The 60948-nt window shown below is 42.2% G+C and overlaps 1 protein-coding gene across 2 annotated transcripts; it reads right to left on the bottom strand.

Moving 5' to 3' along the window:
* Positions 1–5292: 5292 nt before the first annotated feature.
* Positions 5293–58924, bottom strand: SPATS2 (spermatogenesis associated serine rich 2). 2 transcript variants are annotated; one of them, XM_072135112.1, is made up of 13 exons: positions 58766–58924; positions 41579–41775; positions 23132–23211; positions 21027–21135; positions 19206–19255; positions 18492–18753; positions 17112–17309; positions 15155–15290; positions 12542–12600; positions 11308–11417; positions 9895–9997; positions 8383–8576; positions 5293–7622 (listed from the first exon to the last, which is right to left on the bottom strand). In XM_072135112.1, exons 2-13 carry the CDS (start codon positions 41601–41603, stop codon positions 7323–7325), a joined length of 1626 nt encoding a protein of 541 aa, XP_071991213.1. In that variant the 5' UTR covers positions 41604–41775; positions 58766–58924; the 3' UTR covers positions 5293–7322. The 2 variants fall into 2 exon arrangements, with proteins under 2 accessions (XP_071991213.1, XP_071991214.1); XM_072135113.1 differs by lacking the exons at positions 41579–41775; positions 58766–58924 and adding an exon at positions 25167–25260.
* Between the last annotated feature and the right edge of the window lie 2024 nt (positions 58925–60948).

A 60948-nucleotide genomic window follows, 5' to 3' on the forward strand; every position in this document is an offset into this window, starting at 1 on the left:
CTGGAGGACCAGCTACCTGCTCCTCTGGTTTGAAAACTTTTTTGGACTGCCACATACAGGCACTCAATCTATGTAATTTTTCTGGAGGACCAGCTACCTGCTCCTCTGGTTTGAAAACTTTTTGGACTGCCACATACAGGCACTCAATCTATGTAATTTTTCTGGAGGACCAGCTACCTGCTCCTCTGATTTGAAAACTTTTTTGGACTGCCACATACAGGCACTATCCAAATTAAATTGTCCCCATAGCAGCCTCCACACGTTGTCTCCATTGCTACCTCCACACGTCATCGCCATAGCTGCCTCCAAAAGTAGTCCATATAGCTGCCTCCATACATGGTCCCCTTTTCAAACGAGCTGTGTCAGGCAGAATTTTGGAATGTTTTCATGGCTTCCATGTTAACTTTGTCGCCACCCTGCTGTGTAATCCACAAAATATACTGGCAAACTTTTATCATTTACCAATATTATTTCAGCGCTTCTTGCGCATCTGTTTACATTCCCCTCACCCGCCATATCCTAAACTTATAAGAACGCTACTACACTTGATCTTATACAAAAGGTTCTTAGAAGTGCTGTTTGGGGAGTAGCCTAGAGACAGGGGCTTGGATTGGCGAAAGCTCGCCTGGCAGCGGAGCGCCAGCTCCATCCCAAGATCCAACTAACATAGTTTTAACTGCAGCACCTTTAATCTACTACTAGTTCACTGCCTCCATACATGGTCCCCTTATCAAACGAGCTGTGTCAGGCAGAATTTTGGGTTGTTTTCATGGCTTCCTCATCAAACTTGTTAACTTTGTCGCCACCCTGCGGTGTAATCCACAAAATATACTGGCAAACTTTTATCATTTACCGATATTATTTGAGCGCTTCTTGCTCACCTCCTTTGGTTCCTCTCTGCCACCCATTGGTTTTAAGCCTGAGTCCATTTGGGATATGTTGCCAAGACACTCTCTAGCCTGCCGCTGCCTCTGCATAGTCCCCTATAGTGTCAGGGTCAATTATTGGATGTTTTAGATGCTATCTAGCCTCATTCGGTCACTCTGTCATTGCCATGCTGTTGCCCATAGTTTTGGCATAATGGTGCGATTAAGCAGCCTCAGAGGCATCCATGCATGCTGCCCCTGCTGTTTCCTGTCCATTTCCGTGGTGTTTCCATCCTTTTCTGAGGTTCCCAGGTGCTTGGCCAAGCTTCCCTGTGCAGATCCTTGGTCCCCTTGAAAAATGCTCGAGTCTCCCATTGACTTCAATGGGGCTCGTTATTCGAGACGAGCACTCGAGCATCGGGAAAAGTTCGTCTCGAATAACGAGTACCGAGCATTTTAGTGCTCGCTCATCTCTAGAGGTGATACATCTATTTCACTTCTAAGCACTCTCATTTCCTTATGTCTGATTACCTCTGATATAGTCAGTATTTCATGCTACCATGCTATTTGTATTTCTTTGATGTACCTCTACTGGATTCATCCGCCATCGGGATAGTGGGGTCTGTTTAGCCCTCAGTTGTGCTTTTTAAATATTTTTAATATATTGTTGTGACTTAATAAAAATTTCAATTTATATACTTTTGAAAACCATAGTGGATATCCCTCTTTCTCTTTCATGTTTGATCAATGTATAAATATTATGTGGTATACTTCCATTCTCCCACTTGTGGTAGCGGCTATGTTTTAAGTTTATGGATGATTTGATAATTTAGAGCCCTGTATAGCCCTGTTCACTGAAATGTATAGGTACATTCACAATACTTCTTATAATTTGCTAATTGTAGAGAGTCCCAAGTGCCAGAACTAAAACATACAACAGTCAGGAACTGGCGTGAAATTTCAGCCATAACCTATGCCAGTCCTCTGGTGAAATTATAGTAAATCTGTTGACCTTTGCAACAAAGGACAAGGTTCAAAATGACAAAAAATTGCAATATAGTGTGTAAAAAAACTGGCATACAGGGCATAATAAATGAGATTCAATGGATCAGATACATTTCTGGCCCAATGAATCCAATAAACCATATAAATCTTTCCATCCCTGCCACGTTTCAGGTTTCTATGACTTGTATACCACTTTGGACTTGTCGGGGCATAGAACAAACAGGGAGTGGGGCAGCCGGGCATTTATGCCACGTTTCTGGAAGAGACTAGAACAAAAACTCCACCAGTGCCAACCTGGTCTACACCCACATTTACTTAGAGGCTGATCCTCTAACTAGATTTGGCGTTGTAGCGCTGGTGGGGGGAAATTTAGGACTTGCTTTTCGTAATATATTCCCCCCACTGTGTGGCAATCTACATGTTTGGTTCACCCTTTTTCTTCTTGAAGTCGTCTACATAGGCAAGTTACAGATATAATAAAATCTCATTATTAGGCTACATGCACATGACCGTATTGGGGACTGGGATCTGGGCGCATAACTTGTGGACAGAACAAGGCCTCCATAGAGGTCTATTACACCCCCTGGTCATGGTGCGGTGAGCACACTGGCCCATAATTAGTGTTTGCGCCAGCTTTCTGTCTGACTTTGCGCTAGAAAGAACATGTAAACTTCTTGCACATGTACAGGCAGTCCCCGGGTTACCCACAAGATCGGTTCTGTAGGTTTGTTCTTAAGTTGAATTTATATGTAAGTCGGAACTGTATACTTTATAATTGTAACCCCAGTCGAAATTATTTTGTTCTTTGTGACAGTTGGATGAACAGGATGAACAATAAAGCTTCATTGCAGACGCCTGTGATAAAACTGTTATAGCTGATAATTGTAGCCCGAGGCTAAAGTACAGGAAATTACCAACATCCAGAGGTCCGTTTGTAACTAGGGGTCGTATGCAAGTCGGGTGTTCTTAAGTAGGGGGTCTGAGTGTATTTATAAAGTGTCTGCGCTAGTTGTGCATCGCGGCTGCACTATGTCCGACAAGATAGAAAAAATGTGCACACTAAACGTGTTAGTGCTTGGTCGGAGTTTGTGCCACAATACTACAGCATAAACAAAGTGCACCAAAAATGGTTCATTCTATCAGAGATGTGCAGGGAGTACCAGATTAATGAAGAACGTGTGACACAATTTATGAATCTGTTGCACACTGCACCCTCTACAGGCAAACAGCACGTAGTGAAGTTTGCACTAGTTTTGATAAATGTTTGACACTGTGCCTCGCCACACAGAGACTGAGCTAGGCCGTAGTGCTTTCTATGGGGAAAGGAGGAGTAAGCAGTGCTCAAACCCCCATATCCTCCACCCGAGTTCTGGACCCCGTGAGCACACGGTTGTGTGCCTCTTTCACTCTAGCGGTTTCCATGTGTGTTTTTGACATGCAGAACTCACATTGCAGTCTGTGCTATGTGCACTTTCATATTCAGATTCATATATTGTGGTGCACTGTTGTTTTCAGTAATCTGGTGCCCCCTGGACTGCTCGGGAAGTGGGCATCATTTTTTGGTGCACTTTGTTCATGCTGCAGAATTGTGGCGCACGTCAGTGATAAATGTGCCGCATGTTCTGACTAAGCAGTTACACGCCCCTTTAGGTTAAATTTTTTTCTGTCTTGTTGGACACAGTGCAGCCGCAACACACAACTGGTGCAGACACTTTAAATACAAAAGCCCATATTTATTAATGGGCTTTAAGATTATTTTTAAAGTGCATGAAACTCTCAGCATGCACTACTTCTGCAAGTCACACGTGTGAAAAATGCCCCATACAAGTTTTTCACTTATAAATCGAGATAGAAAAGATAGAGCTCAGCCATTAGCCTTTTTCATCCGTGTTTTGTGCAAGTGCAAAATGCAAAAATAATTTTGTAAAAAACGCAAAAACACCAATGACTCCTAGCACAAACTGACAGCAGTTTCACACATTGCACTCTGATGTGATCTGTAATGCAAGTGTGAATGAGGCCGTGCGTCGGTGACCACTGAAAATTCATGTTGCTGCTGGTAAATACAAATATGTGAAAAATATATATTTACTTATAATTCTATAATTAATAATTCTTTGAGTCCATGTGATAGTTGCTACTAGAGCCAGGGCTCGCTTCCTGAAGGCAACTACTGGGTATCTCAATCTGCAGCAGATTTGCTGCCATCACAGGATGCACATTGCTAGAAGTGTACCTCTCTAACACAGATTATATACTGCCCAAAATGACTAACTAGTTTTCTGATGGTGGAATCCAATTGAATTCCTCATAAATGGGGGGTTTATTTCGTATAGGATCCAGTGGTGCATAACCAAAGATACAGTAAAGAAAGAGGCGGAATAGGTCCTTATTGTATCTAGTTTGTGGTCCTCTTCACTATAAATGACACTAGAAACCAGGCTATAGGTTTTCTTGTAATTGAAGTGTCCATCACCACAATGTCTTTTTGAGATACCCTATGGATAAGGCCCCACTCTGATCAGTATTTAAAATACTGAAGGGAAGCACTGGTTTTGGGGTAGCTTTGTCTGGCATGCACAATAATGGGGACAACTGTAGCAAGCATGGACTGATATGGGTGTAATTGTTGTGGATACACATTGTGACAGGAACACCAGGCACTCATAGGGGCCCTCATTTGGGATTCTGAGGCTGGCAAACAGTCTAAAAGGTGCCGGTTTTTAGTATATGCTAGGAAGTCTTGGCTTCATCATATGCTGTTACAGGCACATTGTAGCAGCCTGGAAATGGGGGGGGGGGGAATTATACCAGCAGTTATTGTGCAGATGCAACTAGGCTTAATTCGACATAAAATACCTGGTACCTTTTCAATAACTTATCTAAATTTTTAGCCTAAAAAACAAACAAGGGATACACACTGCTGTAACACATGGGAGGTAGTTGTACCTTTCTTGAGCCGAGCATTGGTCTCGATATTGAGCACCTATCCTAACCTATGACAAATTTGTACATTTAAAATGAGGCACCAGGATGCTTCATAAAACAACTAGTGTGTGCATGGGGGACCTCTCTTACAAGGGTTCACCAAAGCCCTCACATTAACCCCTAGTATATCAATGAAGGTGACCAGCATTTGCAGCGTTATTTAACCAGACACATTTGTTTGTGGCAAAACCAGGCAGCGCGTGCACTGGGGTCCCATTATTTGGCAATTGGGTGCTGGTTATCAGAACTTTATTATCAGATAATTGTCAAGCCCTAAAAACCATAATAAGCTCATCAACCTTCATGTATCGACACTACAATCTCAGGAACTTCTACATATGTCCATTGGTACAAGCCATTTGTCATGAAGTGTATTCATTATTGTATAGTGTATATTGTATAGTTGCTCTATTATCCAGGAAATAAAACATACTTAAATGGCAAGTGTCTACATGACAAGGTTTGTTTAATATAATCCTTACATACAATATGCTGTCGCTCTCCTTCTTAAGAGGTTTCACTAAGGCAAATGATATTTGAGAATCAATGGTAACACTTGTATAGTGCACAAGGCCAGGACCCTGGGTCAAGTCTTAGCACTGGCCTACTATTGGGTACATTTGGCAATGTCGTATAAATGTAACTACTTGTGCTCCACATATATGCATCTTATTTTTCATACATATCCGAAAACAAGGACCTCACTTGCAAGTTGGACTACAACCACTGATGTCTTATGCAAGTGGAAGGTCACTAGACTGTTGACACCAAGAGGGTCAATGAATACAGACATATACAAATCAAAGGTCATACTCTGCTGCAGAGGGCTGTGACCACCTTATACCCAACCAATAATCAGCAAGTTTAAAACTATCCCTTTTATTGACCTCCTTGTTGCAAAGAAACTATTTTTATTCCAGAAGTGAATGTCCCATGCATATCTTTACATTTTAGCAATAGGCTACTCACTCAAATATTCCTTCTATATTTATGTACTATTTCAGTATAATTGAATTGTGAGATTAAATTCTGCATAGCATTTTATGTAACTAGCAAGATATGATTCACGGTACAGAGTACATTGAACTAGCACTGCAGGATTGTTATTATTAAACAGACGTCAGAGCTCGTCCATGGGATGTTCCATCATAAACTTGTAGACGAAATCCGATAAAGGTCCCTAGACAGGTAGATCAATAGCTTCTGATCAATAGCTGCTACAAAATCCACTTTAATCAACGTCTGACAGATTTCTCCACATACCTGCGCTAGCTCTGTATAACATACTGGGTTTAACATTTCAATATTCTTTAAGTGTTGTTCTAGGAAATGTGACACCAAAGCCCTTGAACTAAAGACGGTAAGAAAATGGTATCCACTACCTATAACATTATCCCCCTTCCCTCTCCCATAAACAAAAAAAAAAAAAAGACACGAATATTGGTGAAAGGTGCATCTTTGGACAAGAGGGGAAAAAAAATAAAAATCAGGAAGGGTGCACTGCCCCAATTCATGGGAAGATAAAAACAAAACTTGCAACCTGCAGCCCAGGGCCACAGCAGGACAGTGCAGTATCACTCTTTGGTCCACAAAATGATACAGCCGGATGAAAGGACCAAGGAAGGAAGTAATAAGACTACAAGATTGGCTCCCACTGGACTCTACTATGCTTCTGGGTTCTGCACAGAGAGGCTTAAAGACTTCCAGTTTTGGGGTGTGAGGAATTACAACATAGAAACGAAGAATAATGGTAGGTGCCACAAATAATAAAAGAGGAGATCAGCATTTGGGGCTTGTAGGAAATGGAGGGAATGTGTATTGTAGCTGACACCAGTACAAAAAACAAGGCACTTTGAAGACAGACATAGGACATGGTATCTAGGAAGGAAAGGAAAGTACTGGTAGAGCTGAAGGAAAACTGCTTGGACAGAAAGATCTAGTAATTCAGAAACCTAGCAATGCCAAACCACTCAGAGGAGTGTACAGAACTGCAGGTCTTACAGGACATTGCATAGATTTCCATTCTATTAAATGGAGCAGTAGGTTAATTTAAGAAGCTGCAGATGCTGGGAGCTTAGGAGCTTTAATATGGCAAAGCTGGCACAATGGCAGTGACAAAAGCTGGCATGAATATGACCAGGTCCTAGCCAGCCCCTGCCTGTGCTCTTCGTTCAGGACGTCTAAAAAAGGGAGTTGGCTTAGGGAAGCAGATACAATGAATTACTTAAAAAAACCCATTGTTACTAAGAAGCAGTGGCTGGAAAATGAATGGGCCCAAAGTGTCCATTAAGAAAAAAGACGAAAAAAAAGGCGTAGATAAAGATGAGATAAACAAGAAAAGTGGCACGAAACAGCTGGCTGTAAACGTTTCTTTTTTGTTAATAAATCTAACAGTTTTCTAAAGTCAAGTTACAGAGTTGAATGTTGAAAGTGCGGACTAAAGGTGTATGTTCTTCTCCCGTCTCAGGAAGCTGATGTAGGGTTCGCTCTCGGTTTACGCTGTGGTAGGGCTTTGTTTTCAGGGTCCAAGACCCCTATTTGGACGGATTCAGGGATGGCAGCAGGTCCATTGCTTCCAGAGGGATGAGTAGATATCCGGTCACTAGGTGGACGTTGCGTTTGTGGATAACCTTGGTTTCGAGGGTACCAGGAACTGTTCCGGTTGCGATTTGCATTATCATATCTTGGATTGTTTGCGTTGTAGTTTTGCCGTGGGCCCTGAGGTCGGTAGCCCTGCCCTGGTCTTTTATTCATTGGATATCCCTAATAAAGTTAAAGGAAGATCAAATTAGTTTTTTTTTTTTTTTTTTTTTTTAAAGTAAATCAAGCTATTAATGCAGAAAGGACTGCAGTAGAATTTTGGCTAAACATATTCGGATGCAATTACCTTTACCAACCATTACAATAATTCTAGATCTGGATGTCCCGCATTCAAAAGGTCTAGGACAAGAGGCACATAGGGGAAACATATTAAATTAGAACCTGTCACCCTTAAAAAACGCACTAAAAGTAAGCTACCTACCATTGTTAAACTAGCAAAGCTAGCAAACACTGCCGCGCCATAGCCTCAGTACGCCGGACTGCTGTGAGCTTGGTTTGGCGTTTTGAGGCGCTGCAGAGTCTGCTAGCTTTATCGGAGGGCTGCAATAAACCTAGCAGTTTATCACTGCTAAAAATAGGGTAGCGCTAGGAGCTGCTTACTTTAGTAAGAAGCTCCTAGTGCGTTTTTTGAGGGTGACAGGTCCTCTTTAAGGCTTGTAGGCCAGTTTTCTGGTGTGCAAGCCTTGAAATAATACCAATCCTTGCACATGGGCAGGAATTGCAATTAATTTACCCATAGAGGGGGCTGTGCCTGGAGGCTGAGTGGGCGTAGAATCGTCCACCAGTGCAGCTGGCTGAAGAATAAATCACGGGGCTCATGTATCCAGTGTAGAGGGAAGGACTGGGTTTAATCATATGCTACTGTACGATACCATAGTCTAACACTATAACAGAAGAAAAGTGATGAGCAGACAAAACCTACCTGTCTAGGTGGTTGGTTCTGCCTGGTTGCATTGTGACTGGCAGCAGAGTCACCTGTGGGTGCAGGCTTACGGTTGCTAGAAGTAAGGCTGGGAGTAGAAGACAGGTCAGGGGTGGATGGAGCAGAGGCATCACTGGGACTGGTTAAAGAGCAACACCGAGAGCGGGCAGAGTAATTGTTCTTTGGATGGGACACTGCAAGGTAAAACATGAAACACCATAAGATCACAGTAGTTTAGAGTATGTCATTACTAAATAGATTACAGACAACACATGTCGTGCTATCTGTAACTGCTAGCAAGCCAGTGTGAATAAAGAAACCTCATGCTGTTAGCTTAAAAGAGCCTGCGGCAGCATAAGCTGTGGGGAGCGGAGACGGATGCTGCCATACCTGCACAGGAATAAAGGGATTGCTTTACATCAGTCACAGGGCAATACTTTACACTGTACTGTGCATGGGACCGGCTGGTAATTACTATTGGAAAAAGCCTTTATGGACATATAGGAACGATCAGGAGGGTCAGTTCAAAATGGGAACTGGTCCTTATACAGTCAACCTGACAGATTATGTCATTTATGTGAAGTCAGAAGTTTACAGCAGCCAATCAGTATAGGGATAATCTATATGTGAAGCAGACATTAAGCTAGGACTCTACGCTTATACACATACATCAGGTCTAATCTGCAATCATATCTGACTATATGGTGTACGGCAAGTCATAGCACAGTTTTACCCCATAGAAATACCAGGTTTTATTCATGTATGTGATCTGCTAATATTGCTGGTGTAAAGACTGCTGCCATTATGCTTGACAAGGGTTGAGATCTACAGTACAGGCATTCCCCGGGTTACATACAAGATAGGGTCCATAGGTTTGTTCTTAAGTTGAATTTGTATGCAAGCTGAAACTGTATATTTTATAATTGTAGATCCAGACAAACATTTTTTTTCCCCAGTGACAATCAGAGTTTCAAAATTGTCAATAAAGTTTAATTACAGACACCTTACAGCTGATCATTGCAGTCTGGGACTATAGTAAAGCATTCAGAGAGCTTCATCAGAAGTCACAGGGGGCAAAGGGGTTTGTCTTCAACTAGGAGTCGTCTGTATGTCAGGTGTCCTTAAATAGGGGACTGCCTGTACTGCAACGTCTGCTATTCCCTGAGGCTGCTATTAGCAATACTAGAGATGTATCCTTGTAGCGCAGTAAATGGGCTATGAGCTTTATTACTAGTGCATAAGCTCACTGCCTGCAGACATTTATCACTTTTATAGTAGCAGAATGCAGGAGTTTTATCACTCGGATAATGGAAACAATTAGGAACCTATAAAGCTGTCAGGGTAACGCAAGCGCCGATAACAAATACTTCTTTTTTGTGTTCATAGTGAACGGCGGTTGGATGAATATTACTGTATGTTCAGATGTATTTACTTCTTGTACTGCAGTGTGCACACACACACCAAGAGGAGGGAGCCAAAAGTATACACAAATTTGTGTCAATAGCGACCAACCTTGTCCAAAGGACTCTACGCTTTTCTTCAGAGTCTCAAGATCGGCTGTAAACTTTGCTGCACGGCCCATCTCCTCGTCATATTTCCTCTCGCTGACAAAATGCTGCGAAACAGAATAAGCAGCATCACTTTACAGCTATAGCATGCTGAAGACATTCCCTGGCACAATTCCCTAGATCAGAGATGCCTATGTGATGTCCAGTCAGCGTTTAACTGGTTTATAACCATTTGTTTACGGATTACAATTTACCAGATACTATATTCATACAGGCAATGGTAACCAGTGACCAATTTAATTACAGTTAAAAAGGGGTTGTAAACATTCAGCAAATAATTGATGTATTTTTTGTAAAGGAAAAGTTCAACAATATATTTTTTTATATCAATTCCTCACTGTTTTCTAGATCTCTGCTTGCTGTCCTTCTATAGAAAGCTTCTATGTTTACTTCCATTGGATAGAAATCTGTCCCTGGTCATGAGCCGTTATATTACATGGCTCTGTGATGTCTATGTAGTGGAAGTAAACACAAAAGCTTCCTCTCTAATGTTAACAAGCAGAGATCTAGAAAACCGTAAGGAATTGATACAGAAAGTATATTGGAAAATTGTATAACTTTTCATTTCAAAAAGAATATAAATTATTTGCTGAAAGCCGGCAACCCCTTTAAATCTTATCTGACTGACTGCACACAAATATGTATATATTAAATACCTTTTCAAAATAATGTGCATCCTCACAAAGGTTGTCCACTTTCAGTAAATTGATATTGTTTGTGTAATGAGAAGTTATACAATTTTCCAATATACTTTCTGTATAAATTACATGCTATTCTCAAGGTCAACGCTTGCTGTCATTTTACAGGAAGCTTCATTGCCGTGATTATTAACCTGTCTCTGGTCACGTGACAGGTTACTAACAGGCGTGTACCTGTGTGACATCACATGACTACGGACCAGTTTATATCCACTGGTCAGCCAGCAGAGATCTAGAAAACCATGAGGATTGGATATAGAAAGTATACAGGAAAATTGTGTAACCTGCCAAAAGCGTGGCTGATGTCACAATCCCTGCGCCGTACCGGTACAAGGAGCTGATGCTAGGGCCGCGATGTTTAAGCCGAGTTGGGGTTTTTCAGCACATTTTTTGTGCTGAAAAACTCTGCTTATACTCCAGTATATATGGTATCATCTTTTAGATCATATAAGGAATCACTGGTATATGACAGATAACACTACTGTGTGCCTGCTTATTCCATGTGTTTATCCAGGTTCACATTCCCTAGAAGCTTTTCAGCCCACCCATTCAGCTTTGTACCTGGTGGATCTAGACATGAGGAACATGTGCCTTTTATAAAAATGCTAGTAAAAATATCTACTAATACAATGCATAAATCCCAGCAGCAAGTGCCCAACCTTGATGTCTGCACGGAGCTCCGACAACTGCTCTTCAGACATGCGCACAGCCACGTCCGTCAGCTTCTTCAGCTCCTCTGCCTTCTTCTGACGACTGGCCAAGATATCCACTAGGCAACAATGGAGAAAGTAATATCATTGCTTAAGCTACCCCCTGTTTCATTTATGGGGTAAGGGGGAACAAGATAAACGCATAATGACACTATAAAATGCTTCAGGTCAGTGGCCTAAGCACGAGGATGGCCGGTGGGTGTGGTGAAGAGATGGGATGTCACTCCTGACATCCTATTAATGGGTGGGATAGGGTGAAACTTTGATTTTCTCCCCGCTGTCTACCTCAATGAGATTCAATTCACAAAGTTTTCCTCATGTTTTTTTGTAATGTTACCCATTTACATCTATTAAAAGTTTGTAAAGTGAAGCCTCTTATATTTTATATTCATTTTATTACTCATGAGTATAAGGTCAAGGTTCAGGCAGGGCAATTCTTCATGGACAGATAGAGATCACACGACACTCCATCTGAGCCCATTTTATGGACAGGAATGTCTGACTGATGAGGTAAAAGACAGGAGAAAGCGGAGCAGAACTATTAATAGATATAGATTGGTAAATTATCTAATACCCTGCCCCCACAATTACATACACACACATACATACATTACAGGACATTAAAACATGAGGTAAAGTGGCTGACCCCTTTAGGATTGGGCTTTAAAAAAAAAAAAGCCTGCTCTGCTTGGACCATGAAGCTATGATATAGAGTGGGGTTTTATTTAATATATATACAGGCAGTCCCCGGGTTACGTACAAGATAGGGTCCGGAGGTTTGTTCTTAAGTTGAATTTGTATGCAAGTCGAAACTGGATATTTTATAATTGTAGATGCAGACAAAAATTTTTTTTGTCCCAGTGACAATTGGAGTTTAAACATTTTTTGCTGCAATGGGAACAAGGATTATCATTAAAGCTTTATTACAGACACTTTACAGCTGGTCATTGCAGTCTAGGACTATAGTAAAGCATTCAGAGATCTTCACTAGAGGTCAGAGGGGTCTGTCTGTAACTATGGGTTGTCTGTAAGTCGGGTGTCCTTAAGTAGGGGACCACCTGTACTTTATTTTTTCATCAGTACTTGGGAAACCCATTCCACACTGCTGTGTAGCGGAGCCTCTTCAGAATATGATAATAGAGCTTGGCCATATGTTCTTTCATGGTTGTAATGTGAGACTTACTTGCTTCTGCTTTCACCTTATCCATTTCGGCTAGTAACGCCACTTCTCGGTCCATGAGGCTGAGAAATAAAAAGGAAAAGTGGCCATCATTACAAAGTTGTTAACCTTAGTCGGCTCGGCACGTGTTAGACCTCACGTGACCCGGAGTATTATGGGATTTCCTTACCCCAATAAAAATCTATGCACAGTCTTGTCTTGGGCTCAGTTTACACCCTGCATGTAGATTCTGTTCGCTCAAAACTTTACTTGCACTAAAGTACTACAGATTCCCTACACACAATGACATCTGCTGTGTACATGTATTTTTCTGTCTGCCTGAAGGAGGTTTGTCCTGCCAGTAGGTGGCAACAAAGCGACGTTACACTTTCTATCTTGTACCAGTCAGCAGGGACATTCACAGATCTACCAGTCATGAGCACAAGTGAAAAACTCAACAAAAATATACCTACCTAGACATTTTGACCACCATATTTTACACACAATATTTATATATTTTTACAACCCAAGAACCAGAAAAACTGTAGCAACAACCTTTAAATTTCTCAATTACCAGTATATTAGTTGCCACCCAGTACATAAGATTTGCGGATGGGTTACAATATCATACTTAAAATTGCATAAGTCAATAGTGCAAATTAAGTATATTGCAAAGTTTAGTATTATTACAGAATTCTGTGTCCTTTTTCCTGTCTTTCTTTTAACCATTTTGTGCAAATAAAAGGGAGATGATGGAACCTGATAAAGTGTCTAATGACTAAAGACTAATCTAGGGGCTGCCTGTAAAATCATTAGGTCCCTTAAGGAATCATTAGGTATGGTAAGAGTTAGCCTTTCCATAAGTCTATGCTTCGTATGCAACTTCAAATACACTACTCACTAAAGGAGAAAGAACAGAAAATGGCACAAAGAAGCGGCTTTACTTAATTTAGCATTTTAAAATTGGCCATTAGGTTTTCTTATTTATTCCAGGAGACCCTCTTAAACTTTATATGTGATACTTTACTATTCACAGATTACAAAACACAAAAAGTTATTTCCTGGTGGAAAGTAAACTATAAAGTTGGCTTTGTCACGCTTTGGTGTAGGTATGTTACTGCATTTAATTTCTTAGTTTAATATAAAATATCACAATCTCCTGTTATTTGTACGAAACACACACACTGCTATTGTATGCATTGTGCGGTAAAGGACAAGCCACCACCCTTACTGGATCAGTAATGCTACAAAATCCGGCCTGAAGTTGGAGAAAGTTCTTCCCTTGATATTTATTGAAGGAGTTTCCAGCTGGCACAAAGCCAAAGCAGCTGAGCGCACTGGAGTTCTCTCCAACATACGGATCTAAGTTTTCCTGGATGACCCAGTGTACACAAGACTGGGGTATAAACAGGTTTGTTGCTGACGTATCTGGCAATGCATAGGAGTCATTTATAGCCAATATACAGGACTTGACAATTGTGAAAAAACTCCAGCAAGTAGCCAAAGCCTTTATGAAGTGGGAAGCAAATGTTACATTGATAATAATGTCTTAATGTACAGCAAAAAAACAAATCAAAACCAAACACAAACAAGAATCAAGGATCCCTGAAGTCTTCAAAACCTTTTGGATATCTGCACATGAAAGATTGATGTATTTGTTCTGCAGAAAAAGTGCAAGTTTTCATGTGTATATGTATAGTTCTGATTTTAATGTGGATTTAAAATGCGTTTTTTTTTGGCCTTTTGCTGTCTAATGTCATTTTCATGCAGTCTCTCTCAACCTCATCGGTGGCATTTAGTAAAGAAGTGCTGAATTGTGTGCATGCGCTTAATTTTATATGTTACATAGGGCATGTCTATTTTATTACATTGTATAGTAACACAGGGAAATGGTTGAAGAAATGCTATGAAGCTGCTACAGTTTCAGCTAGATATGTTACTTGATGAGGCTTGTAATCCAGCCTCATTACAGCACGATAAAACATAATTCTCTGTAAACCAAGAATAATTTGTGCATAGAAATATAGGAGAAATAGCAGAGATTCTCTAGGTCAAAGCCTGCGCATATTTGCTAGTGTGAGGTGGCAATGTTATCACAGGTCATAAAAACCCTCCCTTGCACAATGCAGTCAGTACTGGTGTGGCAGGTTCACGAAACAAAAGTGCTGAAGAATTGGAACAGCCCAAGGCTACGCTTCCTGACAGTCAACATGTGAGAAACGAAACACAGGACTGCGAGAGAGAAATTGGATGTGATCTTGGGAGAGAGCGGTGACTGACAGAATGAAACCGCAAACGCTAGATTAATAGGAAAGTTATGAGCACAGGATCAAAGCAGACTCGTAAAAGAAAACCAGAGCACAACCACAGGAGTTAACTATTAAAAGGGTGTTGTGCCGCTAGTCTCCTTACTGCCCTTTATTATAATAGGTTTCCTATGGATTTCACACGTGGACACGATGATACACACAAATATCATTTGCTTTGACCTCGGAAACACCAATAGCATTGAAGTGGAAAAATATATATTTTTACACTGATAACTAGTGCCTCAAAGACATCTGTGAATCTCCACCCTGGAAACTTAACATTTGCTACACAACATTACATAAAACTGTTATGACACTCAATACTTACCAGCTCTGTAGCTCTGCAAAGGTCTGCTTCATCTTCTTGATAGAACTATCCATTTCTTCCTTCACAACCACGCGGTACCGAGCCAAGGACACGGAGCAGCGCTGCAGGTCCTTCACAGACTTCTCAATATTGGCTCCTGTGAAATCCAACAAGCTAGCATCATACGCAGAGAAGATCCAATATTTATACACAGTAGATCCAGCACATAGTGCTGCTTACATGCAGGGTTTGAAACGGTTGAATATTTATAACATTTCAGCCACCAAGACAATTGGTTAAGTTCTCTTCAGGCTGCCCTGGAACCTCATGTTTGTTATACACCCTGGTAAAACTTTCAGCTTATGTTGAATGTATTGACAGAGCTCCATTTATTGGAAATGCTCTCTAAGTATACAATTGACAAAAGGCTCAGGCGTGATTTGAATAACCCTTGCGTTATAACTATGGAGAACGCCAAAGGAAAAAATGGCTTTTGCGCACAACGGCTAAGAGCAGCAGTCAGACGACCAACTCAATACGTAAATGGGACACAAACTATGTTTGAAGCATAAGCATTTTTAATTGATTTACATTAAAATTACATTACATTAAAAGTCATGTGTCAACAAAAACATAATAATCACAACCATTTGATAAGGTTAGCCAGAATGTCCAAGTATGTGGAATAATGTGAGGAAAATAAACCGCTTGACCAGTCTATGGGATTCATACTGGACAAACAGGGCTGTGAGAAGTAGTTGGGGTTAACCATGGTCTCCACTTTAGTTCTCCAGGTTGCATTGATCCTCTACACTATACCCTGTATAACACTGTAAATCATAACTCCACTATGACAAGGCCAATACCCATCACTTGACCAACTACTAGTCACCCCAAGGATCTCCACCCTTGGCGTGAGTTACTTCAGAGGGCTCAATATGGGGTTAATATTATATAGAGTTATGATCTATGGGAGATACAGGGCATAGTGTAGAGCAGTGATTTTCAACCAATGTGCCGTGGCACACTAGTGTGCCGCGACACATGGTCAGGTGTGCCGCGGGGAAAGTTCCCCAAACTATGGTGCCCCCTGTGTTTTGTTTCCCGGCAATGCGCAGCGATGCGCAGTCACGGCTTTTTACAATGTAGGAGACGTGTACAATAACACATGCGCAAGCTTTGAACCTTGCGCGACAAAATTACGTCACCGAGGCCGGCGCATCATCCTGAGAGCGGAGAGACATTTGCCCGCCGCCAAGGTAATGCCCGCCAATAATGCTGACTATATGAGCTTTTGCCTGAGTATATGAACTGTTGGCAGAATACTCAGCATATGAGCTGGTACTTTTAGTACTCCAGCAGTATACTGCATATAACAATGACAAATGTAAAATGAGAAATTATAGGTTGGAGTACTACAAGTACCAGCTCATATTCTGAGTATATGAGCTGGCACTTATACTCTGGCCTCATGGCCATAGTACTTCTCATTGTACCCCTTTATTTTGCAGTATATGAGCCACATAATAATCATACACACTGAGAACTGTGTGTAGAGGAATCACTGGTGTAGAGGATCAATGCAACTTGAAGCACTAACATGGTAACCGTGGCTCTTTCTTCCCTACAAACCCTTCAACTACTTCTCTCAGCCCTGTTTGCCCAATGTGAAACCAAGAGACTGGTAAGGCCAGTTATTTTCCTCACATTATTCTGCATTCATTTGTTGGACCTTGCGGCTGATTTTATCCTTAACAAATGGTTATGGTTGTTACATTTTGGTTGACAAATGACTTGGGCTTACTTTAATACATATCAATTAATCTGTATGTTTTAAACTCACAATTGTTTTTGCTGGGAATAATTGGTTGCTATGCCCAAGAGGCCACTACAAGTAGGGCTTTATTCTCTCTTCACTAGTTGGACTGCATGTATATTAGATGACAGTGATCAGCATATGACATACGTGTTCCCTTACCAAGCTTCCTAGATCCAGAGGATAAGTGGACATCCTCTGCTATAGATGAAGACATTGACTGAGAACTAGACACGCTTCCAGAGCGAGCTTTGTTGTGCCTATGATCCGAGTGGCCATGTTTCTGGTGCAGATTTTGAGGAAGGTGAGATGTGGTCAGTTTCAGCTCTAGATTTGGACGGCCATTATGTAATGTGGAAGCTGGAAAAGGGAAGGTCAGAGTAAGTTTTGTAGCAACACTGCTACTGCAACATCCAAGTCATTCTTAAATGTAAGCTATACCTTAAAGAGGTTTTTCAACAATTTCCATCAGCTCCATAGAGATTGATTAGCAGAACGGTCACACGCGGCCGTCTGCTCCATTACTCTGATGGAGCCACTAGGGGTTCGACAGAGGTACGTGGGACCCCATCGAACCCCTCGTTTGCATGATCTGTGAGGGTCTCATCACTGAAATCCACAACTATCAGCAAATTAGGCCCTATCCTGTGGATTGTGCCTAACTTGTGTTCGTGGGGAAAACCCCTTCAAAAGCCTTTCCCTAGACCAATATTAATTTTTCTACTATACTACTATACTACTATATTCACCAAGATGCTTGCAATGTACAAAAAAAAGTCTACCATGCCGTTTTTAGGATGAGTATTGGGCCACTCGCAAATAGAGGTTTGGGACCCTTCTCCTGCCGCTGTTAGAAGGAATGTAAAAAAAAAAAAATTAAAAATGTTACTTTTTAAATGGAAATGCTGTGATCCTCTTATCTACGTGTGCTAAATGCATATCCTGCACTCCCATCATCCACTCGCACATAAGAACACCATATATGATATGGGCGGACATTCGTTAGCAAGTCTCATCTATCAGGGTGAGCTGGATTGCTTTTTTTTTCGTTCTATAATTTTCACCTATGGATGAATCTAGATCGCTGCCTGCTTGGCAAACTTTCCATTTTTTTGGATTCTAAAGATCCTGCAGCTCTGTTGGATACTTTGCTGTACACTGACTATGCCATGAATCTCTCTTCATGGAATGCCCCTTTTATATTTAACTTCTTAAAAACGTGGCAGGTAAACAGGCAAGCCACCTACATGCCCCCCTCAAAATGCATAGGCTTTCAAATAAAAAAATTTACTTTTTAAAAGTAAAGTGCTGCCATCCTCTTCTCTTTTAGTATGTTTCTGAAGTCATGTCTGATGAAGTATGAAGTATGATGAAGTGATGAAGTATGTACCGACACCTCTCCATATGTCATGGGTCCCCAGTCTCAGAACGCATTTATAGGACCCAATTGGACCTGTCACTATGCCATATATTTCCAACTGAATAATAGCGCTATACAGCAGAGAACCCAATTAAAACCAACCAACTAAATCTCACTCTCACCTGAGTGATCTGATACATCTGGGGTAGTTGGTTCAGAATCTTCCAGCTCTCTGGCATCTAAAGAAAGTGAATCCATTCCCTCACTAAACGAATCCACTGACTCAGTGTCATGGGTAGAACCGTTAATGTGATAACCATTAAGTCCACTTTTGTTAGGGGATGTGGCATTCGGCTCCCCCTCTGCAGCTGCCACTTTTCCGGGGTCCGCTGCATTGGTGGTAGGTGCGGGTTCAGCTTTGGGCTTAGTCTTCTTCTTCTTGTTCTGTTGAATAACATGCAAGTTCAAGGAGACATGAGTGGGAACAGAAGCTACAAAATATATTATACAAGAACATTGGCTATGGTGTTCTTTGCAGACTCTACTATTTACATGTCACTACACAGTAAAAAATCTGAACAAATATACTGCATATCCCACATGACATTGCCTCCAGGTAATTACTTTAATAAGGTTTAATCTTATATGGTCCAACATGTCACTTCGTCAGAAAGATCATGTGAAAGAATCAATCGCACTTCAATGATGGAACAAAACCTAGTACCGGACACAAGTACACACACACAATTTGGGGCACTAAACCAAAATTTTTCCCAAATTGCCCAAACCGGTCCACTTAAAAATTCATAAGAAATCTGCATATATGCCACATGTGTTGGAAATGAAGCTGTATTAATAAAGATTTTAGTATTCCAGGAAAAAATTATGAAGCTCACCTTCTTCTTGCCCAGGACTGTCCATTCTTTAAGAACTTCCACCGCATTGCCTGGGATAGAAAAGCACAGATAAGTACCAGAATGACAGAAAACAGCAGACTTGTATGTAAAAGAGGGTCTCCGCCTATAAAGGTTTATATAAACATGATTTCAATTCATTGTTCCATCAACATCACCCAAGGATCTATTCATGTATGCACCAGCTTTGTTGCAGATTCTGTCAATGAAGGCAATATGTAGCAAACACCTTGTGGACCCAATTGCCTCTTATCAACCCATTCAAGTTCCCATAATAGACAGAAACCATGATACAGATTTGAAGAAATCCAAGGACAGAAAATATATCACTTGTACATTAATCTGCAAAAATATCCTATTTACATGTTGATTAGCCACTGGCGTTTGTGCGCAGTTGATCTGTCTCGCTCGCTTTATTCCATATTGAGGAGAAAGATATTACAGCATTATCACTGGTATCAGTGTCCATAAAATGTTGTTTTTATACATTATTAGGGATCTACTACACATTTAAACCTGGATGTCAAGTTCTCTACAGCCATCAGAGTCAGTCAGCAGCAGAGATACTAATGTTTATGAGCAGCAGAGGGGCTGACAGGGAAGCCGCAGGGGATGAATCCCCCATGACACTGGCTCCGCTACTCTATGATCAGATCATTCCCACTTGTAAAGGGAGCAATTTCAACAACAGTAAATTGTTGCCTAAGCAAATGATATTCCATAAATATCACCTTACAAAAAGGTACAAGGGCAACATCCACTGCAGGTGTATGGTCACTGTGTACATGGGGGGTTATGGCCTCCATACTAACACTCTACAATCTCATCTCTGTGGAGGAAGTGACATTCCAAAATATGTTTAGTGTCTTATATAGTAGTCACATGCCACCTGTTATGTCACTTTTCAAACTAAGGTCACTGATTGGGTACAGCAGTCCCTAAACCACTAACATTTGAGACCCAACTGGGAGGGACCTTTGAAAAGATAGGGCCAAGACACTGTAGACAGATCGGGATTAGGACAAGCATAATTAACCTAGGATATTTTCCAGGATTCCTGAAAAGCCCATTTAAGGTGCAAAGGGCCCTTCTGTGTATAGTGGTTTCCTCTGTGGGATGTGGTTTGTATGGCCGTATTCACATTACAGTGGCCAATTCTCAGCCAGAGCAGGTAATCAGCCACGGTATCCACATCAATGGGATAATCATTCAAGTGAAGTATTAAAAGCAGAGACTTCATATAGATCACGCAGACTATGTCCCAATCATGACATTTTCTGCACACAATATTATTTGGAAATAGGACAGTGGTCTATATTATAGGTCAGAATAATTGTGTTTATGGATTAAAGGATAAAGTTGTTTTTCAGGCAGAAGCTGGTTTTTGGAAATTGTGTGGGTGGAAAAGTGAAACGGTAACCAGTAATGGGGACTTTGACTTGGTATTTTACACTCCTTTAAAAGCATATTTAGTGAACTTTTACAGATTTAGACTGTGGCCTCACATCTAAACGTGTACATGTCATTTATGATATCGGATGAGGTTTACATGACTAAGTGAGGTCCCTCACTTGTTAGTAGGAGAAACGTTCCTACAATGTTATACCAAGATAAAAGGACTGGGGAAGGAAATGACAACTAGCCTAAACCATACACTGCCCTTATACACACACCTCATCATATCCACCATATAGAAATGTGCAAAATTATGAACAAAATAATCCATAAAAGGAATTACACACGAACATCTATGAGGAGACTATTGGAGGCAGCGTGAATCCTCATGTGTACCTGGAAACCTACCTTCCATGAAAGCTTGGACAGTCCGGTCTACACAGTTGTCAAAATGCTGCAGCACCAAGATGATCTCATTGTTACTCTTGTTGGGGACAACAGAACGTACTGCATTAATCTGGAAATACAATGACATTATTATTCAACGTCCGGAGCAAATTTAAGGATTCTTGGAATAACCAGCATCTTGCAAGACTATAAATCACAAAAGTAGCAATATTTTCATTCAAGTAGAGGCTTTCCTGGTCCTCCCACCAGGCCCTGTTCACCAGGTACCAGCCACAACACTGACCTCAGTGGTGCTGACACATCGCGGCTCCTGCAGTCATGCCTTGGCATTAACATCATTGTAGGCCAGTAAACAGACTGGTGAGGCACCAGGGAATGTCTGGCTGGAAATAACATGGGGCCAAACTTCAAGGAGCATATATTTATTGACTGGACAATCATTTAAAAGGAACATCAATGCTCATATATATTAGAAGATTCACATCGGCCTTACTCTTATACACATGCATGCTGGGCTTGCATGAGCGTGCATGTCTTCTGAATGCAGAGGGGAGGGGGGGGGGAGCTGCTGTCAGAAAGTTCTCACTCATCACATATATTGTACATAGTTAAAGGAAATCTACCATCAAAATGACAAACCAGGGACACTTACTTATAGATCCAGGCACCGTGACTGAGGTTCCTTCTGAAATGAACTTTTGAAATCATCCTAAAGAGACCGAGAGGCCTAGCAGCTCTGTGATCTGGCTTTACAGACGGCAACATATTCTCACCCTGTCCTTCCACCCTCAGAGCTTGTGCAGTGAGCAATTCCTGCAGTAATATCATTGCAGAAGTGCTGTGGGAGCAGGGGGAGGGTGAGACAGTGTAAGGGCTCCTGCACATGAACGTATGCCCACAAGGCTGTAGCAAGGGGGCATATTTTGGTGCGGGGGAGAGGAGAAGGGAGTAAGTGCTGCTCACCCCGGCCCCTTTCCATAGAAAATAATAGGCTGTCGATACGCCAAAGATAGAGCAGGCTCTATCTTTTTGTGGCTACAGCTCGGAACGATGAGCACTTGCAACCGTACATATGCCCCCCAGATGGTAGCCATGGCATGGGCGAGCATACAGCTGCATGCTGTAAAGTCATGGCACCCGGCCATAAACATGGCAAAAGATTGAGCTTGCTCTATCTTTTCCCTGTGCAAGGTACGGTGGCACACATGTGTGCACCATACCGCAACCGGCACCAAAGCCGCGGACATATATCCAGCCATATAGGAGCCGAACAGTCTGTAAAGCTAGATCACAGAGGGGGTAGGGTAGCCCCTCATGCTTAATAGCATAAATTAGATTTTCAAAGGAAGGAGGCCATGGATAAGAAATAAGAGCACACGGCAGGAGAGGGGGTAGTGGGAGTGCTATTTAAACACTGTAACCTGTGAAGCTGCAGCACAGAAGGGCTCTGGTATGAGCTCTTCCGGCTCATTAGCATAATTTAAAAAGTTAATTAAGATTGAAGGTGGCCATGGCTGAAAAAAATTATTACCAGTTACAGTGCCTGGAGTATATGTCCCTGGTTTATTATGCTTGATTTTTAATTGTTGATTTACTTTAACAGTGAAATTAAATTAAGCATTCTTATGTTTGGTCACTGAATATTTCATGTAAATGTTTCAATAGCTTCAAAGTGCGTATATGTATGTATGTATGTATGTATGTATGTATGTATGTATGTATGTATGTATGTATGTATGTTTGTATGCATGCATGCATATTATTTTTTCTTCCCTCATCATTTATTCCATTTAGCATCAATGGGATAAATTAAGCCTCTTCCAGGCCCCAAAAAAGGATAACAGAGACACTATACCGCTCCTCCAAGCCCACATCGAGTGGAGGTGGGGTAAAAGTCCCTAACCGTGTGCCAGGAACTGCAACTTTCCTTTCCTCTGATAAGTAAGCTACAGAAACTGGACCACCAGGGAAAAATACAATGATAAACGTGAGCAGAAGCATAATGGTAGCATTATTCCAAGAAATGGTTTCTGTGGAATACAAGCATAGGTAAACAAAATGCAATGTTTTGCTATAAAGGTCAATTATGAATCCAACTCCTTTACCTTTTCTTTCATATTCTCATTAGAGCCCCCTTGAGCCATGACAGTATTTGACTGGACGTCAAAGACGAAGCCTATAGGATCTGTAGGAAAGAAGGAAAAAGTATATGAAAATTACACAATAAAGAAAAGACAAAGGATAAAGAAAGCCTAATACAAAGACAGAAACACTTAAGCTCAATGCATTTAAGATATAAAAGTATTCTGTACCACATTGAATCAACATGTAACCCAGAAGTCTGATGCCAAAGTATTTGTCTTAGGAAAGTTTGGTGGCTCCACCTCAATAGCAAACGGATCCAGTGGAAGTTTAGATTTACGTCTGCATGCGTGGCTATTCTACAGCACGACCTAGAAAAACTGGAAAAACTCTACATCCCATTAACTATTGCATTCCTTAATCCCAGGCAGAACATTCTTTTGCTTTCACAAGAGTTCATCCTATAGTAAGCAATGTGCGCTGATTTCATGCGCATCATCCGCACATTAGAGCATTATACAGTAAAGAACATGGGATTTCCTGTGTCCGCAGAGCAATGCTGCAGCTGGACTCCTTCACAGAATGTAATGTGGTAGCGCCACTGCCAAGTGCTGTACGAAAGTCATCCAACAGCTGCAAGTACATGTTACATAGATACATCACAACGTCTGGTGTGATCCAGCAGAGGGAAAACTAGACCCCAGTGGAAGATGTACGTAGATCCAGAGACAGGATACAGTGGGGGAAGGAAGAGATATCCTCGCCTAGATCAGGCTCCTCAAATACCAGGAGCCAGGTGCACAATTATCCAAGGAATTTGCTTCTGGTTTTCTGGAGTATCCTAAAGTTAATAAATTCTTGTTCACTTACACCCCAAATATTCTTCTCAATGCACATACATGCAATGCTCCCATACACTAAGGTAGACACGTTGTGGGAACAAACTAAAAGTACGGATTATGTCACTGCAATTACATTGAGCAGTACACCGCAGTCCAGAGGAAGCCACAATTTACTTTCCAAGAACTTTCTAAAACTTTAACTTAGAAATGTGACCTTTGTGAGCAACCCATGTGTAGCATTCAACACATTCATCCGAATAAGTGACCACGGTGAACTCTTAAAAGGAAACCTGCCACACTGAACATGTTATGTTATAGAGCAGCTGGAGCAGATTGCTTTAAATCTTCCCATAAAACTATACCATTCCTAGATTTTTCATTCCAATCTCTGCTTACGTTGGACCAAGGAGTCGTGTGGGCAGTCCTTTCATTTGGGGAAGGCTGCAAGTCAGCCCAGAATCAGCAGAAATTATAATAAATGAAAGTCCTTCTAGATAGATAGATCTATCTAGTGTATCTCTAGCTCTATTTCCATTCTCCGTTCCTCCTGCTCTATAACACACTGCCTACAGATAGGACACTATGTAAAATCTACTCCGCTCCTCCTGCTCTATAACATGCTTACTGCAGATTGGAATGCATTTTCATGGCGACAGGTTCCCTTTAAGCCTGGTGGGGATCAGTTTTATGATGCTTTTGAAATATGTCGTGCATAAAACAAAGTTAATTCAGCCATTTTCCTATTGTAATATAACTTTCACACCATTCTCCAATATGAATATGTCCAAAACAAGTTGATATAATAGTTTGAAACATCCATAGCCTGTGGGATTAACACAATGTGAACACTTTTAGAAAGGTTTAATCTGTAAATCCATGTACAATGTCTTCTGTGTGAGAAGCCCCTGCACTCCAGTGCAGATGTTGTGGTATAAGGAGCGGTAGATAGGGATTTCTCCAGAAGATTGAACAGTACATGACACGGATGACTTTGCTCAGTTAAAGATTACTAACATATAACATCTGTTCTGTGAACCATACGACACGGCTCAGGAATGTGATGGAACCTGCGCAAATTCAAGAACCTACTTATGCTAAGTATAACAAAAGAAAAAACACATTCTTAAACTTTGGTGGTTTTCAGAGAGTCCATCCTTAGAGAGTTGTGTAACACCATACATATGTAACATCACATCATATGACTGCTATCTCTTACCAGTATGAGCTCAGTCAGCTGGAGCAGCACCTCCGGGACTAGCTACGTACAGTACAAGCAGAGTTAAAGTTACCTGCTGTGAGCAGTCCTGGAACGTGTCGCACACTTTTACAGGCGGATGCTTTCCAAACCCCACCTCTCCCTCTGTGAAAAGCTCTCCTGCGCACCTACCATCACATTGGTCACAGTCAGAAGACAATCAGCACGCACAGCAAGTACAACTCTCCCTGGTCATAAATGCATAGCATGCTGGCTGACGTCAATCCAGCCGGGAGGGGGTGTGGTGCCGCTGATAATACACTGGACTTGGAAACCGGTTCAACTCAAGGTACTAAACATCTTCTAGCAAAAAAAAGATATTGCAGCTTAAAGAGCGTTCCATAGGGTGCAAGAACATGGATGTAAAGTACTCAATGTTCCCCTGGATCGGGAACCAAGTGACAAATGTACATTAAAGAACAATACAAGTGAAGTAAGCAGTGAATGCAATGTTGCAGACAGTCCAATACAGCTGCATCCTACAATCACTGCAGCATTATTGTTCTTCAGATCCAAAAAATATCTGATAAAAACAGGCTGAAGTCTACACTGAAGTTTACAGTGAGATATCCTTATCTTATCAAGTGGGGCTCTTGTTAGACAATTTGATGCTGACAATATATCAGAGAACTGGGAAGCTGAACCATACTGCCCGCAACGGGCCTCTCCTTTACACTGCACCCCATTATTCTCTATATAGACTTAAAGGAAACCTACCACTTGAAGTGGCAGGTTTCCGATGGAAATACCGGGCACCAGCTCAGGGTGAGCTGGTGCCGGAGCTTATTTTAGTTAGTGTTTTAAACCGCGGTATCGCGGTTTAAAACACTTTTTAAACGTTATAGCCGGCGCAGGCAGGTACGCGCTCGGCGCTTACCATGCGCGCGGCTCTCATTCACTTCCTATGTAGCCGCGTGCACGGTAAGCGCCGAGCGCGTACCTGCCTGCGCCGGCTATAACGTTTAAAAAGTGTTTTAAACCGCGATACCGCGGTTTAAAACACTAACTAAAATAAGCTCCGGCACCAGCTCACCCTGAGCTGGTGCCCGGTATTGCCATCGGAAACCTGCCACTTCAAGTGGTAGGTTTCCTTTAAGATTTTGTACTTTACATGAAATCTAAAATTCAAAACTACAGGAGAGTTTTTTTGACCCATGATGCCTCAGCACAGCATCACAGATTCGGCTATAGCTGGTAGAATTTGCCTGTTGGAAGGACAGGACGATGATCCTTCTCTCCATATAAATAGGAACCTACAATTGTCCAGTCTGTGAGGCTATACAGTTGCCTTCCACATTTACATCTGCATGAAAGCTAATTATCTGAGATTTTCATACAAGTTTACTAAAAGTTATATTATGATCTGGGGTTACACATACATTCACTGACAGGTGCTTTATTTAGACAAAGACATTTGAAAATGGCCTTCTAAGGTCCTTCGTATATGTTATGGCAGCTCTTATGTTGCCCAATTTCTGATATCACAGGAAAGAAATGGAAAGAGCATATTTAGTGCTCATAAGCACAATCTAGTAACTTCTCAGCAGGAACATTGATGGAAAGATGCCACAACAAGAGTAAAGGTTTATAAAATGTCATAGGCCTACAATATCACTATGTGCTACATATGAGGTGTACAGAGAAGACCAGACTAATCTTTTAAAGATCATGAAAGTTAGGATTCGCAATGACCTGAAATGAAAGTAAAGCGAGTTCTGGTTCAGGGCAATGAGATGAGTAAATAAGGCGGCTGTACTAGAGCAGGTCACTGTGCTCATGTAATGAATCACCAGAAGAGCAGCGGATCCAAGATAAATCACTCTGCAGTATCCACCATTGTCTGCGCTGTCAGAAGGTAAAGGAAATAACACAAGTTACTTCAGGTATCTTTACTGTGTACGCAGGGCCGTACCAGGATATAAACCGGTTACAAAACCAGATCATTTTATTTTTTTCCAAAATATGACAACAATGGACAGCACTAAATATTTTGAAACATTCTCTAAACCAAGAAACAAGACAGGAATCTATTTCTTAGAATAGAAGCCCACCACCTGGATATCCCTTTAAGGAGATCTACCATGAAAATCAAGCATGATAAACCAGGGACAATTACTAGATGCAGGCACCGTGACTGTGGTAATCTTCTTACATTTGTTATTCATTGCTTCCATGCTTCTAAAATTATGCTAATGTGCCAGAAGGGCTCCTGGAGGTATTACCAGAGCCCCTCCCTGCAACATCTTCACAGGCTAGTAGACTGTCTGCCCCTCTGCTCCCTCAGCACACAATGGGAAGGGGGAAGTGCTTCTTGCACACTAACAACATGTGAATCTGCAACACAGAGCGGCTGGCATCAACCCCTAGAGCATAAATGTAAAAGTTGATTTAAGAAGAAAGGAGGCCTTGCATAGAACAAATAAGGTCACCAGTGTCACGTTTCCTGGATCTATGATATGCTGGATTTGGATGGTAGATTTCCTTTACGTTATGTTCACATGTATTTTCCTATACCCCTGTGTCACTGACTAAAAGGTGCAGAAATCTACATCAAGGGCCACCTCCCCATAAGCAGCTCCCCCTTCATACAGTTCCACCTCCCCATAAGCAGCTTCCCCTTCATACAGTGCCGCCTCCCCATACGCAACTCCACCTTCATACTGATTTGGCAAGCTTTGTGGAGCGCTGTGTAATCTGCAAGCGCTATATAAAAAATTATTATTCATACACTGCCGCCTCCCCATAAGCAGCTCCCCCTTCATACAACACCGCCTCCCCATAAGCATTTCCCCCTTCATATAGTGCCGGTCCCAACAAGCAACTCCCCCTTCATACTGTGTGCCTCCCCCCCAAGCAGCTCCTCCTTCATAGTGAGCCCTCCCCTAAGCAGCTCCCCCTCATATTGTGCTGCCCCCCCCCCCAAGCAGCTCCCTCTTCATACTGTGCCACTTCCCCAGCAGTTCCCCCTCATATTATAGGAGGCACAGCGAGGCCTGCTCTCTGCATTATCACTGTAGTCAACTCTGTCTGCATCTCGAGGATGACGACAGAGAATACATTTCCTGCAACATACCTCCTGCTGAGTGGGAGAGAGCCCAAAATCCGGGACTGCACAGGAGAGCCAAGCACTATGTCCAATAGTATTGAATAGAGTGTCAGAGACCATGCAAGACTTACTGCCTAAATTAGAGCATGAACCCATTCCTTGTGACCTCCTGTAGTCCCCACAATTGGACACCCACTGATCATATTGTTATTGCCCATCATATGGTTAGGGGACAACAATCAAACTTGGTACAATCCCTTATTGTTAATCCCCAAGTATTGTTTTAGTCTATGAAATTATACCACCAATAGTTATGAGGTTGTCAAGTACAAATAATTCAGTTAAATACATATAAGTAGCATTTTCATTGAAGAAACATCACTAGATTAAATGGAAGGTGACTGTAGAAAGGGGAATTGTTTGGTGTGCTGCCTAATAAAGGGCGTCCAGGTATATAACCTATGTCAATATGACCTCTCTTCTGTGATAAGAGAATCCTCATTTCAATAGTCCAATGGAAGCTGAATTGTAGAACGACCTCAGTTACATCATAAATGGGTTATCCTGACCCTCTACATGGTATGAAAAAAATCTGTTGCAGGCTGTTTTTAACAAACTTTACACAAATCTACTAATAAGTTCAGTAAACATTTTCTCTTTACTAAAGCAGGTTATGACTGATTCAATAAGTTTGTTCTTAAAGTGTAACCAAACCTTCTCCAAAGTTTTTTTAAACCTGAAAGTAGTAAAGTTTGTAATATACTTTAATATAGAAATGTGTTCCCGGGTCCCTTTCCCCTGCTTTTCTTCCCTATTTAAGCAATTTTTGTAAATTAGCTCCATCTTTTCATAAAGCACTGACCACTGATCATATCCTGATAATATTCCTAAGGACTTAACTCTTTTCAGATAATCCTTGAATAGTATAGTAACTTCAGAGAGCTGAAATGTGGAGGGATGGAAATAGTAAATGTACAGCCTGCTTATCTGCATGAGGTGGATCTGGCTCTGAATGCTTTCAAGTATAATGCTCACTGCAGGAGAAAGAGGAGAAATAAAGGCACTCAGAAGCAGTTTTTCTTAAGGCCCTATGTAACAAAGTTTACCGCTGTTATCTGCTCTTTTCATTCACAAAATAAAAATAGTTTTCAAAAGGTTTAATTAAAAGTTTAATTTGTATGCACGTTGGAACTGCCCTATTTTGTGTGTAACTGTAAGTGTACCTCTTGATAAAGTTTTCGTCCCATTCACAACTGGTTGGAACAAGGATTAACAAATGAAGCTTCATTGTAGACACCTCTAATACCCTCTTACAGTTTATTATTGCAGCCTGGGCACAAAGGTTAGTATATTATCAGCATCCAGAGAGCTTCACCAGAGGTCATAGTAGGCCAAGAGATCCATCTGCAACTAGGAGTCAATCAATCAGGTGTTCTTAAAGGAAATCTACAGTAAATAAATCAGGCATGATAGACAAGGGACACTTAGGGCTCTTTCACATTGGCATTGGTGATGAAGGTTTAACATTGCTTTGAAAACATCACACCTGTTTTTTTCAGTTGTATCAGTTTTTTTTTTTTGGTGGATCCATAGACTTCTATTGCTTTCCATGGTCCGCATCAGTGGGAAAAAAAAAAAATTGGAAAAAAAAGGTTTCATAATTTATTCGGATCAATGAAAATACAATCCAATGTGCAAACACCCATGGAAACTAATGACTTCATGAGACATCCACAAAAATCACTGAAATCACAGACCTGAAAAACAACACCAATGTGAAAGAGCCCCAACTCAGAGATCCAGGCACTGTGACTGTGGTAATCTTCTTATATTTGTTATGCATCTTCCTTCTAAAATCAACTTTTAAAATTATGCTTACGACTCAGAAGGGCTCTGGGGGTGTAATTGATACAGTTCCTTATTGAGGATTTAGTACCGATGTATACTTCATAATTAACAGCAACCTACAAACAGGGGAACTCACAGAATATATTAAAAAGTTTACTCTTATTGTATCGATATTAAGACAAAACCACATATTGACAATTACATACATTTTTAAGATGATCCCAAGAATAAAATGGAGCCAGGCAGGGGTGAGGGGCAGACAGCAGACACAGCAGTAAGGTAACAATCAGCCTAACTTTTACTATAAAAAGAAACTGTTTGGATTAATCAATGGAGATGTTAACACTTGATACTGAAACATAATGTAATATTGGTTTGTTACAGCTGGGTTGCCTGGCTCCATTTTATTCTTGGGATCATCTTAAAAATGTATGTAATTGTCAATGTGTGGTTTTGTCTTAATTTCGATACAATAAAAGAGTAAACTTTTTAATATATTCTGTGAGTTCCCCTGTTTGTAGGGTGTTGTGATTTAGGTTGGGGGGGGGGGGGGGGGGGAGTTACCCTTACTCCTATGTAGGACGTATCTAATTTGGGTTATATTCATAAATAACAGAGCTAAACTTGTCATAGGGCAGCTAAGCAGCGCAAGAGGTTATTGCGACTTAAATTTGGAGACATCTACAACTATTAATATTAATCTGTAAGCACGTTCTAGCCCTTGGATTACAGTCAAGATAACACTAGGCGCCTTATTCTACTGATGGATCATCGTCCTTGAATACAATGACTGCACATCAATGGTGTTGTTCAGCAGACGTATTTACGCAGGTTTGTTGTCATGGCAGTTTCAGGCACCCAAGTGTTGAGACTACAGAAGTCATAAGCAGGTCAGGCAACTGCTTGAGAAATGGGACGGTGAGAAGAGTCCAACTACTTACCCTGACCGCTGTGATCCCACCTCCAGTGCTCGCCCTCTTCTATTGTGCTCCTGTTCACTTGATCCAAGGAAGATTATGAATTGCATTCCCGGTATATTTAATGGAATCGGCGCGGAATCCACTTGGAATATAGAGCATGTTGCTTTTTCTGTGAAAGGATATCCCTTTCATTTAATTTGTGAACAAAACTTGTGCGGAGCTGCGAGCATAGGTTTTATGACCTGCACACCTGGATCCTCCCTACAGTAATCCTTACTACAGACAGGACAATGATGACTTGAGTTTTATTAAAGGTGTCATTATTTCAGTTAAGACAATAACTGCTTAGAGTTAGGAGATTCTGTGTTCCGGTAAGACTGCCTTGAGGGAAAGAAAGGCAGGTAAACTTTAGAAAATGTTCCTATACAAAAGTAGCTTCTGTATTCTGTCATGAGCTCATGATTAAGCACCATAGACAGTTTCATTAGCGCCACTTTGTTAGATATTAAAGGGGTGCTCTGTTAGCATGAGGTATGTTCACACTATTTTCCATTTTAACCACAATTAAGTTTTATAAAAAGTTGAAACAAACAAAAAAAATTGTCTGACTAAAACATAAGCACTAAACCTATGGGTCCACTAATCATTATATTGAACAATGTCATTAAATATAAAAAAAATTTACTATGAACAAGACACCAAGTAAGCTAGATCTGATACATGAGGACCAGCAACTCTCACCACATAGAGTCTTTTTTAGAGAAACTTTGCTTTTTCAACTCACAGACGCCATCTGGCAATTTAACACAATACAGGCAGTCCCCGGGTTACATACAAGATAGGGACTGTAGGTTTGTTCTTAAGTTGAATTTGTATGTAAGTCGAAACTGTATATTTTATCATTGTAGTTCCCGACAATTTTTTTTTTTTGCCCCAGTGACAATTGGAGTTTCAAATTTTTTTGCTGTAATAGGACCAAGAATTATCAATAAAGCTTCATTACAGACACTTTTAAGCTGATTATTGCAATCTGGGACTATTTTAAAGCATCCAGAGAGCTTCACCAGAGGTCACAGTGGGCAGAGGGGTCCGTCTGTAACTATGGGTTGTCTGTAAGTCGGGTGTCCTTAAGTAGGGGACCGCCTGTACAGGAAACCTCTAGCTTAACATTTGCATTTTTCTTGGTTTCACATCATCTGTGAATATTGTATTGAAGCAAAGTGGTCAGTACAGAATCCCTTATAGGGCAGAAACATCAAGACCGAGGTAGAAAATGGAAAAAAAAAACAGTTTGTTCTCGCTTTCATCAAGCTTTTGTTTGTGCAACTATCCCTGTATTCTTCCTTCCCATGCCTGTAAAATTCCACAGTCCATGTAAAGTCGACTAACCATATTAATGTTCTTACAGCTCAGCTGCACCTCCTGCTTTCTCTTTAGCCAAGCCCACTCACCTCTGCTACCTTATACCCCTCCCCAATAAATGACAGATACACTAGCTGTGTGCAACTCGCTGAAGAGAAAACCCAAGTAATCCCCCCTCCCTCAGGCACTTTCTTCAGCAAGTTACACACAGCCAGAGTCTCTCTCATTCCTGAGGGAGAAAAGATGTAGCTAAGCAGCTGTACAGAAGGCACATCCTCATCAGCCATGCAGCTGAGCTGCAAGAATATAAATACATGCCAAGTGACAAAGACAATACATTCTTTATTCATATATCAAAAAACACCACAACACGAAGAAGAAAAAAAAGAGAATAAAAACCATTAAAAAATGTGAGCAGAGTCACAAAATAATCTACCACAGAAAAACCAAACATGTGATAGTGTTAGTGATCCTTGGACCACCAGCTCCCCCTGGAGACTAAAGCCTTATGTAACACAAAAAGAGATACAACAATATTATCCTATAAGGCAGTGATGGCGAACCTTTTTGAGACCAAGTGCCCAAACTACAGCCAAATTCCATGTATTTACCGTGAAGTGCCAACATTGCATTTTAATTAGAAACTTATTGCTACCTGTTCTTACACATCTTTCAACTGTATTGGCCTTTCCTCTCTGTAGAGGAAGAATGGTTGGTCCAGCAGGAGGACCTCCAAAGATATTGCAGTTCTTTCAACAGTTCTCACTTTTCCTGCAGTTCCAGACAGCCAATCAAGTGTTGCTGTAAAATAGCGCTGAGAGCAGCATTTCTTAAGTTGCCTGGGACTGCAAGAAGATTTGGTGGATTTGATCCTATCTGGTTAACTCTGTCCTGGCCCGAGTGCCCACAGAAATGGCTCTGAGTGCCACCTCTGGCACCCGTGCCATAGGTTTGCCACCACTGCTATAAGGGATTACACATTGAGCTAGGGAGAATGTGGTACCAATATATAATGCAAGCGGATTGCAAAAAAGTTACAAAAGAGAGGGGGGGTTTTTGTATAGAGTATGACTATATGCAAGTCAAAGTAAATAAATAGATGGTACCACACTGCTAACCTAAATCAAAAGATAAGTATTACCTGTGCGGCAAACATGCACACAAGAGGGCGCTGGGGATAACCGGCCCACGCGTATCGCCACCTGCTGTGGCTTCCTCAGGGGTGTTTAGTTAGTGTGTCTTAGCTTAACTGACAGCTCCCCTTTAAGTACTATGCAGATATGTGTTGTGTTTACACATATCTACACATCAATGTCCTGTTCTACCTGCCTGTTCCCTTACATGTATTTCCTTTAAACGCCAAAAAGTTCATTAAAGGCTTTTATACATAATTGCAATAATTACTTTAGCAAAAGGCTTAGTGAAATTTTAGGATATAGCTTTTTCATAAATAATTCCGCAAAACTCCCCCATGCACATGCATAATTAGATGAGTGTGCATCAGCTTTAAGCAGGGACTTCAGTGGATCTGTAGCAGGAACAGAGGATTTTGACTTTTGGATGACAATGGGGACATTTATAAGGGCTTGTTTTTTTTTTTTACATATAAGCCTTAAAACATTTGCAATTCCTGACGCATGGCGTTAATAGAGCGGTGCCCAGCACACTTTCCCTGACAGCTGCAAGATAACACATTTTTATGGTATGCAGGGCTGGTGTAGAATTGTAAAAAATCCAGAGTGTGGGTGGTGACTCTCTAAGCAGACACTTCACTATAAGATGCTGTGTGCTGACAATGTGCTTAGATTATCAGGGTACAGGGTTTCTACTAGCATTTGACACATTGAAAAAGAGAGGAGACAGATCAGAGATGAGATTATGAATTCCATAAGATGGATTTCCACTGATCCAATTCTGTCAGTTAACACAAAAAAGAACAGGTACTAAGTTGACAACTGATCAATGAAAAAAAGACTGCAATGTGAAAAAGTCCACTCAAAAAAAATGGGTCAATAAACCAGGAAGAGAAAACTAATCTCTAGGTGTACAAAAGCCAAAAGGGGTTCAGTGCCAAAAGTCATTGATGTGAAAAAACCCCCACCAGGATGAAACCACTAAGTCTCTGCACAATGTTGCTTGCGGACAGGAAGTGCCCATGTCTGAGCTTGTCTTGTAATGCAAGGTGGGAGGGGAAGGAAGCAGAGAGCTCTGCAGTGTGCAGATAAGAAAATCTATTCATGAATTTATTCAAGAATCTGACCATAGTCAGAAGAATGATGGTCGTATTCAGGGACAACCAAGACTGTAAACACCAGGACTGAAAAAGATAGATTGGAATTAAATCTGTGAAATGCTGTATTTTTTGCTAAATGGAAATAGAGAATGTGTTAGTTTGGTATCTTGAGTATATGCAAGAATCTTGTCTTCGTGGGAATACCCCTCTAATGGCACGTTGTCATATTGGGTTGAAGTTGCAAGTGGAGTCCCACAGGTGTCATTATGGGGCACCCTTCTTAAAAAATTTTTTATTAATGACCCTGAAAGGATTTACACAAAATAGAGTTTCAATATTTGCAGATGATACTAAGCTCTGTAAAGTAAATAATACTGGAGGCCGATAGTATAACAGAGGGATTTGTGAAAACTGGAGGAATGGGCAGAGAAACAAAATGTATAATTATGTTTTTAAAGAGTCAATTAACTACAAACGAAAAGACATGGGGGTAATTGTAGATGATTAACTATAGTGACAACAGCCAGGTAGTTGCTAATAAAGTAAATAAATTATCATGAGACTCTGGCTGCACGGATGTGGCAGAGCACTTCCACTCCAGGTACAGCCATTTAGGCATAGGCTATAGACAGTTCGCTCCTCCACTGGCCATGCCCCCCCCCCCCCTTCACATTTTGGGGTGGTGGAATGAGTCACCTGCTATTCATCTCAACCTCTGCTCTACTGAACACATCTTCATTCCAAATTGTAATGTATGACAGGCTGTATGTCTCAGATCATCCAGAATTACAAAGCGCTAAAGTGCAGTTCTCCAGTTTTCACAGCATACAATGCCCAAAGTACTTCTGTGTGAAGTCATATGAGGAGAGAATCCCTGCTCTTTAGTGCTGTGTCATGTTCTCCATTAAAGAAGAAGCATACTTTACTCCCCTGCAGCTGACAGGTACAATTTAAGTTCTTTTACGAATACATGACATCACAGGGCGATCATGAGCCTTCTTCTCCACAATCTACTGTAACACTTAGCCATAATTGATTAACATGTTGGCATTATAGAAGTGTCTCCTGGTGTCCAGTCTTTTGGCATTAGGACAGTGATGGCGAACCTTTCAGATACCGAGTACCCAAACTACAACCGAAATCCACTTATTTACCGAGAAGTGCCAAAATGAAATTTTAAACAGTAACTTATTGCTACCTGTTCTTCCACAACTTCCAATTGTATCGGCGGTCTGAGGCCACCAGTTCAAAGAAGGAGTGCAAATACAGATTATCATTGTAGCTTCTCTCCAGGGTCTCTCTGTAAAGGATGAATGGATGGGTCCAGCATGATGACCTCCAAAGATAATGCAGTTCTGTCAAAACCTTCTCACTTTTCCCGCAGTTCAACAGACAACCAAGTGTCGAATAGCACTGAGAGCAGCATCTCTTAATTTGAATGGGACTGCAGGAAGATTCAGTGTTTGGTGAACTCTGTCCTAGGGTGATGGCTTGAGTGCCCATAGAAAGGGCTATGAGTGCCACCTCTGGCACCTGCGCCACAGGTTCACCACCACTGCATTAGGATAGGAATGACAAGGATCCATTAGGCACACTTCCCCCGTTAAAGGGAACCAGTCACCAGCTTTTACACCACTAAATGAAAAACATCCTCAGGGAGGGTAGGAAATATCCTTCAAACATTCCCATTTACTTTCATATAAACTTTGTGACTTGTTTGCAACATTTGCAAAAAAAAAAAAAAGTAGCAGCCCATACACCAGGGTGGGACAGCAGTCAATTTGCGCCTTATGAAAAGTCACAACAAATGAATCCAGTCCTATTGTGAAAAATTCAAGCAGGGTGTCAAAGCGGGTTTGCATTGTCCTAGGTTCATTTGGCACAATGAAAGGTTTCAAAATATCACTTGCTCCGCAACTGCACCAAAACACCACCACACATACACCTCACAGAAGCACTAAAAGGCAGGCTATACACTACAGGGGGCGGGCATGCAGGGTATAGCCCAGCTGGACCGCCCCCCCCCTGTAGGGTATAGCCTAGCCAACGTAGGGTATAGCCTGCCCACCTCCCATAGGGAATTACAATTCGCAACAGGTAGACGGAACTCTGAGTGAGCGGTGCTCTGGGTTTGGCCAATGCCACAATGAAGTATCAAACAGATCCTGGCACTTGCAATCTTCATCAGCTCAAACGTTTATTGTGGTGAATTTACAGCATAATAAAGCAGGGACAAGGAACGTGTTTTTGGCTTGTATCACAAGCCTTTTTCAACCATATTACACAGCTTCAATAATAGCCTTCCACCCCCCTGAAGTGTATGGCCTGCCAGCCCGCTGTAGTGTATAGCCTTCCCGTAAAAAAACTACCAAATAACCATTCTGACGCAGCTCCTCCAACTGTGAGGAAAGAAGAGGCGCTGTCCACGGAGTGGTCATGAATAGAAGCTGCCAGGGACGTCGTAATGGACGTCTGTTTGTTTGTTTTATACACCCGAGTAGAAGCCGAGTGGGGAATTTTCCACACAAAACTTGTGCTGCAAAACTTGGCTTATACTAGAGTATATATGGTAGCATTTAAAGCAGCAAAGCCATTTCTCTGGTCACCTGGTGGCTTGCACATGAAATTCTTCATATATATGTATATGGTAACACAGATTATTAATATGAAACAAAACAAAGGGCAGCGGGCCTGTGGGGATCAATGCTGTGCTTACCACAGCCAGTCACACACAGGTCTGAGGAACCATGCACAAGTGATTACGGCTGGATATCCTTTGAGCTTCTTACAGCGATGGTACTTTCTGGTTCTTTGTTTCTTTTGATTTGTTTGTTGATGAGAGCCAGAATTTTATGGGGTTTTTTTTTTTTTAATAGAAAGATCATAAGCAATTCTGGCATAGTTTTATCTCCTCTTTACTGCATTGACTTTGCAAGTTTAAAAACATTATTTCAGGTTGGGGTATAGGATTGGTCTTTAGTAGTAAATCAATGTGAATGTCACAAATAATGTATAACAGAGCAGCTCTCACTAGCCCCAAAGGTAAACACCCCCCTTATCTCATGGAAGGGTAAGATTTGGGGCACGTGCTGTGGTTGAGGAAGTTACTACTAAAGATATCAACCTGCTGAAGTGATTGCAACCGCAGGACAGCAGCTAAAGGAGTCACAACTGGGTCTCCATAATTAGAGCAGAGGGGGAAGGCAACTTTAATCAAAGTTATTTTAGCACCAAGAAGCATTAAACCAGCTTTGTTTTTGAGCTGGAAAACTCCTTTAATCCACTTCAATACTTCTGTATTCCAGTGTATTACAGCTGTCACTTTAACACAGATAGGGCTTATCAGACCCAGTCTTTAGCTGGGACTAATAGTCTTCTGCAAATGGTAGATCAAGGGGCGACTGTTCAATCACTGAATTGCATTTATGGCCCCAGATGTATTTTAAGCGGTTGTCCATTTTTAGCAAATAATTGATACGATTTCTGAAAGGAAAAAGGCATTCAGTTTTTCAACGTAGTTTCTGTATCAATTCCTCACGGTTTTCTCTGCTTGTTGTCCTGCTATAGAAAGCTTCTAGTGGATAGAAATGCGACCATGGTCACACAGGTGCAAGAGCCGTTTCATTACTACCCATGATAAATGATACATTTTCTACCCCAGTAATCCAAATGTGCAGCTCCAGTGTGGCCCCTGGTTATGGGGTGGATGACAGGTGATCGCATATTCCATGACATATTCCCTGACTTCATGATACTCCCCAGAGACTTAGAGCCCCTGAAGCTGGGCCACTGGAACGTCAAATGGAAATCAGGGAAAATTGATTTTATTATGTCTATTGTATGTTAACCTATTCACAAGTAAGGGTTTTAAAATATGTTTTATTTCATTCGGGATTGATGTCCAAAAGATAAATAAATGAAGTTAAAATTACAAAATATATTGGCACAGTGTTATAAACATGGTAGGAGGCCTTTGTGCCTTCATACAGCAAAGGCTTTGGACACAGGTATACAGCTGTTTCATAGAGCAGGTAATTCAGCCGGGAGACAGCACCCATTTAAACATTTATATTGTGGTTGCAAATAAAGACTATAATCAGCAATAAAAAGAATAGATGCCATTTACATAAACGCTTATCCTGCCTAGATAAATAGTGCAGTGGTAGTTAGCCAAGATCCTAAACAATGTAAGCTTTCTGTGAGGTCATTAGAAGAAATGCTAAAATTACATGCAAAACTGTCTGCCAACTCGAGATTGTGACCATCACTTACTGCTGATAATTCAGAATTCACTGGAATCCTGTTATTTTCTGGAACATTCTTAAAGACTCCACGTTAAGCCCTGATATAATTGTAATGCCTTGCGATTATTTTCCCCATTCCTGCCCTGCGCACTACCTAGACCGTGATGGTGAACTTTTTAGGGACTGAGTGCCGAAACTACAAGCAAAAGCTACATAACACTTTTCACAAAGTCCAATTTAAAATTAACTCACAGGTTTGAAACATATTGTCGTCCTGAGTACACCAATATAGTAGAAAGGAGAAATTCGGATTATTATTGTTAACAGCATGAATAACAGGTCCGGAGAAGGGATTACAATGATAATCCAGCTCTATCCACACCTCCTCCAACACCTCAAGTCACTTTAAAATACCGCCGAACATGGTACATCCTGGCCTGCCTGTGACTGCAGGAGGAGGTCTTGAGTCCTGAATGGTGACCTTTGTGCTGGGTAATGGCTTGGGTGCCCACAGAGAGGGCTCCGAGTGTCACCTCTGGCACCCGTGCCATAGGTTCACCACCAGTGACCTAGACCATGTGAACTTTCACTTTGATAGTTTGCATGGTTTCTCTGCAAAACTGCGCCAGATAGTAGCTGGTGCAGTTTTGGCCTCCATTACAGTCAACCGATGGATACATCAGGTAACTTAAACTGGAGGGACGGGCTTACATCATACACCAGCGCAAGAGTCCTAGCTTATGATAAATCTTCCTCATTGTTTTTATCCATGTGCCATCTGTCGATTCTTCACCAAGGACGCATTCCCATTTACTTCTACAGGCTCATGCCCATGGCTATGGATTACAAAATTTTACAACTGGTGCTATTCCTGTCCATGTCTGCAGCTCCTGCAGTCTTTTCTATGGTCACTGTGTGTGGATTAAACTTCATAGAGCTCCCTTAAAGGGCACCTACCACCACAAATCTACCTATAAAGGTAGATCGGGTGGTAGGTGAATCAATGGGACGTGAGGATAGCCCTTTTAAGGGCTAATCCTCACGTCCCCGCACTGTTTTATAAACTTTTATTACTTATATATGTTAATTTACTTATGCGGCTACCGGGGCGTGGAGTAGCCGCATCTGAGGTTACACGAGGCGGCTACTCCACGCCCCGGTAGCCACATTACCCCTCCTACTCACCATGTTCGGCGCGCAGCTGCTCGTAGCTGCGCGCCCTCGTCCGCCGATCCTGCCGTCTGCGCATGCGCAGAACAGCAGGCCCGCGCCTGCGCAGCCCCGGCTTCAGAGCAGTGACCGCGCAGGCGCGGGCCTGCTGTTCTGCGCATGCGCAGACGGCAGGATCGGCGGACGAGGGCGCGCAGCTACGAGCAGCTGCGCGCCGAACATGGTGAGTAGGAGGGGTAATGTGGCTACCGGGGCGTGGAGTAGCCGCCTCGTGTAACCTCAGATGCGGCTACTCCACGCCCCGGTAGCCGCATAAGTAAATTAACATATATAAGTAATAAAAGTTTATAAAACAGTGCGGGGACGTGAGGATTAGCCCTTAAAAGGGCTATCCTCACGTCCCATTGATTCACCTACCACCCGATCTACCTTTATAGGTAGATTTGTGGTGGTAGGTTTCCTTTAATGTCATGGTGATAAATATTTGAGATTTTCATTTTTTTCCAAGGCAGGAAGGTTGGGAGCAACTGTATTAGTACAAACATTAAAAGGGGTATTCCCACAAAGACAAGATTCTTACATATCCTCAGGATAAAAAAACAACACATTTTCCAAATCATGGTTATTAACAAAAATACAGCATTGCACAGATATAATGTGAACCTGTCCATCAGTCCTGGTGTACACAATCTTGGTTGCCCCGTGATCCGACCGTTAATCTTCTGACTTTAGGGTCGGGAATACATATTATTCTCCTTTTTGATGCTGCACTGAGCTGCCTTCTGCCTCCAGTCCGTCCCCTTGCACAAGCTCACACACAGACTTCCTGCCGGCAAGTAACAGCGCAAGCAAGCTATAGACAGAAAAGGTCTTTATCCAGGGGAGGGAGGCAGATCAGATCTTGTGGCTGAGATGTAGCAGAGTTGAGAATGCAAGTGTGTGTTATTTGCATCTCATAATCTCTTATCCGTCTCATCTTTCTTTCTGTGTGTCAGATACTAGTGAATGTTCAGAAGCTAAATGAAAGTGTATATAAACCCTGATAATCTAAGCACATTGTCAGCACATAGCACAAGAAAGATCATGAAGTCTCTCTGGAATTTTACACTGACCAGCTAGGGGAATGATAGGAGCCAACACTGCAATAAAACCAAGTAAAATTGTAAAGTAAGGGGTTAAAAATGGTATTTATTGTGTAAACATCACTAGGGGATCAAAATGTGAGAATTTACTTTCATGGTCAAACCCCTTTAATTTTCCCATCCATTAAGGTATGATCACAAAGAAGGATCTGAAATGGATTTCAGTGCAGATTTTTAGCACCATGCCCTAATGTTTCACAAATTCTGTACACTCATATATATAAATCTCCGAACACACCTATGATGCTGAAAAGCCAATTATTTTAGGAAATACGGAAAGAACTCTAGGAGACACATAATCAAAAAAAAAAAAAGGGAGAATAGTTACCAGCATTTGAAAAAAAAAAAAAAAAAAAAAATTTATAAATGAAAAAATGGTATAAAAGGAATTATACTTTAATAACTCACCCTTATTACTGTGCTTCCTGGACATCTTTATAAGCTCTAGTGTAGGAATCAAAAGCACAAAGAAGTTTCCTTGTTCACACGCTTCGCTGCAATGAAATGTCTAGATTGGTGGAGAGTCTGGGCCGGCTGCCAGAAAGGTGCATAAACGCTTCTTTACACTGGTTAGGCCGGGTTCTTCCCCCACGTCTTACTGGACACTGCAATGAGAGGGAGATAGACACAAGTTTGAGTACTAGACAAGACAACTACCATGACTTTGGGCACATAAACCGCAAAGGAGATAACTAACAACAACAAACTGCAAGAGAGCAAATCTATGAAGTGAACAGAACGGCAGCAGGACTGGTAAAAAGAGGAGATTTGTCAGCTCCCGATCACCTATAAATTAAACATATGTCCTTTAAGGTTAAGTGCCCTGTATTTCTTGAGAAAAACAGCCGGGTGGCCGCACAGAAAAATATAGAACATGTTCAGTATTACAGCGCCTACCACTTGGCTTTCAATGGAGAGGGGAGGGGTGAGGAAGGCTCATGACTCCCGTCTCCTACACCGGGCTGCATGCTCCCCTGGGCAGGCGCCTCCTTTGCATTGTGTCAAGTTAAGCTGGAATAATCACTGCCATGCGCCGTACCTATAGTGCTTGGACAATGAAGACTGGTTTAGTTTAATGTAACAAATTGCCCTGACAGGTTCCCTTTAACCCCTTAATGACCGGGCCCTTTTAAGTTTTTTTACTTCCATTTTTCACTTCCCACCTTCAAAAATCTATAACTTATTTTTCTCTGTGACGGCTTGTTTTCTTCTTAACAAATTGCACTTCATAGTGATTGTATTTAATTTTCCATGTTGTGTACTGGGAAGCAGGAAAAAATTCCATATGCAGTGAAAATGGTGAAAAACCGCATTTGCGCAGTTTTCTTGTGGGCTTGGATTTTACAGCTTTCACTTTGCGACCCAAATGACAAGTCTATTTTATTCTTTGGGTCGGTGTGATCACGGGGATAACAAATTTGTATAGGTTTTAAAGTTTACAAAAATTAAAAACTCCTGTACAAAAGCTTCTGGCGCTAATAACATTTCATACTCTGGCGTACGGAGCGGTCGGTGGTGTCATCATTTGTGACTTTTGATGACTTTTCAACGCTAACATTTTTAGGACTGTACAACCTTTGAATCACTTTTTCCCCCCATTTTAAAAGATATAAAGCAATTTTCAACTTTGGGCCGCTATTTTCCGTTACGAGGTTAAACGCCGTGAAAAACTGTTCTATTTTGACATATCGGGCATTTTTGGCTGCCACAATACCTAATGTGTTTAGGATTTTTACTGTTTATTCATATTAATATCAGTTCTAGGGAAAGGGGGGTGATTTGAATTTTTAGGGGTTTTTTAATTAAATTTTTTTTCACTTTTTATTTTTACTATTTTTCAGACTCCGTAGGGTACTTTAACCCTAAGTTGTCTGATCGATCCTACCATACTACAGAATATGAGGATTTCCCTCCTCACTCATTACAAAGTGTTGATAGCACATTGTAATGAATGGGTCAAAACAAGACAGCCTCGGGTCGGGTCGTAAGACCCGAGGCTGTTATGGCGACGGATCGGTGCTTCCCAATCCTAGGCAAGATGGGGGCCCATCCGTCACCATCTTTTTGAAGGCGCCGGCAGCGTTGACAACAAAGCACCCGCGGGTGTTACCAGTAAGTCTTTGCTGCAATATGCAGCGAAGACTTACCAGCTTTGGAGAAGGCTCAGCCCGTGAGCATTCTCCATGCATCAGGACCCGGTGTGCGCTGTACTACTATGAATCCTTTTTCTTGCAGAGGAATTTGCTGCAAATCCACAGCAAAATCTTTATTGGATATGCATCAAATTTAGCAATGGGAGAGATTTATCTGGTATTCACCTGACGACATTCATGAACTGCAGATTATTTTCTGCATCACGTCTGCTTCGTCGAATCAGTCGATGTAGACTTATTTCTTCCGCAAATTCGAAAAGAAAATGACCTGCGTATCAAACCATTGTGGAAATGCAATTCTGCAGAAGAAAGCCTATAAGATTGTAGTATTTGCAGTAGTGCTGCAGAGAGTAACGCAGAGCATCATCACCTTCCCAGTGCCAAGGCATCTGAGGACAATTGTTCAGGTGCCATGCACCATGCGGCACATCGGTGTTTACAGGGGCATTAGCAGTGCAGTTGATATTGATGCCAAGCTCCTTTCTCAGCACTCGATCAACAAGCTGAAAATAGCTTGTTTAGGGACAGCTTTACTCAAAAGCCAATTAGCCAGATGTTACCACAAGACATTGACTTTGTTGTTTTAAGCCGAGGAGCAAAATACATTTCTCTGATAAATCTCCAGTGGCGTTTTAGAAATCCTTTAAGTAGCAGATTTCTGGGAAGTTTTAGCAACAATTTTGTGAAATCAGACATTCTATTGTCTGGTGACTGGTAAACCGCGTTGTGATTACTCAGAGTACTACAATCCTTTTACAAAGCAGAACTGCTGCAGAACCTCCTGGGGCTCTCCCGCTGTTTATCTAGTATATATCTGCCTCATCACTTACTGAAGCAATAAAGCTTTGGGGTTCTTTTTATTTTCTTCAAACTACAGAAGGCAAATAATACAAATTAAAACAATGTTTAGTTTATAATACAGATTATAGGAACGCTTCACTAAAGTCACTTTGGTTACTCTGATGAGCAGCTGTGGGGTATCTAAATTCCTGATGCCGATATCCATTGGTGGCCTGGAAAACGAACATGTGGATTCAAACAATCAGATCTAAAAGGGAACCCATCACATTTTTCACAAATACAGCTAGTGGCAGGTTCCCATGGAGCCCCATTAACTAAAGGCCTTCTTTTAGCTAAAGATTGATTTTATGGGGATCTGAGGAAACAATTTTATAACCTTGCCTTGCATATAGCCACATCTAGAGCAAGTCAGAAGAGGCGTGGCCTTCTCAGACAGAATCCAGAAGCTCCACCCCATGCCTTCTCAGCATCAGCAGTGCATGTCATGTGACCAGTTCTTTTAGACTCCCAACGTTAGTAAACTGTACCCCATGCATATATCTGATCACATGAAATCATAGCATGCCTCTATGAAAGATGGGGAGGATAGAAGTCCATTGAGGCCTGCTGCGATTTCATGTGATCAGATATACCGTATATATATATGCACAGGGTATAGTTTGCTAATGGTAGGCTAAAAGACCTTAGATGATGTCACCCTGGTCATAGGACATTACTTGCTGATGCTGAGAAGGCATGGGGAAGAGCTGCTGGATTCAGCCCGAGGCGGCCAAGCCCCGTCTGACTCGCTCTAGATGCGGCTATATGCAAGGCAAGGTTATTAAGTTGGTTTTATTGGGATATGAAAGAAACACTTTTTAGTCAAAACAAGGGTGCGAGTTAGTTAATATGGCTCTATGGGAACCTGCAATAGTTGTATTTGAAAACTGTGGCAACAGTTTCCCTTTAAGCACGGTGATTTCCAAGTTTTTATGCAGCATGTAAATGTTTTTTTTTTAAATCCTATTCTGTATGGATAATCCACACATAATCTAAGAGTCCATACACATGTATAACAGTATGACCAGGATAACAAATCTGCAGTCTGATCCAAAATCTATTTATATATATAAGTATAAGTCCAAATCCGGAAATGCAGCCACATCAGGCAGCATTCAGATGTGTACGGCGGGCACACGTCAGCGCACGGGAGAGATTCCCGTATTACAGGAAAAGATAGAACATGCCTATCTTTTCCCGGGCACGGAAAGGTACAGTGCCGCACGCGTGCTGCACCGTACCGCTCCGTGCGCCCATTGCTGGCCAATGGGGGATGTATATACATCCCCCAACAGCTGTGTGAATGCAGCCTCAGTCTGTATAAGAATGACAAGCACAAAACTAAGGCACGTTCATAAAATGAGAACCAAGCCTTAGAGGTTAAGGACACCTTTAAGCAACAAATCAATACACAAATATTGTATCAAGTTCCTATAGTAAAAAATAAGATGCACATAGCAGGTTTCTCAATATGCTTTTCATTTCATAAATTCAGGAACGATAATTCATAATTAACAAATGGCAGCTTCCCCTACATTCAGAATTTTGGTTATAAGGTGTTCCCTGGTGCTAGCTTTCCTCTCTGCTCCCATGTCTTTCCCCTCCCCATATGGTATAAGGATATACATTCACAATGTATATTTATTCACAAGATCTTATCTATTGACACTGCTAGAGGAGGAACATAGATCAACACGGGCCAAGTGAAAAGAGTAGTGGGACAGAGTAGTCTGCTGTGAGATGGGGGAGAGAAAGGACTTGCTGTAGTGTGGCAGAGGAAGGTGAGCAGAAGGACTGAGCCATCTGCTGTGAGACGTAAAGAGGAATGGCTAAGCGGAGGAATTGCTAAGTGGAGAGAAGCAAGACTTCCTGGAACTTGTAGCTGATGCTTGTGTATGAGAGGGGAGAAGGAGTTTACTACTCGAATCCTATGCGGAAGGATGAGGGAGCTCTGGCAAAGGTGTACATAGCCTTTAAGGAAACCCACATTCTAGAGGCCAAGAACACTCTTACTCCAGAGCATCTAATAATAACTATTCCACTGTGTGTTTACCTAGACTTCATACAACAAACTGCGCTTGAGGCCCTTTCTTTGTGCACTTTGCTCCCACATGTCGAGTTTCACTAGGCTTCACTTGAACAAATGGTGATTTAATAAGCGTAATTGGTCCCTAAGGGTCCCCACATGAACAGTAAAGGAAAAAAAGCTTGTATCTATGTAATCTGGGGTGGTAACATCTCCGAAGCTGGAGAGTCACAATTGGAATATACAATATCACCGATTATGGTGACCTTATATTCTTTACTCCAGTACTGGACTTCTGTATGTAGTATTAAATGTTAAAAAACTTACTTATTCATTTTATTTGTTTTTCTATGGAATATAGAAGTCAATACATAAAGAAGCATTTACAGTGGTAAATATTTCCTGCTGTCCAATTTATTAGAGTGCAGATTGGGTATAGCAGTGGTGGCAAACCTATGGCACGGGTGCCAGAAGTGGCACTCAGAGCCATTTCTGTGGGCACTCAGACAATCGTCCCAGGACAGAGCTCACTAAATAGGACCAAATCTTCCTGCATTCCCAGGCAACTTATGCCACACTTCATTGGCTGTTTGGAACTGTGGGAAAAGTGAGAAGGTGTTTACAGAACTGCATTATCTTTGAAGCTCATCCTGCTGGACCCACCTTTCTTTCTCTACAGAGAGACCCTGGAGAGAAGCTACAACGAGAGACTGAACTTTCCTTCCTTCTTTCAACTGTATTGGTGGTCTCAGGCAGCCTACACGATTGAAAGATGTGGAAGAACAGGCAGCAATAAGTTACTGCTTAAAATGCCATGTTGGCTCTTCACGGTAAATACATGGATTTTGGTTGCAGTTTGGGCACTTGGTCTCTAAAAGGTTCACCATCACTGGCGTATAGGATCAGAAGAGCAGTTCCTGTAAGGGTGCTTTCAGTGTCTAGAAGTGCAAGGCCATAGGAGGGGGGGGGGGTGTCTATACACAAAGAAAAATCAGTGGTACCACGTCATCAACTTCAAGCTTCAATACACCCCTTTAAGACGCAGCCACTTTATAGCTTAAGGCTCAGCCCATCTTTTGGATTCAGACTTGTGTCGCTTTATATGGTTATAACTTTTGAACTCCGTTTTTTCCTCACATGTTGTACTTGCTAAATTTTGGTTAATAAGTTTTGCATTTATTTACAAAAAAAAAAGAATTTTTTAAAAAAATTTGCCATTTTCAAAATCATCGTGTTTAGAGGCAGATAGATTTACCACCTAAATAAGTTGCTGAATAACATTTACCATTTGTCTACTTTACATTTTCATAATTTTTTAAATGTCTGGATAATTTATTTTGATGTCACGAGGCTTACAAATAGATTATCGATTTTCCGCATTTTCAGAATTGACCAATTTGGGGATAAGTACAGTTCTGAATGAAATTTTAAATATTAATCATTAAAACCCCCTACATAATCAACCTATTTTGAAATCTGCACCCCTCAAACTATCAGAAACAGCTTTTAGGAAGGTCGTTAACTCCTTGAGATCTTCATAGTAATTGAATCAAAATGGAGATGAAATTTAGAATGGTCAAATTTTGTCAGTTTTACATTCATTAAGCCCAAACAATAAAAAGAGAAAACCCATCTTAAAATTTGTTATACAATTTCTTTAGAGTACAGAGACCCCCCACATGTGGCTGTTAGTAGTTTTATGGGTGCACAGCGAGGCGCAGAAGGGATGGAGAGCCCTACAGATGCCAGGATTGTAGCTTCCTCATTGGCCCCTTTTGTAGGCTATACCATTTTTGCTTTCTCATTACTGGGGCCATATGGCATATTTTTGCGGGATGAGATGCTTTTTCCAGGGTTACCATTTTGGGGCTGGTATCTCCTAAATGTATGAACTGTTTTTTGAGGGCAAATGCATAGTAGTACATTCAATCACATTGAGGCCGCCTGCATCCACTAGCTTTTGGTGGGCGACTATCCTTCCCCTAGAGTAGTGATGGTGCCTGAACTACAAAAAAAAATCCACTTATTGGCAACATGGCATTTTAAGCAGTAACTTATTGCCATCTGTTCTTCCAATCGTATCGGCCCCCTAAGGAAACCAGTACAATTAAAAAAAGAAAGGCAAATTCAGACGTTGTAGCTTCTATCCAGGGTCTCTCAGTAGAGGAAGAATGCTGGGTCCAGCAGGAAGACCTCCAAAGATATTGCAGTTCTGTCATCACATTCTCAATTTTCATACAGTTCCAAACAGCTTTAAAATAGCGCTGAGAGCAGCATCTCTTGCCTGGGACTGCAGGAAGATTTGATTTGAATTCTGTCCTGGGGCGATGGTCTGAGTGCCCACAGAAATGGCTCTGAGTGCCACCTCTGGCACCCGTTCCATAGGTTCGCCACCACTGCTCTAGAGAAAAAAGATCATAGATTCCTGCAAACTGTCAGCCCTTTGCTGCCACGTTTACCCAAGCAATGTTAGGTTTAGATGGGTATATAAGAAGGGATTGCACAGCACTATTTCCTAAAAAAAAAAAAATTAATTAAAGTAATTAAATGAGAACCTACAAAATAAATCCAAGGGACAATAACAACCATTTCTTGTATATTTTTATAGGTCATATTATAAACATAAATACGCGCACACATGGGCGATAGATGTGGAGCCCACCTTGGGGACCTGAAGATGAATAGGAATCCCATTTACTGGAGGTGGCATAATAACAGCTATAAATTCAATAAAAAAGTATAATAAATCCCTCATAATAATACAGGAGTCAAATGAAAATTATTAAAAACTTAATCCAGAAATTGTAATCTGCATTACAAGCATTCCAATGTGAGATTAGCAGATTGTAGCTTCAGTATGTTTTGTTGCTAATCTTTATACAAATTGTTAACACTTTGAGTCGGCTCTGCTCTTCCTTCTGCTCCCTCCACCTCTACACTCCCATTCAACAAGCAGGATGGGAACACATCGCTCCTGTCTGAGCAGGAAAGCTGAAACCGGAGGCACAGGCTGCCCGGCCGCACAAAGGAGGCTTGTCTGCCCCGAGCCCGTCTACCTGAAAATAATCCCAGCTGTGTCACAGGGGCCAAGGCAAGTTCAAAGGGAAAAGCAACTTTCCTGAGCCGCTATCTCATGGCCAGCTCCAGAATATGTGCACTTGGCAGCCCCGCCAGGCCCTACTAGTGGAAAGGATTAGCAAGGGATGACAGCATTCACTAGAAAAAATATGGAATTCAACAGCAGAAATCTTTTCCAGAGGAGTTTACAGTGGTGGATCTTGGCAGGCGGCGGTTCTTGTCTGCGTGGCAGTCTACAGGACAGTAAGGAGGGAGCCCTGCACCGACAGTCTAACAGGTAGAGGAGAGGATTTACCTAAGGTCACACACAGGATGGGGATGACGCAGGGCCAGGCTTTTCCATCATCGAGGTCGTAATGGAAGAGACATAGGAGGAGGACAGACTAATGGAATTATTACTGTAAAGCCAGACAATGTACAAATATCAACAGATTCTTTTACCTATTTATATAAGCAGTAGCGTCCCAACAGCCAAAGTCGCTAACCAGGGTGGAAAATACTTTATGGTGGTTTTATGGTGAAATAATTCCAAATTGCTATTACAGGTAGTTGATTTTGTATGTAAGTCGGAACTGTATATTTTACAATTGTAACCCCAGTCAAATTATTTTGGTCTCTGTAAGAATTGGACTTTAAAAATGTGGATTGTCATAAGAACCAGGATTAATAATAAAGCTTCATTGCAGACACCTTTGATAACTGTCATAGCTGTTTATAGCAGCCTTAAAGAGAACCCGTCATGCAAAATAACCCCCCTAAACTAAATATATTTTCATAAACTGCCATTAGAGAGCATTGCCTCTATCCCTTCATTGTCCCTCTACATGCCTGTAAACCTAAGCAATGAGGTCCTAAAGCTGTATGCAAATGACCTGTGAAATGTCCAATGAGTCATTAGCATATTCAAGCTGTCCACTCTATTCATGAGTGGGAGGCACAGCCACACCCCCAGTGCTTGACTGACAGCCTGTATAATGATGTGAGGCTGTATAATGATGGGCTTCCTGGTGCTGGTGGCCACGCCCCCTGCAGCCTGTGTGTGCATGTGCATGTGTGTATAGGAGAGATACAGCAGCTCCAGGCAGCCATGTTACAGCAGAACATGTCAGATTCATGTGTAGCTGATGTCTGTGTCTCTGTATATTAGGAGGATGCAGCATGTCAGCAGATACAGCACACACACTAGCCATGCTTTACTATACATTACACACAGACATGAGCAGGGGGAGGAGAGGGGAGGGCTAACAGGGGTGACATCACTGCCTCTGACCATGTGACCAGCCTCATTTACATGATAAAAAATAGATGATTTTACAGTGATTAATGTATGAAATAACTAGATAAAGGCTGGGATGGGATCCTTGTGATCTGCTCCAACAGGTAGAGGTGACAAGACAAGTGACACAGACCTGATGACAGGTGTCCTTTAAGTCGGCGGCACAGGTGGCATTTTGAACCCTTTTTTGGGCTGTTTTTAAGTAGTCCATTTAAAAACGCATGCGTTTTTGACAGCTTTTACCAATTATCTTAATTAAAACTGGTCAAAAACACATGCATTTTTTTAACAGACTGCTTAAAAACGGACCAAAAAGTGGTTCAAAACGCCACATGTGCCGCTGGCCTAAGGCTAAAGTGCAGTAAATTACCAACATCCAGTGCAACCGCCGGCCCTGTCCCTGCGCTCTATAAAAACTGCAGAATGATTGCAGATTTTTATGCAAAACTAGGAACAGTGTTTTCACAGCACGGGTAGCAGACATCATGGCAGGTCTCAGGATATAATCACCGTGGTGGCGTCTATAAGGACATATATCCAGCTGATATACATCCCCACACAAGTGCCAAAGGGACCTTTGATGTATAACCAGACCTAAAGGGGCCTGACACTATACTAAACATCTAATCAGCTACAGGAGGGGCACACTCCAGTATACTGTAGTCAGTGAGGTCCTGAGCTCGCGAGATTTACTTAGTTCTGTAAGTAGGGCATGTACAGGCTGTGGCTCCACTCCATCATCTATGTCGTCAGAGAAGACAGTGGAGCTAGAGCTGTGGGTGCTTTGCTGTTGCCCCATAAAGCACTTCAGCCTCATTACAAGATTTATAAAATCATGTTTTTGCAGAGATAGAAAGGTACGCCAGCAATTTGTATTCCAAAAACTAAAAGTGTTGCTGACAGATTCCCTGTAACCATACTGAATTCCCCATTCATGCTCCACTGAAGTCTGTTGTGCCCCCCCCCCCCCAGGTTAAAAGAAAGGTAAATTGATGTACACCGGTCAAAAGGACATACTTTTGGCTTCATTTAGGCACAAAGAGCTGAACAGGCCATGTAGGTTTATGACTGCTACTCCTATAAAGCAGCAGATAAGCTATGCGCTCCTTCTTACCAAGTGCTTTTTATGAACTACAGACTTCATACAGTACAACCTATGAAGCAGACCTCCCCAGGCCTTCCCTCAGGGGCTTTAGAGCCAGCAAGACCAACTACCAATGAATGCAAGTTCCAAAAAGTGGCAGCAAAGTGACACAAAGGCTACATTCAAATCTTGATTTTTGGCACAAGTTCAGCATATATGCCAGGAAAGCTCACAAAGTACATGCTAAACAGGTCCATCCTATTTGGCTCTCTGTTCAGCATTTATCATATACAACAGGAAACATTGTGGGGTGTTTGGAGAGGACAAAATAGCCTATGGGGGTCAGATCAATTGTTTTTCCCTATTGATGTAACTGTAAGGAGTTACATCAATCAGGAGACAGCTAGGACATCAGCAAATCACTGCCTGCCGTCAATGCTCAGAGACCTATATTTCTCAGAAATGAATGGAGTGTTTGCGAGATTCACTTCTATAATGCTGTGCTCTGGGAAAACATGCTTCAGGTATCAAAAATATAATTTATATTTGCTGACCATTTCTATACAGTAGAAATTATTCCAGTAAAGCCTTATGCCCATGGCCGCCATTAATTTCTATTATGCATGGTGTGGTAAGTACAAAGGGTCTCACTGCCCGAGTCATGCCTCCAATTTGTAACACAGCCACTCATTGCCTATGCAAACCTCCCCTGTTTGCGGCCCGTTTCCATAGGAAATGAGCAGACTCATTTCAAGTATATGTAGCTCAAGTTAAAGAGTAACGGTAAAGGTTTTTTGTTTTCCACAAATCAATAGCTCTTTCGGATGTAAAACATCTTTGCCCATTATCTTTATTACCGATATACAGTATTTTCCTTGCTATAGCCCTCCGATTACCCCAGTGCTGCAATGGCTGCCTCATCTCCATGTGCTGATAGACTCTGGAATCCATCAGAGAAACAAAGTGTAAACAAACTACAGATTTATGGGAGGGGCTGCTGCTCCCTGCTCACAGGGGAAGAGGTCATGTAACAGTGTATGCAGCAGAGCTGAAAGTGTGCTGAACAGTGAATGCAGCAGAGCTGGATCTGTATGCAGATGTCTCCTGCACAGAATAGTGAGGTACAAGATCTCCCTCCATCCCAGTCTGTGATTCTACAGAAGTTTCTCTGTCTGTCTCTGCTCTTCTCACTGCTCCCTTCCCCCACCATGCCATCGGCAGTATCAGCTCTGTGCAGATAAGCTATTAACACTTAGTACTTAGTGCTCACAAAGCACAGGCTATGTAACTGGGATACCTGTAATAAGTGAAAGAAATCATATGTCCCCTGCTCCTCCATGTGATAGAAGCTGTCACCATATGTGCTCTGTACAGTGTTCATTGGATTTACTTGTGGTAAACTAAATGGATTTAATGCCAAATTAAACACAAGGCATCATGGGATCTGTGGGCAAGCTAAATGGCCTCAGCCTGAGGGCATAGACAGGCAGATATTAGTCTCCGCCCACTTCACCTCTAGTGAAAAAGATTTTTTGTCTAACACTTTCAGAACAGAAAATGCCATAACTTTGGAAAGAAAAGGACGAGCAGCACATCGTTCTGTTTGTTTTTAAAGGGGGAAACATAATAATTTGGTAAAATCACTATAGCTATACAGTTACGCTTTCAGCATCCTGTGTGAAAAAAAAAAAAAGAAATGCCGAACCCTTACTCCAGAGTCCAAGGAGCAAGGGATAATCAATATGAAAAGCTTACATAACTTGGAGGATGCAAGCACTACAAGAACAGATTGTGATTTTCACTGTCAAAAGTAGTGAGGAGAGCCCACAAGTCATGAGTAACAAGGCCCAGTTGTGGCTTCCTGGCACTAGAGATTGGCTCAGTTATGCAGCACATGAGACATGTTCATCAAGTGAAAAGAATCAGAAAAATAAGCCAGACATCATACCCCAGAAAGCCCCGAGCTGTAGCACCAGCCGGCTGTGCAGACACCTGGCATTGACAAGCACCAAAAGCCTCTACAAAGCAGCATATTTTCAGCTGCTTTTCAAAACCCTCTGAAACCAAATTCCTATTTGCATGTATCTCCTAAAATAGCCGATCTGTAAACTGACTAATAGCTTACCCCCTTCCATAATGGAAAATATTTACTTGACTAATATTTTCAATGTCCAGCTTTGTGTAAATGGAGGGAGAAGCAGAAAGCTCCAGGGAGTTTAGTCATCACTGACTCAATTGTCTGATACTCGGGACAGAACTGTGCCAAATAAGGGCTCATAGACCAGAGCTCCTGGTGCCACAGAGATTTGTCAACTGGGAAGAGCAGGATTCTGTACCATTGGATCCAGGCATCACTCTCACAACATTACACCATAGAACAGGCTTCTATATCACATTTTCACCAGCCTTCACCTCTGCAAACTCTAGGCCTGAGAGCCATTGCACAAGTTGGATTTGTCTGTATGTTGGGCGGATTTACATGTCCATACCTGGCAGAGCTGAATAGAAAAATAGCGAACACAAAAAAAAAAAAAATACTGCGCCCAACTCCTTGTGTGCGGTTCGATGGCTGCTAACAATGGATCTGTGGTCAGCTTTTGTGGTCCATCTGCCATCAGTGCGTATAATCAGTTTGTGAGGCACATGTCTACAAAAACAATCCATTTGTCATCAATATGTTATCCGTTTTTTTAGGATGATAAATGATGCCACTAGCTTGTCCCAACTCCTTGAAGGGCAATACGATTCTGTTACATAACAGATCTGCAAATGAGGGCTCTTTGCGGATGGCTCCATTGTGACAACTAAATCTTTACCGTCCCCATAGGCTATTATAGCCTCTGCTGAACAGGTGCAAAAAAAAAAATGCAGCTTACTACCTCGTTCCATCCTGTGTTTCCTGCAGGATGGGACATACACTGGGCAGACAGGGGTAAAAGAGAGGCCTCTGTCTGTCGGTATAGGTCTATGGATATAATGCTTTCTGGGTGAATACGCTGAATATATCCATAAAGCAGTGTGTAAAAGTAGCCTTGCTTGATCACTCAGTAAACAGATAATTTGTCTAGTCTCTCAATACAGATTTTATCATAGCAGAATTTCTGTTTCTTAATTTGCTTTCTACTAATCATTGACTCAATACTATATAAGAAAAAGAGGAGCCACTCAGTTCTCAAATATAAAAATTAAATAGAACTTTTTATTTAATTGACATATTAAAACAAAATTAATTACAATGGATGTTAATGGAAGAAATCCAATATAATTGGTCCGAGTTAGCTGCCCACCTCACTAACACAAAAGGTGTATATCCACCAAAAGGGTAACACCTAGCACAATTGTTGTCTTTAAGTAATCTCCAAGGTGCATATATCCCAATTGGGATGCACCTCATAACTAACGTTAATACAGTTGGTGGAAATAAGAGTAAAAGACAAGTGTCTTACCCATAATGTGGTGTGGCAGGAGAAGCTCTCGGACACCCCAACGTGCGTTTCGCCCCTGAGGAAGCGTGGGCGAAACGGTGGATATACCCCTTTTTCTTATATGGTATTGATTATGTTTGGGAGTAGTTCCGTATTTTGATGGTGGAGGGCTTGATGCCCGGTCCCATTATGTAGCAAGATGAAGATGTGGTTTCTAATCATTGACTCGAGTCTGTTATAATGACATTGGCCATGGGGATCAGAAGCAGAGCCCAGTGCGGTCCTGTCCTAGCCCTTACCCGTTCTACCGAAGAGGAGTAAATATATATGAGCAGGCCGGGGCACCTAAGGCCATATCCAAGGCACAATAAAAAGAACTGACCTGAGCAAATAAGAAAAGCGCCAGTCACAAAAGATAATGTCATTTGTCGTTCACAAAATCTACGGCGCTTTCTAAAAATATGATATAATTTGCCTTGCGTGCACACAACGTTTAATGATACATCATTATGTAGACACAAAAGAGTCAACATCGCTGAATCACTTCTTCATCTACCGAGACTCGATCAATGTAAGCAGCATGCGGAAAATGCAGGTCAGCTTACCCTCAATCTACTAACTGTGGATACATTAAAATGACTTATTTGTTGATCTCAATTTATATTGTGGCAAATACAGAAACAAGGCAATTTTATAGTTATTTACAATCTCAATCCTTTAGACTGGGGCCACACACACTTCAATATCAAATGAATGAATCAATCAATAAATACCAAACAGCTGCTCGAGGAACAGAACCAGAACCAATGCTACATATGGAGGGAGCAAATCACATACTGTAGATCTGTTTGTAATCTAACATAATGCAGATAAACTTACTGGGGGAGATGGATCTGAGCAGTTACATCAATGTTTCGATTACAAAAATTCTGATTTGCTCCAAAATTGCTACTTTTCCAACCCACTCCAGATTTCACTCATATTAGTGCAGACTTATCAAGTGAATCCAAATGCGGTAGATAGATTCATGAAGGCTGATTTTTCAAAAAGTTTCAAATTTAGGTGCAAATCCCCTAGGAAAAACATAGGAACTAGTTGCAACAAATTTTCAACTTTTGTGCAGCTTTAACTAAAAAGTCACATATCCACTGTGGACATTTGGGTTGTTGTCACACGGTGCAATCTGGGACAGTTCTCGGTGCGTTTTTGCATGTTTACCATGAGTTTGGTTGCTTTGAATCCTGAATAAACATTTTCTCAGCCGCTTAGGCTATATTCACACTGCCGTTGCCCGCCAGTACCGTACCGTAGCGGGCAACGGCAGTGTACGGGGAGAGGAGGAGGAGGTGAGCGCAGCTCACCCCCGCCCCTCTCCATAGCAACCTATGGCGCACGGCGCCGTATTACGGGAAAAGATAGGACAGGTCCTATCTTTTTCCCGGGTACGGAACGGTACGGTGCTGCACGTGTGCGGCACCGTACCGCTCCCGTAGGGTGCCGTGCGCCCATAGAAGTGTATGGGGACGTATATCGGCCGTATATACGTCGGCCGTATATACGTCCCCCATACGTTAGTGTGAATGTAGCCTTACACTTCTACAAATGAAGAAAAACAGATACCAGCCAAACATGTGGTAAACATGCAAAAACGCACCAAGAGTCCACCATGTAACAGCACCCTAATGGAAATCTACCATCAAAATCCAGCATGATAAACCAGGGACACTTTCTCATAGATACAGGTACTGTGACTGTGGTAATCTTATATTTATTATACATGGCCTCCTTACTTCTGATATCAACTTTTACAAATATGTTAATGATTTGGGTGTTACCAGAGCCCCTCCGTGCTTTGGCTTCAAAGACAGTTACAATGTCCCCCTGTGCCCTCCCCAGCAGAGGGCGTTTTAGAGGCTTGAGGCTAGATTTTGATGGTAGATTTCCTTTAACACCTATGTGCCACATGTATCAAGCTGTCTAAACCACCATGATAAATCTGACGTGCAAAAGACACTAAAAAACTGGAGTAACCTAATTATGAGTCTGCCCCACGCACTCTCTCGTCCTGCTCATTTCTACTTAGCAGAACTAACAACCTTGGTGATCCCAGTAGATGCAGCGACATTATTATGCCCCGATCCTGTGCCATGTATTGATGTATAGGATCGTATCATTGTACTGATTCATAGTAAATTTCATTTGCGTTTTATTTGTACTTTCTCACCCTTGCGGGGTTGGATACTTCTTTATATCCTACCAATTGCTAATCATAAAAAGCATCAGTTTAAGGCTATCATTTTGGGGCATGAGCTGAAAGTTCCCATCTGAAAGCTCTGTCTATAGCACAATCCTATGGCGGGCCAAAGCCCCATCGTTGTGGCTTGGGCCTTCCCATAGAAGTCTATTAGGACAAAAAATACAGGTGCCACATGGGTGTCATCAGTGTGCAGTCTGTATTTGCAGATCAGATGCTAGGTAACACAGTCATGTGACACGTCAAAGACATGGGACAAGTGACAGTTTCCTTTTTTCTTGTTTTTGCAGATGACGGATCACACATGGAAGTTTTTTGTGCACTCATGGCTCAGATTCGTTTGCGAGTTGAGAACAGAACACTTGTGCAGGCTTGCTCATAGTGTAAGACATTTTATGGCACAAATGCGACTCCAAAGTATAAAACCAAACACATGTAACCAAGAAAAGGAATAAGCAAATGCCTACATCTTCAGTGCCGCTCTTTAACTTTACACGATAGGATACATCTCCCCATAGCACTCTGCAGGGACTAGTTACCAGCTATTTTAGGGAGTAACCAGCTAGTTACTACTAGGCTGCCGTGAAGCTCCATGTCTCATCCACGGGCTGCCAAGGCATCTCAGAAGTTGTCATCATACAATATGGGGAATCCAGAGGCTGGTGACCCTGAAAATCCTAACAATAATATAAATCGATAAGCGATCACAGTCCTGGTTTAGGGAACATCCAGACAGGACGTGTCCTCTGCAGATAACCTGAGTTACTCTACACTAGGACAACTCTGGTGGTGGAATTTATTGGGTCAGTAGCTGCTTAAACCATTAACAGTGCATGGGATGAACCCCTGACATGCTGCAGGCTTCATCTCCTCCTGGATAATCAGCATGTGTATGTACCCCACAGATACCACCTGACAACCCACACACAGGGAAGACAGGCTTCTCCTCCTGGATAATCAGCTGTGTGTATGTACCCCAGAGATACCCCCTGACACAGGATGACAGACCTGGACCTTAGTGCATCAAAATTTGCAGGTGGTCAAAAGTGGAGAATTCCTTTAAGGTTATCGCGGTCATACCACACATGTTCAGAGGCTGAGCATCACCAGGCCTGTGACAGCAGTACGTGCACACGGGCAGCCTGACATTACACAGCCCGGGCACAGCATCCCTGCACTAGGACAACACAACAGCGCCACCCATGGGTGCAGGCCGCTGCCCGAGCACCTCCGTGCTGCCCTGCAGCATCACCTCCCGCACCACTCCCTCCAGCATCCGCACGCGTCCCTCCTGCAGCAGCCGCAACAGCAGAACAATGGCCGGTACGAGCGGCCGGGGCCCCGCTCCGCAGCACCGCTCAGGCCACGGCTCTGCACACAACTGAATCTCCGTGATTAGCGGCGGCCCCGGGCTGCAGAGCGCCTGCCTCTCCCCGGCCCCCGCGATGTGCACACGTACCGATATCCGCTTGCCGTGCCGGATGCGGGGCAGACAACACGAACCAAGACTCCGGTGCCGGGTCCTCTGGAGCGGCGGAGCTAGAGAATTCTCTAACTAGGGGGAGCCATGGGCGGGTCTCGAGCAGGGAGTGGGTGGGGAATAACGAACCGACCAATGGCGAAGCCGCATTCCGATACGCACAAGGGAGGCGTGGCCAGAAAGCGAACAAAAAAATAATCGTAGTCCCACGGGCGAATTTGAAAGAAAAAATGGGATTGGACCGCGTCTCCGGAAATGTACGAAGATCTACGAGCGAAGACGAACAGTGACGGAAATTACCGAGGGATGCAGGTCAATTCCAGGGGAAATAGCTGCTGGACCTGGAAGACGAGACAGACGTGAGAGAGCGCGGGAGGCTGTGACGTACTTGACGCATCTCGTATACACAGACTGTCGTGCCTCTGTAGTGCCTGCGGCAGATAGTGGGGGTTTCCCACAAGGAAGTCACTGGCACATTGAGTGTCACATATATGTTATATGGAGAGGGCCGTGTCTTTATATGTCACATATATGTTATATGGAGAGTGTGTCTTATATGTCACATATATGTTATATGGAGAGTGTGTCTTATATGTCACAAATATGTTATATGGAGAGTGCCCGTGTCTTATGTGTCACGTATATGTTATACGGAGGGCGGCCGTGTCTTATGTGTCACGTATATGTTATACAGAGGGCGGCCGTGTCTTACGTGTCACATGTATGTTATACGGAGGGCGGCTGTGTCTTACATGTCACATATATGTTATACGGAGAGTGTCTTACGTTTCACGTATATGTTATACAGAGGGCGGCCGTGCCTTACATGTCACGTATGTTATATGGAGGGCGGCCGTGCCTTACATGTCACGTATGTTATATGGAGGGCGGCCGTGTCTTACGTGTCACATGTATGTTATACGGAGGGCGGCCGTGTCTTACGTGTCACATGTATGTTATACGGTGGGCGGCCGTGTCTTACGTGTCACATGTATGTTATACGGTGGGCGGCCGTGTCTTACGTGTCACATGTATGTTATACGGTGGGCGGCTGTGTCTTACGTGTCACATGTATGTTATACGGAGGGCGGCCGTGTCTTACGTGTCACATGTATGTTATACGGAGGGCGGCCGTGTCTTACGTGTCACATGTATGTTATACGGAGGGCGGCCGTGTCTTACGTGTCACATGTATGTTATACGGAGGGCGGCCGTGTCTTACATGTCAGCAAAAATACTCAGCACTTCTCATATCCCTTTTCCGGACCCAGCGATGATGTCATGCTGTGGGAGCCAATCAGTGGTCACGGGTACAAGCTTATTATGACATCATCACTGGATCTGGGAATGCAGAAGGGCCAGGAATTAGTGAAGGGAGTGTTTTTTTTTTTTTATAAAAGGGCTTAATACTTAGACATTTTTATCTTCTTTAGGTTATTGATCTTTTGGGGTTCCTTGGTCCCACCCTTCCACATCCTTCTGGAACTAGCCTCCAAATTAGGTTGTCTTCTACCTCTCACCACGTTTTTTCACTGTTCCAACTGTTGACAGGTCCCCATAGCACTGTTTAACTAATGGCTACCCTGTTACTGTAGCTAACAAAGCAGTACATCTCCATAAAAAACACCTACCCAAACAGCAGCGAGTCAGAGGGGCCTTTTTCAGCCCAGTCAACCACCCCTCCCATCTTCAGTCCCAGCTACTCCTCCTCTCCCCCAACATCATCCTCTTTGCCTAATGAATTCCTGAGCCTCCTCAGGGCACGTTCACACGTTCCGCTAGCACCGCGTTCATAACGCGACGCTAGCGCACAGGGGGCGGAGTTTGGGGCGATCGCATATGCGTTTCCAGAGAAACGCATGCGATCGGGTTATTAATCGCATGCGTTTCCCGGGAAACGCATATCGGCCCGAGCCCCGCCCACTGTGCGCTAGCGTCGCGTTATGAACGCATCGATAGCGGAACGTGTGAACGCGCCCTGAGGAGGCTCAGGAATTCATTAGGCAGAGAGGATGATGTTGGGGGAGAGGAGGAGTAGCTGGGACTGAAGATGGGAGGGTGGTTGACCATCTGTTTTTTATGGGTTTTTTACACATTTCAAAGGCTTCCGCCTGGATCATTTCCACTGCATTAGCTAAAACACAATGTAACCTCGGCATGTG

This window comes from Engystomops pustulosus, chromosome 2 (assembly GCF_040894005.1).
Source record: "Engystomops pustulosus chromosome 2, aEngPut4.maternal, whole genome shotgun sequence".
Lineage (NCBI taxonomy): Eukaryota > Metazoa > Chordata > Amphibia > Anura > Leptodactylidae > Engystomops > Engystomops pustulosus.

Excerpts from the sequence above, each read along its gene's own strand:
- SPATS2 (XM_072135112.1), bottom strand. The coding sequence starts at position 41,603 with ATGTCCAGGAAGCACAGTAATAAGG. Across the intron at positions 18,754-19,205 it reads CAGTCCTGGGCAAGAAGAAG|AACAAGAAGAAGAAGACTAA; the intron begins GTGAGCTTCATA and ends GTTATTCAACAG. Across the intron at positions 11,418-12,541 it reads TAAGGTGAAAGCAGAAGCAA|TGGATATCTTGGCCAGTCGT; the intron begins GTAAGTCTCACA and ends ATTGTTGCCTAG.